Source organism: Scyliorhinus canicula, chromosome 3 (genome assembly GCF_902713615.1).
Source record: "Scyliorhinus canicula chromosome 3, sScyCan1.1, whole genome shotgun sequence".
In the NCBI taxonomy this organism is placed as follows: domain Eukaryota; kingdom Metazoa; phylum Chordata; class Chondrichthyes; order Carcharhiniformes; family Scyliorhinidae; genus Scyliorhinus; species Scyliorhinus canicula.
Genome location: NC_052148.1, coordinates 47,925,053 through 47,997,141, shown reverse-complemented (window position 1 = coordinate 47,997,141; position 72,089 = coordinate 47,925,053). Strand labels below are relative to the sequence as shown.

The window sequence follows — 72,089 nt, the reverse complement described above, 5'->3', positions numbered from 1 at the left end:
GGATCGTTATTCCTCAGAGCATGCAGGCTATGGTGCTGGGTCAACTCCATGAGGGTCACCATGGAATTGAGAAATGCCGACGGAGAGCTCAGGAGGCGGTTTATTGGCCAGGCATTAACCAGGACATTGCCAACACGGTCCTCAATTACCCCACCTGTCAGAAGTTTCAACCGGCTCAATCCAAGGAAACACTGCAACAGCACGAGATCGTGACCTCTCCGTGGTCCAAAGTAGGTGTAGACCTTTTCCACGCCAAGGGGTGTGACTACGTACTCCTGGTCGACTACTTCTCCAGTTACCCAGAAGTGGTGAAACTGTCCGACCTCACGTCGAAGGCGGTCATCAAAGCCTGCAAAGGACGTTCGCCAGGCACGGGATACCGCTCACGGTAATGAGCGACAACGGTCCATGCTTTTACAGCCAGGAATGGTCTGATTTTGCACAGTCCTGCAACTTCCGTTATGTTACCTCCAGTCCCCACTACCCGCAATCAAACGGGAAGGCCGAGAAAGGGGTCCATATTGTCAACCGGTTGCTGTGCAAAGCTGCAGACTCAGGCTTCAACTTCAACCTGGCAATGCTGGCACACAGGGCAACCCCACTGTCCACTGGGTTGTCTCCAGCGCAGATGCTCATGAATCGCACTCTGAGGACCACAGTTCCAGCCATCCATGTTCCAGACCTTGACCACCTCACGGTTTTACAAAAAATGCAGCAGTCCCGGGCTCAACAGAAGGCCACATATTATGCTCATGCCATGGATCTACCCGAGCTGGCTCCAGCCGATCATGTTCGTGTCCAGTTGCCTGAGGGCGGCTGGTCAGCCACAGCTGTTGTTGTCAAACAAGTTGCCCCAATGTTTTTCCTTGTCTGCATGGCTGATGGCTCCCTGCTACAGCGCAACAGACGGGCATTGCAAAGAGTTCCACGCCCACCACCTGACCGCAGTGCTCCGCCGGCCATCATACTTCCTCCGGACGTACCCTGCCACAAGGCCACCGATCTGCCAGCGATCCTGCCAGCTCACGCGACCACCACAATGGCAGCGATCCCACCTATCCACGTGCAGGCGGCTCCTGATCCACCTCTGTGGCGATCGACAAGAATTTGTCGCCCACCACAAAGACTGAATCTGTAGTCTGAATTTTGTAAATTTTGTGTCTGAATTCATCGAATTAACCTTTGTAAATATTGCTTCGTTTGCCATGTATCTGCATTATCAACACCTTCCCATGTATATACGTTTGTTCAAGCGCCGTTTGTATATAGTCAGGCATATATATATATAGGTATACATACCTCAGTATTTATTTAACTAAAAAACAAAAGGGGGGAGATGTCATAATGTCCACTCATGTATATAATGAGATGCAGACAGGTAGGGATTGACACATAGGATGACCAGTAAGCATACAACACAGTGCAGCCAATCACCAGACAGGACACTACCACTATAAATCCAGAGAGCACTAGGTTTCCCGCTCTCTCGGGTCCCAGCTACTGAGACAGTCAGAGTCCACTAGCTAGCAAGTGCAAACACCATGCGGTAGCTAGTAAGTCTGGTCAGGCTACTACAAGGTCACCAGTCAGATCAGTACAGTGTCGACCCACAGCTGAATATGTAGAGTAGTTCTATAGTTGAATAAAATAGTGTTGGATCTTCTCCAGTGTTAGACGTCTGTTTCTAACTTCCTTGCATCGAGTGCAGTCCACATCAAACCAACCTGCCTAACACACCAATAGGTAGGTTAAGTGAGTGGGGAAATGTCTGGCAGATGGAGTAGAATGTGGGAAAATGTGAACGTGTCCACTTTGACAGGAAGAATAGAAAAGCAGCATATTATTTAAGTGGAGAGAGATTGTAGAAGTCTGAGGTACAGAGGGATCTGGGTGTCCTGATCCATGAATCAGGAAAAGTTAGTTTGCAGGTACAGCAATGCAATGTTGTTGTTTATTGCAGGAGAATGGGATATAAAATTCAGGGGAGGGGTGAATTCTCCGCTGGCCGCGTGGGGTGGTTACAATGGGTAATCCCATTGGCCAGCAGCGGGAACGGAGAATCCCACTGCCAGCGACAGCGTGTCACCGAGAAACGCACGACTGGGGAGGCGGAGAATTCACGAGGGAATGTTTTGCTGAGACCACGGGCTGGATTCTCCGGTCCCCCGGCCGCGTGTTTCTTAGCGCTGTTCACTAGCAACAGGATTCTATACTCCTGCCGTTTGTCCATGGGATTTCCCATTGAAACCACCCCACACCGCCGGGAAGCCTGCAGGCGGGAGTACGCTGCCGCGGGAGAAGTGAATCGCAACGGCCCACATCTAGTGTACTATGTTCAGTGGAGCTATGAAGCAACAGTGCTAACCACTGTGCTAGCATTTTATCATGTTAACATAAAATAATAAAGGCCCAAAAATAATAAAGTCAAGAAAGGTAAGAGACATGTTTTTAAAAGATTAATCATTATACTGCGTTTTACAGTTTTAAATGGTTATTTTAATGAAAAACATATTAAGACCATAAGACCATAAGACATAGGAGCAGAATTAGGCCACTCGGCTTATCGAGTCTGCTCTGCCATTCAATCATGGCTGATATTTTTCTCATCCCCATTCTCCTGCCTTCTTCCTGATCCCCTTATTAATCAAGAATCTATCTATCTCTGCCTTAAAGACACTCAGTGAATTGGCCTCCACAGCCTTCTGTGGCAAAGAGTTCCACAGATTCACCACCCTCTGGCTGAAGAAATTCCTCCTCATCTCTGTTTCAAAGGATCGTCCCTTTAGTCTGAAATTGTGTTCAGGCTGGTAGAGTGATAGAGTTATGCTCTATGGTTTAAGAAACAGTTTTAAAGGTTGGAAACGTCAATGTTTCTAATGTAGCTGAGCAGCTTGAATGTGCAATTAGAAGCGTTTATTTTATCATACGAAAATTATCATAAGTGAAAGCGGGAGTGGGATACTGAATTTGCATGATCAGCCATGATCATATTGAATGATGGTGCAGGCTCAAAGAGCCAAATGGCCTATTCCTGCACCTATTTTCTATTTTTCTATCGCAACTTGACTGGTCCCAAATTAAATTTTGTTTAATAAACTTTACTGGCAAAAGGATAGTTTAAAAGGGTCAATGCAATGATTTTAGGTCTATTTTAATTGTATTTTTTTTTCATTGACACACAAATGCAATATATGCAATTTATTAACTTTCCAGAACAGCTTGGCAACTAGACAAGTATTTGGTTTAGGAAATGCTGAATTTTCATTTCCCGGTTCCCAGCTATTTTTATTTTAGGCAAAATATATTTTTAAGTTTGTTCTGGTAAATAAAGTGTTGCTCACCCCTGGCCTAACGGAATGGTGGAACAGGATCAAGAGACCCCAGCGGTCTATTCCTATATCTAATCATAAGACTCTGCATATCTTGTCACCCTCTCCAGCAATACCATCTGAGGTTTTCCGAGCTAAATAGTGAATGCATTGAAAAACAAATTGCTCCTATCACAATGTTTAATGTAATGCGAGCCAAGTTTCATATTGATAGTTTTCCCAAAATGGCTGGTGAATTATGTTTTTAAAATGTTTTATATTCGGTTTTTAACATTTTACCGTTTTATATATAAAACCAAACAATGCAAAGTATCAGGTACAACAGAACCCTCTCCCCCTATACTCCACCAAACAATACACCAATAACTCAAAGAAAGCACCCCAGTCCCCCAACCACCCCCTTAGCAGTTGATGGTAACCAACTCTTTCAAGTGAAGAATAAACAGACCCCATCTCTTGTAGAACCCCCTCCACCACCCCCTCAAAGAAAACATAAGCTTCTCCAAATACAGGAACTTCATTAGGTCCCCCAGCCACACTAAGACACAAGGCGGAGAAGCTGACCTTCACCCCAACAGGACACCCCCGGGAGCAATCAGCGAGGCAAAGGCTAAAACATCTGCCCTGTTTCCGTCTGCAGCTCCGGGCCCCAAATATGGCCCCCAGGGGACAGAGCTCCAAATCCACGTGCAGGATCGCTGACATGGTTCTGGAAAACGACCTCCAAACGTTCTCCAACATCGAGCAGGACCAGAACTTATCTACATGGTTGGCCGGACTTCTCCTACACTGCTCGCAAGTGTCCTCCACCCCTTCAAACAGTTAGCTCATACTGATCCTCATCAGGTGCGCCCTGTGCACCACTTTTAACTGTATTAACCCCAGCCTCGCACATGAGATTGAGGCATTCACCCTCCGCAGCACCTCACACCACATTCCCTCCTCCAGCGCCACCCTAAGCTCCTCCTCCCACCCAGCCTTAATCGCCTCCAGCGATGCCAAAACCTCCTCCAAAATCTTCCCATAAATCGCTGAGATGGCCTCCCCCTTCAATCCCATCACCAACAACATCCTCTCCAACAGCGAGGAGGGCGGTGTCACTGGAAACATTGTTGAAACCTTTTTTGCAAAGTTCCTCACCTGTATATACCTAAAGGCCTCCCCCCGTGGAATCCCAAACTTCTCTGTCAACTCCTACAAACTCGCAAACCTCGACCCTGCCTGCCGAAATTGCCTCCATATCTTCAGCGTGGCCACCACCACCGGACTCCCCAAGTATTTCCCTGGGGCAAAAGGGAACAGCGCCATTGCCAGCTCCAGCTCCCTACCCCAACCCCGCACCTTCTCGGCGGTAATACAACAGATTTGGAAGAGCCAAGCCCCCTGATGGTTATCCTCTCTGAAGCACTATCTTCCAAATCCTCACTACCTTACCTGCCCAGACAAACGACATAATCAACCGGTCCACCCCCATAAAAAACGTCTTATGATAATAATCTTTATTGTCACAAGTAGACTTATATTAACACTGCAATGAAGTTACTGTGAAAAGCCCTTTGGCAAAAAGACCAGTAAACACTGGAATAAAAACGGTGGCAAAGATGAATATTTTTTCACCCAGCCTGCCAATGATAGGGGGAGGCTGCCCCATCTCAACAAATCCACCTTGACCCTACCCACCAGGCTCATAAAATTCAATTTATGGAGCCAGGCCCAGCCTCAAGCTTCCTGGACCCTCCAAGTGCCTGAAGTGAGTAATCGCCACACAAAACAGCAATCCCCCCAAGCCAGCTCTTGCCCCCGGAGAAGAAACCAAAAAAGCACTCGCTCTTTTCCAAATTCAGTTTATATCCCGAATAAGCCCCAAACCTCTTGAGCAGCCCCATTATATCCGCTGCCATGGGACCCGGGTTAGAAATATATAACAAACGGTCGTTGGCATACAGGGAAACCCTATGCTCGAACACCACCCGCCCTCACTATCCCCCTACACTTCTCTGAATTCTTCAGCGCAATGGCCAAGGGCTTTATCACCAGTGCAAACAAGAGGGGGATGTGGAACACAACTGCCTTGTTCTCCTATGTACTGAAAATATCCCGAGTTCATCTCATTCATACAAACATTCGCCTTCAGTTCCTTATAGAACAATTTGACCCACGCCACAAACTGAGGCCCAATTCCAAACCGCTCCAACACCATTCTAACTCCATTCTGCTCGATCAAATGCCTTCTCCGCATCCAGCACCATCACCATCTTCGGCTCTTCCCCTCCTGATGGGGAGAGCGCCATGTTTAACAGTTTACAAACCTGTCTGATCTTCCCCAATCATCTGCGCAAGGCACTCTTCCAACCTAAGCGCCAATACCTTGGCAAGAATCTTGGCATTCACATTTAGCAGGATATTGGCTGATCCGACCCACACTCCACCAGGTCCTTATCCTTTTTTTAAAAATGTTTTTATTAGGGTTTTACTTTTCACACAAAACACAGATGAAAGTGAACATACACAGAAACTATATACATTGGTTACACTTCATATTTCTCTACACGAGCCGAGCTTTGACTTGGCCACCTGATGAAGGAGCTGGGCTCTGAGTAGTACTGCACTCTGTATCCTTCACCCAATGCCTGTGTCTATGTATTTACATTGTGTAGTTATCTATGTCCTATGTTTTTTTCATTTATGGATTGGGCAGCACGGTAGCATTGTAGACAGCAAAATTGCTTCACAGCTCCAGGGTCCCAGGTTTGATTCCAGCTTGGGTCACTGTCTGTGCGGAGTCTGCACATCCTCCCCGTGTGTGCGTGGGTTTCCTCCGGGTGCTCCGGTTTCCTCCCACAGTCCAAAGATGTGCAGGTTAGGTGGATTGGCCATGATAAATTGCCCTTAGTGTCCAAAATTGCCCTTAGTGTTGGGTGGGGTTACTGGGTTATGGGGATAGGGTGGAGGTGTTGACCTTGGGTCGGGTGCTCTTTCCAAGAGCCGGTGCAGACTCGATGGACCGAATGGCCTCCTTCTGCACTGTAAATTCTATGATAATCTATCTGGACTGGACGCAGAACAATACTTTTCACTGTACATTTGACAATAAATCACATCAAATCATCCCCACAACCTTGGACATCGCCTCAAAGAAGGTTGTCCAGAACTCAACTGGTCTGGGGCATTTGGACGTAGTTGGGTGGGCCTCCCCCTCCCTGACACCGTACACATTTGTTTCTTATTCTGTTTTAACAACAGCGCTGTTGATGCCTGTCCCATTGCCCCCTTAACCATCGCATCCTCAAACATCTCCACCAACAGCGGTGCCAACCTATCCAAAAACCTCTTACAGAATTCCACCAGGAACCCATCTGGCCCCATTGCCTTACCCATTTGCATCTTCCCTATCGCTGTCTGAATCTCCTCAAATCACACTGGCTCTGCCAACCCTGCCATCTCCTCCTCCCCCAGTTTAGGAAACTCCAGCCCCCTCAAGAAGTCCCTCATATCCGACTCATCCTCCAGGGCCACCAACCTATACAACCTTTTATAAAACTCCTCAAATGCCCGGTACATCTGCTCTGGCATCACCACCAACCCCCTCGCCCCATCCCGGATCTGAACGAGGCCACCCGCTGGCGGAACTGCCAAGCCAACAAGTGGCTGGCCTTAATCAACAGGAAAGTTCTAATACGGTGGAATTCCAGCTTCCCCCACAGATTCCTAGACCAACGGAATCAGATATTTTGTGCTTTTCAAAATTATGATCATAAAACGCTTTATAAAAGCCCCATTAAAAACAGATTTAATTGAAGACTGCACGCACTAATTTAATTTACAGGCATTCTATTAAACAAACATTAGGGGCAGCAGGGTAGCATGGTGGTTAGCATAAATGCTTCACAGCTCCAGGGTCCCAGGTTCGATTCCCGGCTGGGTCACTGTCTGTGTGGAGTCTGCACGTCCTCCCCCTGTGTGCGTGGGTTTCCTCCGGGTGCTCCGGTTTCCTCCCACAGTCCAAAGATGTGCGGGTTAGGTGGATTGGCCATGCTAAATTGCCCGTAGTGTCCTAATAAAAGTAAGGTTAAGGGGGGGGGGGGGGGTTGTTGGGTTACGGGTATAGGGTGGATACGTGGGTTTGAGTAGGGTGATCATGGTTCGGCACAACATTGAGGGCCGAAGGGCCTGTTCTGTGCTGTACTGTTCTATGTTCTTCTCTATCTAAACTCTTATTGAATTAGTATAGAATTTATAGTCAGATTTTGACTCTCCTTGTCTGACAGACATTGGACATGGCAGTTAAAATGAGGGCAGTCACTTACTCCCTCTGATATCCCGCTTCCTTGAATCCTGTCATGCCCCTGATATCTCTTCAGCAGGCGAGCTGGATACCGGCAAGAAGAAAGCTAGGTCCTTCTTTAAATATGCAAATCAGGTCTTGATGTTTAGCCCTGAACCCAAATCTAGTTGGACAAAATTCCATCAATCTACACTTAACGCTGTTCAAAAGCTAAGGAATAATGTCTTAAAGTTTAGAAGACAAAGAACAATAAAAGTGATGCTGTCTTCGCCTTGCTGCCTCACGGCGCCGATGTCCCAGGTTCGATCCCGGCTCTGGGTCTCTGTCCGTGTGGAGTTTGCACATTCTCCCCGTGTTTGGGTGGGTTTCGCCCCCACAATCCAAAGTTGTGCAGGCTAGGTGGATTGGCCACACTAAATTGGCCCTAAATTGGAAAAAATGAATGGGGTATTCTAAAATTTTTTTTTAAAGTGATGCTGTCAAACAATGGCTGAAAGCCAACTTAATGTTTGAATTCGAGTTTACAAAGTTGCAGTGGATTACAAAGTTTACACTGTGGATGACATGATGGCTGTAATGTGCATCCGTATTATGCTGAGCCATCGGGGAAGCCTGCACATTGCTGGAGAGATAATGATACCAGTTAAATACAAGCTCAAGTAACACTAATGCCAATGCATGGCCATGCCAAGGTGGTGAAGGAAGTTGCTTAATTCCCTGTTTTTGCCAGCGATGGTGCCCTGATCTCGGCTCACGTTACCTGTGGAGCGGGGAGACTTTGCCTCCATCTACCTCATAGAATGATCAAGATCAAAAACCCATAGCGAGTGCCAAACCGCATTCCTCCACTCCACATGGCAACCATCCAAGGCTCAAACATGAGAACAACTGCAAACTTGTGTACAAGATGAACATCTGATGTGAGGATCGTTGGCAGTCCAACATGAATTCTAAATGAGATTTACTGGATGCATGTTCAGATCAAAAATCCAACCTGCCAAAGCAGACGTTGAAGTTGTGCCCGGGCATGACTGAACTAGAAACAAGACTATTTTGAATCGGGGATTGAACTCATTCCAAGCAGTTAGGGAAACTTTTGGCTTGACTAAGTAACAATCATGCATATTTGTCTGCAGACCCAGATCTAATTCTGTTGGACATGGAATTCCCCTTTTCAATCACTTCCAAGCAGGGCATGGGCACCTCGCAGGTGATAGACTTGGGGCAAGATGGCAGAATCAAGGAACAGACTTCCTCTAGAGGCTACTAAACTTTTCCCTCTGGGTTGCTGACATCCTGCATGGTCTGGTGAAGACAGGTAGGCTGGACAGAGTTATAAGTGTGCTGGACTGGTATTTAAATATGGCACCGGGACCTTCAAACCCATCAGCTGAGGTCAGGCAGACAAATCAGCTGCCAGCCCGCCAGGAGAGACGGGGGAAAACTCGCTTAATGATATTCCAAGTGAAGAATCTGGCGCGGGATCCCGCCATTCGGGTTGAGGGAATAGGCACAGCCAGAGCTGCCCGCCTTAAAATGGGAGAATTCCATTCCATGTCTTGCATAGATTTTGGTTGTCCAGGGTGCTTCACCTGCTAATGGTCTGTGCAACTATTCTGCTGTTGTAGTGGCATGGTTGTAATGATATCATGGTTGTGTTGCAATTCACCGACTGACCACTAGGAGTCTCATTAGTATATGAGTGACTGTTAGAGTCAGGTGACCTCAGACTGACTAGGGAGCTGGGAGAGAGGTAGTGTTTGTGTATGTTCATACTGTTATCCGTCTGTTGTTTTGTATATATTTGACCCACAGTTAATGTTAAGAAATCATTTAAAGCTTTTGTTGCAAGTGTTCTTGTAATATAAATCAGGCTATCCGACAAAAACATTACATTGGTCATCGTGGTATCTTTGTGATTCTCCTCTTCAAGCTGGTGTGTTCCATGTTGATAGTGGGAATCTGCAAAAAACCCGTGCAACAGCCACAAAATATCATTTTATGTAACACCAAAAACACAACTGGGAATGTCTCTTTGGAAAATAATGTAAATGTTCTGTGCAGATAAAAATGCTTGCATCTATATAGCACGTTAACACTTGTATACATTACAGAGTGCTTCAAACATGATCCAATGCAGCACAGAGAGTCCCAGGGACCTCATCTGCCCGTTTTCTGGTATAGTTAGTAATTAGAGATTCCATGGCAATGATGAAAGATAATCAAAGAATTCTCACCTGCCTAAAATTCCTCTCCGAACGAACAGGCTGGTCATTCAGCCACGGTTGATTATGTAACATTGCTATCATAGAGTAACTGCTGCATTTGCCCACATTACAACATCTGCTTGCCTCTTTGTTGCTTGCTGACAAGAAGCTAGTCCATGGCTGTTCAGCAACCTGTTCACAATGGGGCATTCTGAAAAGCATGAAGCAGAAAGTCCTTTGCATTGATCAGGCTTCACTTCCGCATTAACCTCCTTTGGGCACAGTTTCTGATCCAAGGATTCCATCCTGCAGCCTTGAGTCACAGCATCATAAACAATCATTCTATTAATATAAGTTCCCTGAAACAGCCACCTGTTTTAAAAATGCAACTTTTTTTTTCCAAACGTTTGCTGTCAGTGTGCTAAACCTTTCCAGCCGTGTTTGCGTGGTTTTCGCCCCCATAACCCAAGGATGTGCCGGGTAGGAGGATTGGCCACGCTAAATTACCCCTTAATTGGAAAATAATTGGGTACTCTAAATTTATTCAAAAAAACCTTTCCAGCCAGTTGGTAAAAGGGGAGACCAGAAGTCAATCTTTATTCTCTTTCAGATTTATTCACAAAGTGAGACATTACAAATGTATAACTCTCAACTCTACAGCGCACCACCAGTATCAATAACTGTCTCTTGATACTTGCACGAACAATTATTCAGTGAGTGCCCCCCAACCTGTATTCATTCAAACATATTTTATACAATTAACACAGTGTTTTGTTCAGATTGGACTCAATGGCCTGATACAAGGATTTTGCAAATTGGTTCATTTAGGTTGTGCTGATCCAAGTATAATCTTCATTCGAGTGTAACATTTCTTGGCAGATGCAACACTCTTTCAGGATTCTGTGCATTGCTGGTGAACGGATAATGCACAAGGGCAGGAGGGCTAATCACCCTGGACAAATCCCAGCTCTGACCAATCCAGATCGCAAGGAGATTCAATACTTTGCTTCCGCAAGTGCTTATCAACAATAATTCAAATATTTGACATTATGCAATATCCTTTATGACTTAACACTTCTGCTAATGCTCATTCCCTTTCTCCTTTCTCGTCCTGAAAACAGTTGAATCACACAACTGGTGGAGTAGAATGACTCCTCCCTGGGAGCGGGTTGGAAGGCGGAGGGTGGGGGGAGCCTCAAAATCAGGCGTGAAGATGTTGGGGTGGACAGCCCGTTCCCTTCCTGAGTACTCCAATTAAGTCAGAGGTTGGGCAGGTCAAGGATGGTCTTCCTGCCTGGAGGCAAATTAAGGCCTTTAAGTAACAATTAAAGATGCTTAATGGTCTCATCTTGCTACTGTTTGCAGAATACAAGCAGGGGAGGGGGTGGGTGGAGTGTAGCATGTCTACAGTGCAGAAGGAGGCCAGGGCTGACAGGAGAAGGTGGAGAGGATGACCGAGCAGCATTGTGGTGACTTTGAATAAATGGGATGGGGGGAGAGAGGGAGAAGAACAAGATCAGATCCCAGTGAACATGGTTCAGTATGTGATTCAGTCCTGAATGTGGCCAACAGCAAAATCAACTCACCCGTGAACTCGTCGGTGTCTCAATAGACCGGATAATTCAACGAATCCCCTCCCGCAGTCAGAGCAGGTGTTGCAAGGTATATCCTGATGGCCTCCAGTGGGTTTACGGGGGTGGGGGGGGGGGGGGGGCCTTCTGATTGGGCACACTGTGCTGCACAGAGGGTCACCTTATTGAAAGAGCCACCACGCTGCCCTCCACACTGACCACCCTCACTTCTGACGGGTCCTGCTTGACTGGCCCTGGCAAGCTCACCCCACTAACTCTGTTCTGGAACCTCGATCCAATGCTGCTCCTCGGGGGGCCTGGTGAAGTCCCAGTATAGGCCCACCCCATCCATTTGGCTGGCAGGCTCTTCATCTTTAACGGCATGGTAAATCCAGGTGGCAGGTGGTTACCTGCCTTTTAGGCACTTCATTCCCTCGGGGCTCCCAGACAGGGCCTCAGTGGGATTGTCAGCAGTTTCCCAGGAGGAGGGGGTCACCGCCGCAGCCATTACATTCAGTTCCAAAGAAGAGCCATATTCAACTCAAAATGTTAACTCTGGTCAGGGTTTTCCATCAGGGCCTAAGACCCATGGCAGGGGTGGGAAATAGGAGTGTTTCCCACCGGGACCTCTGGCCTAATTATGCAGTCAGGGGTTTCCCGACATATGACATGGCAGGGTGGGCTGGATGGCCTGCGCCCCACCACCACATCTCACCGCCATATTGAAAAGGCGCTTGGACATCATCCTCTTTGTCAACCACCTACCATTGAAGGAGGAGGTGAGATCAGTTGTAAATCAATACGTTGATTTACCAATCCCCAAATCTAGTGATGTTCCCTCACACTGCTGCTCAGTGTGGTGGGGCCCAGGAGAGGGCTTCCTCCACCTGGAAAATGGAAGATGGCAGCTGAGCCGTCAGACCAACCCTGCCTGGGAGGAAGTAGCCAGGGTGTTTAGTGCCCATCGCCTCCACTGGAGGACAGCCCTGCAATGCCAGAAATGGATGAATCATCTGATCGGCGCCACAAGGGTAAGTGCAGCCTCAACTCCTCACACTCACCTCACTGAATGGGCTTCAGTGGCAAGGGCTCCATCCGTGTGGTCGATACATTAAAGAGCTACTCAACATGATAAGATGATGCCTTATAGTCCCACTGCAGCCCACCTAGTCTTCAGGTGGAGTGGCCTCTATAGGCCCTTAGCTCTTCCACAGTGTTCAGCTGTTGTCTGGGAGGAGGGAATGGTAAAAGGGGGTTAGGCTTTGAGGGCACCAATAAACACCGTTAATGACATATCTCTGTGAGCCTTATAGACTCATTGCTCAAGATGGTGCTGACCCAGATCCCTTGCAGACAACCTGCAGGACATCAGTCAATCACATGGCACAAAATCCATTGAATTATTTGTAAAACTGGAAGCATGCGAAAGAAACCTAATTGCTCTCAACTCCATCTTCTTGCTTTGCGCAGCAAAAGCTGAGGCACAACAGGAGGACATTGAGGAGAAGGATAAAAATGTATCTGTGGAGGCGATACAGAAGTCACCTGCACCCTCCACAAGCAGAGACCTTGGTGGATACTGCATGTAGTTCAGGCGGGGTCTCACATTCTGGTAGTCACTGCACAGAAAGTGTCCACAGCAGGAAGAGGTAGGGTCAAGCTGGGGAAGAGGAATTTGCAATGTCCAACTCAGATGACAAGGCTCTGAGATTGGTTCTGCCCAAGATGATGGGGGTGCTGCAAGAGGCAGGGATCATCAGGCAGAGGTGTCAAGGCTCTCAACAGAGTGGCATATGCGGCAGAGGAGTCCGCCTGCCGGCTGGCTGAGGAGGTGGCGCCGACATGGACACACATCAAGGTCTCCATGGGGAGGGTGGCAGGACGGCATGAAGAACCTGGTCCAGCAGAATGCCTAGTTATTGTGCACCCCATCATTGTAGCCATGGATAAGCTTTTACTGCGGCTATGCAAGAGGGGAACTAGGCATCTTGACCTTCCCCAGGTGCCACTTCTCCTCAAGAGGTCAGGCAGAGGGAGGAGGAGTGGACACCCTTTGGACATCCATTCAGAACTCTCTGATGTGTCCAGCCCTTCAGCATTCCTTTGCCTGTGACCCCTTCAATTTCACCTTGAAGCTTCGCAGCAGCCTCTGGCCGGAATGGTGAACCATGACGGGTGGGGGGAGGGGGGGGGGGCGCATGTTCCCACCATCGTTTCACACTGGCGGGAAACTGATTATTTTGTTTCCCATCACATTGTTCCCCACTGGCCACTCGCCATTGAATCCGCTGTGGGGTATGTGTGGGGTGGGTTATGTGGTGGGGACTGGACAATCCTTTGTTTCTCTCTCCACAGATGCTGTAAGATCAGCTGAGATTTTCTGGCACTTTCTGTTTTTAAATTCAGTATGTAGGTGTTACGCACCACACTGCTACTATTCCAAAATCCAGAGGGAAACTTGGAACACCGCTTTGTGGTGGTGTATGTGGGGTCTGTTGGTATAATGTGAGGAACAGTGAGGAATAGTCCAGGCGTTGTGCGAACAATTAATAAAGAATATTTATTAAAGTAAAAGAAAGATTAAGCACACACAACAAGAAGGACTATTAAACACTATGACACTTAAGTAGGCTGATGACTAAACACAAACAATTTTACCTGAAACTATCCCGTGGTCCCCAAATACCTGTTACCTGAACTCTGAGACATCCCCTTTCCCAAAGAACATCCAAATAATAAGTAACTCTCGGAGTTAAGTCTAGTAAATAGTTACCACACCCAGGTTAATGTGGCCAGATCTGGAAATAGTCTTCAGGTTCAGTGAAGGCTGCTTTTGTTCTGGAGACTAAATCTGCAACTTCTGCAGTTCTGATATTAGCTGTCTCTCTCCCTCCTTAGTTAGTGTCCTAAGTTATACTATTTATTTTCCTTTGAGGTTTTTCATCCTGTGGAGTCAGCTTTTGGCAGCTACGTGTCAGTTTCCACTTTAAGTTACCAATTTCATAGCTCCATTGTTTTCTCTAATCACATGTGTAAAATACCTTTTTTCCCCTGATAGGGGAGTTCACATCTCAACATTTCTCCAGACATCTGCCTCTAATATACTCCCTATTTTGCTTTGTTTTTTCATTTTAATTAATCTTAATCTTTATTAGTGTCACAGATAGACTTACTAGACTGCGTTGACATTACTGTGTAAAGCTCCTAGTCGCCACATTCCGGCGCCTTTTCGGGTACACAGAGGGAGAATTCAGAATGTCCAAATTACCGAACAAGCATGTCTTTTCGGACTTGTGGGAGGAAACCGGAGCACCCGGAGGAAGCCCACGGAGACACAGGGAGAACGTGTAGACTCCACACAGACAGTGACCCAATCCGGGAATTGAACCTGGGTCCTTAGTGCTGTGAAACAACAGTGCAAACCACAGTGCTACCGTGATGCCATAGTTTCTCCCAATTCTTAACAGTTTTGTTATTACAAGGATCGTCACAAAATTATTTGAAATTTAACATAACTGTTACCCCATCCATTCACAGTTTATATGAAAAATAAATCAACGTATTGATTTACAACTGATCTCACCAGAGTATCCGTCAGCCTGCCTTGTGGAACATTGGAAGAGCACTGGTGGAGGCATGCAAACTGTTACAGTAGCCAAATCACATAAATAGGTGTTTTCTTTGTCATAACTCCCAGGTCTCACCACCGTGTGTCTAGATATTTGGTGGCAAAGGCAAGACTTGATCTTACTTGGCCTGAGGTCCACTTATTGGAGAAATCATTGAAGTTGAGTTGAGTGACTATCCAATGCAGATACAGAATTTGTAATATTACCCAGAAATTGTCTCTGTTTGTGTCCTGAAGCTGATGATTAATGATAGGACATCAGCATTGGCAAGCCACTGATTACTTCACCAAAGTGACCAAACCTGCTCAGTGACCTGGACATCAAAGTACTAATAGGATGTTCCATTTGGTGGAGCATCGCATCCAAGATCAATCCTATTATTGACATAATAATTTGAAGGTGAGCCTGCTCATTCGTCATTAATTGATCAATTTGTCGGACATCGCTGCTAGCTAACTGTTTCCTACACAGTTCAGGACCCCCAATTGACCCCAATGTCAAGGTCAGCGCCCGAAGGGTAAAATCGTATCCGTGGATTCATTTGAGTAGGGGGAGGGGTGTTGTTGGCATGTGTATATATTTATTGATGCACAAGGTTTCATAATTGTGTGCGACAGGGTGTGTTTTGCATCAATTGGTTAAGGCTGTGCCTGAATTAGGCCCATATAATGGGTGCAATAATGTTAAATTTAGATCCCAGTTACTGGAAAATGATCCACTAGAATATCATCAGATGGCAAAATGAAATGACATAAAGAGTATGATGGTATCATTAACCTATGAAGGACTAATGGCATTCCCTTTCTCCTGTGAAAATGTATGGGAGGATGTGGATTAGGAGGGTTACCAACATTCATAGCTGGGAGCATAAAATCCACTGTCAGCTGCACCTCAGCTGCATCCCAGCTGGTCTTCATGATTTTGAAATTGTTATTAAAATGGTTGGAGTTTCTGGAAGAATGCCATCGCTCCCTCCCCTTTGTGTAGTTTCCTTGACCTTTTCTGAAAACAGTGACATGCATGAATGGCTTCCAATTGTGAGGAACGTTTGGTGATTGAGTTAATAGATTCGTAATGATTCACAACAACAACATAATTCAAATGCTTTAACTTAAGTATGTGTCTCATAATTAAAATACATGATGTGGAGATGCCGGCGTTGGACTGGGGTGAGCACAGTAAGAAGTCTTACAACACCAGGTTAATGTCCAACACGTTTGTTTCAAACACGAGCTCGCGGAGCACTGCTCCTTCCTCAGGTGAATGAACATACCTCTTCATTCACCTGAGGAAGGAGCAGTGCTCCGAAAGCTCGTGTTTGAATTAAAATACATCCATTGAAATGCAAGTGAAGTCCTTAAGTGTATTTAAAAGATAATTAGGTACTTGGCTTGAAAACAATAACTTTGCACTCAGATGGTGCACTTAATATTGTAAAACCTTCCAAAGCACGTTATCAGGCAAAGTCTGACACTAAGTCACGTATTAGGGCAAGGAATGTCTGAAAGAAGGAGACAGAGGTAGAATGGTGGGCAGGTTTCCGGGGGCTGGGGGGGGGGGGGGGGAATGGCTGTTTCAGAACTTACGACTGTCAACAACTGAAGACATGGCAGAACTGGGGGTGCAAAGAAAATCTACGCGATTTTGAAGAGGCCAGAATTGGAGCACTTCTGAAACCTCAGAGGGTTTCAGGGCTGGAGGCAAAATAGGGAGGGGTGAGATCATGAAAATATTTAAAAATAAAGATGAGAATTTTTAAATCAAGGAATTGGAAGACAAGGGGCCAAGTTACATTTAATTCCTCATTATTTGGGAGGCAGAAGGGGGTGATAGAGAGGAGTTAAAGGGAGGTAGCAACACCCAAGGTGCAGGGCAAGAGTAGCTGGGTTACAGTCAGGGGAAGGAAAAGGAATGGGCAGACAGTGCAGGGATCAACCTCCACCCTATCCCCATAACCCAGTAACCCCAGCTATCTTTTTTGGACACTAAGGGCAATTTAGCGTGGCCAATCCACCTAACCTACACCTCTTTGGACTGTGGGAGGAAACTGGAGCACGCGGAGGAAACCCACTCAGACATGGATGGAATGTGCAGACTCCGTACAGACAGTAACCCAAGCCGGGAATCAAACTGTGCTAACCACTGTGCTACCGTGCTGCCCAAAGTGATATTAAGGAGTTAGGTTGGAAGCTAAAGAGCAGGACGAGCAGAGTAGTAATCTCAGGATTGCTACCGGTGCCACGTGCAAGTGAGGCAAGGAAGAGAGAGTGAGTGCAGCTGAACACGTGGCTACAAGACTGGTGCAGGAGGGAAGGCTTCAAATATGTGGATGATTGGGATATTTTCTGGCGAAGGTGGGACCTGTACATGAAGGACGAATTGCAACTAAACTGGAGGGGCACCAATATCCTGGGTGGGAGGTTTGCTAGAGCTCTTCGGGAGGGATTAAACTAGTTTAGCAGGGGGATGGGAACCAGAGCTATGGATCAGAGGACAGGGTAGCTGTTGAACAGGCAGAAATAGTATGCAGCATGTCTATGAGGAAGGATAGACGATTGATAGGGCAAAGTTGCACTCAGTTGAATGTGTTAAAGTGTGTCTGTTTCAATGCAAGGTGTGTCAGGAATAAGGGAGATGAACTTGGAGCATGGATCAGAACTTGGAACTACGATGTTGTGGCCATTATGGAGACATGGATTTCACAGGGGCAGGAATGGTTGTTAGATGTTCCGGGGTTTAGATATTTTTAGAAGAATAGGGAGGGAGGTAAAAGAGGAGGGGTAGTGGCACTGTTAATTACTTTATTGGGAGTTTTCTATAGACCCACCAATAGCAGCAGAGAGATGGAGGAACAGATTGGGAGGCAGATCTGGTAAAGGTGCAGAAGTTACAGAGTTGTCATGGGTGACTTCAACTTCCCTAATATTGACTGGAACTTTCTTAGTGCAAATGGTTTGGATGGAGCAGATTTTGTCAGGTGTGTCCAGGAAGGATTCCTGACTCAATATGTAGATAGGCCGACTAGGGGGGGGGGGGGGGGGAGGCCATATTGGATTTGGTGCTTGGCAACGAACCAGGCCAGGTGTCAGATGTCTCGGTGGGAGAGCATATCGGTGACAGTGACCACAACCCCTTGACCTTTACCATAGTCATGGAGAGGGATAGGAACAGACAGTATGGGAAGGTATTTAATTGGAGGAGGGGAAATTATACTGCTATTAGACAGGAGCTGAGGAGCATAAAGTGGGAACAGTTTTTCTCGGGGAAATGCACAACAGTAATGTGGGGGTTGTTTAAGGAGCACTTACTGCGTGTGCTGGATAGTTTTGTCCCACTGATATGACGAAGGAATGGTAAGGTGAAGGAACCTTGGATGACAAGAGAAGTGGAGCTTCTAGTCAAGAGGAAGAAGGAAGCTTACGTAAGGTTGAGGAAGCAAGGATCTGGCACGGCTCTAGAGGGTTACAAAGTAGCCAGGAAGGAACTCAAAAATGGACTTAGGTGAGCTAGAAGGGGCATGAAAAAGCCCTGGCGGGAAGGATTAGGGAAAACCCCAAGGCGTTCTACACTTATGTGAGAAATAAGAGGATGATCAGAGTGAGAGTCGGGCCGATCAGGGATAGTGGAGCGATCTTGTGCCTAGTGTCTGAGGAGTTAGGGGAGGCCCGAAATGAATATTTTGCTTCAGTATTCTGGTTTAGTTCAGTGGGCTAGACAGCCGGTTTATGATGCAGGACAAGGCCAGCAGCGCAAGTTCAATTCCCGTACCAGCTTACCCGAGCAGGCGCCGGATGTGGCGACTAGGGGCTTTTCACAGTAACTTCATACTTGTGAAAATAAAAGGTTATTATTATTAGAGATATGGACCTTGTTGCTCGTGAGAACAGTGTGAACCAGGTTAATAGACTCAAACAGGTTGATATTAAGAAGGAGAATGTGCTGGAAATTTTGAAAAGCATCAGGATAGATAAGTCCCCTGGGCCTGACGGGATATACCCAAGGTTACTATGGGAAGTGAGGGAGGAGATTGCTGCGCCGTTGGTGATGATCTTTGCGTCCTCACTCTCCATTGGAGTAGTACCGGATGATTGGAGGGAGGCGAATATTGTTCCCTGTTCAAGAAAGGGAATAGAATTACAGACCCAGTCTTACGTCTGTGGTGAGCAAAATATTGGAAAGGATTCTGAGAGATAGGATTGATGATTATTTAGAAAAACATAGTTTGATTAAAGATAGTCAGCATGGCTTCATGAGGGGCAGGTCATGCCTCACAATCCTCGTTGAATTCTTTGAGGATGTGACAAGACACATTGATGAAGGTCGGGCAGTGGATGTGGTGTATATGGATTTCAGTCAGGCATTTGATAAGGTTTCCCATGGAAGGCTCATTCAGAAAGTCAAGGGGCATGTGATACAGGGAAATTTGGCTGTCTGGATACAGAATTGGCTGGCCGAAAGAAAACAGTGAGTGGTAGTGGATGGAAAGTATTCCGCCTGGAGGTCGGTGACCAGTGGTGTACCGCAGGGATCTGTTCTGGGACCTCTGGTCTTTGTGGTTTTTATAAATGACTTGGATGAAGAAGTGGAAGTGGAAGTGTGGGTTAGTAAGTTTTCCGATGATACGTAGGTTGGTGGAGTTGTAGATAGTGTCGAGGACTGTTGCCGGTTACAACAGGACATTGACAGGATGCAGAGCTGGGCTGAGAAGTGGCAGATGGAGTTCAACCTGGATAAATATGAAATGATAAGTGTGGCCTGGCCCGCAATTGGGCCCACCGATTGGCGGGCTGGCCTCTCAGGCTGGGGGCCTCTTTTGTTCATGCCCCTGTAGGGCCCTGTAACCCTACGTCATGTTGCGTCGGGGCTGGCGCTGTGAGGGGAGCCACTGCGCATGCATGCATTGGCGCCAGTCCCACTGCGCATACGCAGACCCGTGGCGCCCATCTGATGCCAGGGATCAGCGGCTGGAGCGGCGTGGGTCACTCCAGTGCCATGCTGGACCCCTGTAGGGGTCAGAATCGCCGTTCCTGAGGCCATGTTGACGCCTCAGGATCATAGAATCCCGCCCCGGATTCTTGGAAGTGTGGAAGAACAGAACGATCTTGGGGTCCACTACATAGATCCCATTAAAGTTGCCACCCAGGTTGATAGGGTTGTTAAAAAGGCGTATGGTGTGTTGGCTTTCATTAACAGGAGGATTGAGTTTAAGAGCCGCGAGGTTTTGCTGCAGCTTTATAGCACCCTGGTTAGATCAAAGTTGGAATATTGTGCCCAGTTCTGGTCGTCTCATTATAGGAAGGAGGTGGATGCTTTGGAGAGGGTGAAGTGGAGATTTACCAGGATGTTGCCTGGACTGGAGGGCATGTCTTATGAAGAAAAGTTGAGGGAGCTTGGGCTTTTCTCATTGGAATGAAGAAGGAAGGGAGGTGACTTTATAGAGGTGTACAAGCTGATGAGAGGCATGAATAGAGTGGATCGGCAGAAACTTTTCCCCAGGGTGGAAATGGCTTTCATGAGGGGACCTAATTTTCAGGTGATTGGAGGAAGGTATAGGGGAGATGTCAGAGGTAGGTTCTTTACACATAGAGTGGTGGGTGTGTGGAATGCACTGCCAGCAGAGGTGGTGGAGTCAGAGTCATTGGGGACATTTAAGCGACTCTTGGACAGGCACATGGACAGCAGTAAATTGAAGGGGTGTAGGCTGGGTTGAACTTAGATTGATAAATGGTTGGCACAACATCGTGGGCCGAAGGGCCTGTACTGTTCTGTACTTTTCTATGTTCTATGAAACTCCAGATAATATAGACCCAATTTACTCAGCCTCTCATGGCTGGGGACGCCGAAGTGTTCGAGTTAGAGAGTTTGGTGGGGTGAACAAAGGTGAGATACCATCTTTGGGCAAGTGCCCCCGTTGAGCATTGGGTTCCCTCCCAAAGAGATATTACCCCCCTTTCAGCTAACAGCAGCCTACGCTGGCAAAGCTGTTGGGCTGCTTACCTCATCTCTACCTTCCTATTGCAGGCTGAAACATTGTGACAGAGGCGGAATGAGGCCCTTAAATGTCCATTAATGATCCACTTAAGGGCCTTAATGGGCCTAAGGTTGGGTGGGCTGCCTGACACCTTACCTGCACCCCTTCCCCAACTCCCTGTAATACGTGGGATAATGCAGGGGTGAACGGAGAGGTTACCATCTGACCATCCACTTTATTTCATGTGCCCCTACCTAACTTGCTGGAGTCTTTTGAAGATGTAACAGTAAGGGTTGATAAGGGTATATATTTTTTTATTCATTAATGGGATATGGGCATCGATGGCTGGGCCCTCATTTATTGCCCATTTAAGAGTTAACCACATTGTTGTGAGTCTGGAGTCACATGTAGGCCAGACCAGGTAAGAACGACAGATTTCTCTCCATAAAGGACATTAATGAACCAGATGGGTTTTGAACAATCGACATGGTTTCATTGTCATCTTCAGACTTCTGATTCCAGATATTTATTGAATTCAAATTTCTCCATCTGCCATGATTTGAATGGCAGCCCATGACTCTGGATCTCTGGATTTTTGATCCAGCGACAGTACCGCTTTGCCACTGCCTCCCCAATGCTGTTGATGTGGCGTACATGGATTTTCAAAAGGCATACGATACAGTGCCTCATCACAGAGTTGGGAGAAATGATTTGGCTCATGGAATAAAAGTGACAGTAGTAACGTGAATAGAAAATTGGCTTCACGGTGGAAGACACCAGTGGAATGCCAGAGCTTCAGGAGAATCAGGGGGCAGAGGTGAGTGCAGTGACCATCACTAAGGAGAAGGTTCTGGGAAAACTGAAAGGTCTGAAGGTGGATAAATCACCTGGACCGGATGGACTACACCCCTGGATTCTAAAAGAGATAGCTCACGAGATTGTGGAGGCATTGGTGGTGATCTTTCAGGAATCACTGGAGGCAGGAAAGGTCCCAGAGGACTGGAAAGTGGCTAATGTAACACCCCTGTTTAAGAAGGGAGGGAAGCAGAAGACGGGAAAGTATAGGCCAATTAACCTGACTTTGGTCATTGGTAAAATTTTAGAGATCATTATTAAAGATGGGATTGTGGAGTATTTAGCAGTGCATGATAAAATAAGACTGAGTCATCACGGCTTCGTTAAGGGGGGGTCATGTCTGATAAATTTGTTAGAGTTCTTTGAGGAAGTAACAAGGAAGCTAGCCAAAGGAGAACCAGTGGACGTGATTTATTTAGATTTCCAGAAGGCCTTTGACAAGGTGCTGCTTAGGAGATTATTAAATAAGTTAAGAGTCCATGGTGTTCAGGGTGAGACCCTGGCATGGATAGAGGATTGGCTGACTGGCAGAAGGCAGAGAGTGGGGATAAAGGGGTCTTTTTCAGGGTGGCAGCCGGTGACTGGTGGTGTGCCTCAGTGGTCGGTGCTGGGACCACAACCTTTCACAATATATATTAATGATCTGGAAGAAGGAACTGAAGGCACTGTTGCTAAGTTTTCAGATGGTGCAAAGATCTGTAGAGGTAGTACTGAGGAAGCAGATGGGCTGCAGAAGGACTTGGACAGGCTAGGAGAGTGGGCAAGGAAGAGGCAGATGGAGTACAATGTGGAAAAGTGTGAGGTTATGCACTTTGGAAGGAGAAATGGAGGCATGGGCTATTTTCTAAATGGGGAAATGCTAAGGAAATCAGAAGCACAAAGGGAGTTGGGAGTCCTTGTTCAAGATTCTCTTAAGGTTAGCGTGCAGGTTCAGTCAGCAGTTCGGAAGGCAAATGCAATGTTAGCATTCATGTCAAGAGGGCTAAAGTACAAGAGCAAGGATGTACTTCTGAGGCAAAATAAGGTTCTGGTCAGACCCCATTTGGAGTATTGTGAGCAGTTTTGGGCCCCGTTTCTAAGGAAGGATGTGCTGGCCTTAGAAAGGGCCCAGAGGAGGTTCACAAGAATGATCCCTGGAATGAAGAGCTTGTCGTATGAGGAACGCTTGAGCACTCTGGGTTTCTACGTGTTGGAGTTTGGAAGGATCAAGGGGGATCTTATTGAAACTTAAAGGATACTGTGAGGCCTGGATAGAGTGGACGTGGAGAGGATGTTTCCATTTGTAGGAAAAACTAGAACCAGAGGGCATCATCTCAAACTAAAGGGACGATCCTTTAAAACAGAGATGAGGAGGAAATGAGGGTGGTGAATCTGTGGAACTCTTTGCTGCAGAAAGCTGTGGAGCCAAATCACTGAGTGTCTTTAAGACAGAGATAGATAGGTTCTTGATTAATAAGAGGATCAGGGATTATGGGGAGAAGACCGGAGAATGGGGATGAGAAAAATATCAGCCATGATTGAATGGCAGAGCACACTCAATGGCCCGAGTGGCCTAATTCTGCTCCTATGTCTTCTGGTATTGTGGTCCTGTGAATTATAGGAAACAGAGAGGTAACAGACAATGGATTTTTTCAGGTCAGAGGAATATTGAATAGCATTGTTGTTCATACCACAAACTAACCTGTTCTATAACATGTCATTTAGGGTGGTTCCATTATCATGATACTTCAATAATTGCTTTAGTTTAGCAATGTAAGTCACAATCCTTCGGCCTGGTGTTCTCACTCTTGAATTGAATTTGAATCCCTAGAGTATGACAGATGGTTGAGGTTGCAATTGAACCTTTATTAAATTCACAAGCTCAATAAATGATTTGGAGTTGGGCATGCTTGGGGCCATAAGACTGCAAATAAGGTTATAGCATTTTGCTCCTCCCCTATTTTATTTGCTTGCAAATAATGCCCAAGGCGTTCGACGTATAGTTTTCTGTGCTCCATGGAGGAGTTAAATGGGTCTATTCGCCCAAAGAGAGGCATTTTGATAAGATAGAGAAATACAGCACAGAACAGGCCCTTCGGCCCACAATGTTGCGCCAAACTTTTGTCCTAGGTTAATCATAGAATTTTGGACAATTTTGCATGGCCAATCCACCCAACCTGCACATCTTTGGACTGTGGGAGGAAACCGGAGTACCCGGAGGAAACCCACGCACACACGTGGAGGATGTGCAGACTCCGCACAGACAGTGACCCAAGTCGAAATCGACCTTGGGACCCTGGAGCTGTGAAGCAATTGTGCTATCCACAATGCTACCGTGCTGCCCTTAAGAAGTTAACCTACACTCCATTATTCTACCATAATCCATGTACCTATCCAATAGCCGCTTGAAGGTCCCTAACGTTTCCGACTCAACTACTTCCACAGGCAGTGCATTCTGTACCTCTGACATCCCCTCTATATCTTCCACCATTTATCTTAAATATATATCCCCTTGTAATGGTGTGTTCCACCCGGGGAAAAAGTCTCTGTCTACTCTATCTATTCCCCTGATCATCTTATAAACCTCTATCAAGTCGCCCCTCATCCTTCTCCGTTCTAATGAGAAAAGGCCTAGCACCCTCAACCTTTCCTCGTATGACCTACTCTCCATTCCAGGCAACATCCTGGTAAATCTCCTTTGCACCTTTTCCAAAGCTTCCACATCCTTCCTAAAATGAGGCGACCAGAACTGCACACAGTACTCCAAATGTGGCCTGACCAAGGTTTTGTACAGCTGCATCATCACCTCACGGCTCTTAAATTCAATCCCTCTGCTAATGAACGCTAGCACACAATAGGCCTTCTTCACAGCTCTATCCACTTGAGTGGCAACTTTCAAAGATCTATGAACATAGACCCCAAGATCTCTCTGCTCCTCCACATTGCCAAGAACCCTACCGTTAACCCTGTATTCCGCATTCATATTTGTCTTTCCAAAATGGACAACCTCACACTTGTCAGGGTTAAACTCCATCTGCCATTTCTCAGCCCAGCTCTGCATTCTATCTATGTCTCTTTGAAGCCGACAACAGCCCTCCTCACTATCCACAACTCCACCAATCTTCGTATCATCTGCAAATTTACTGACCCACCCTTCAACTCCCTCATCCAAGTCGTTAATGAAAATCACAAACAGCAGAGGACCCAGAACTGATCCCTGTGGTACGCCTCTGAAAACTGGGCTCCAGGCTGAATATTTGCCATCCACCACCACTCTCTGTCTTCTATCGGTTAGCCAGTTTGTTATCCAACTGGCCAAATTTCCCACTGTCCCATGCCTCCTTACTTTCTGCACAAGCCTACAATGGGGAACCTTATCAAATGCCTTACTAAAATCCATGTACACTACATCCACTGCTTTACCTTCATCCACATGCTTGGTCACCTCCTCAAAGAAGTCAATAAGGCTTGTAAGGCAAGACCTACCCCTCACAAATCCGTGCTGACTATCCCTAATCAAGCAGTGCCTTTCCAGATGCTCAGAAATCCTACCCCTCAGTACCCTTTCCATTACTTTTCCTACCACTGAAGTAAGACTAACTGGCCTGTAATTCCCAGGGTTATCCCTATTCCCTTTTTTGAACAGGGGCACGACATTCACCACTCTCCAATCCTCTGGTACCACCCCTGTTGACAGCGAGGATGAAAAGATCATTGCCAACGGCTCTGCAATTTCATTTCTTGCTTCCCATAGAATCCTTGGATATATCCCGTCAGGCCTTGGGGACTTGTCTATCCTCAAGTTTTTCAAAACGCGCAACACATCTTCCTTCCTGACAAGTATCTCCTTGAGCTTATCAGTCTGTTTCACACTGTCCTCTCCAACAATATGGCCCCTCTCGTTTGTAAATACTGAAGAAAAATACTTGTTCAAGACCTCTCATATCTCTTCAGACTCAATATACAATCTCCCGCTACTGTCCTTGATCGGACCTACCCTCACTCTAGTCATTCTCATATTTCTCACATATGTGTAAAAGGCCTTGGGGTTTTCCTTGATCCTACCTGCCAAAGATTTTTCATGCCCTCTCTTAGCTCTCCTAATCCCTTTCTTCAGTTCCCTCCTGGCTATCTTGTATCCCCCCAGCGCCCTGTCTGAACCTTGTTTCTTCAGCCTTACATAAGTCTCCTTCTTCCTCTTAACAAGACATTCAACCTCTCTTGTCAGGCATGGTTCCCTCACTCGACCATCTCTTCCCTGCCTGACAGGGACATACATATCAAAGACACGCAGTACCTGTTCCTTGAACAAGTTCCACATTTCACTTGTGTCCTTCCCTGACAGCCTATGTTCCCAACTTCTGCACTTCAATTCTTGTCTGACAGCATTGTATTTACCCTTCCCCCAATTATAAACCTTGCCCTGTTGCACGCACCTATCCCTCTCCATAACTAAAGTGAAAGTCACAGAATTGTGGTCACTACCTCCAAAATGCTCCCCCACTAACAAATCTATCACCTGCCCTGGTTCATTACCAAGTACTAAATCCAATATGGCCTCCCCTCTGGTCGGACAATCTATATACTGTATTAGAAAAGCTTCCTGGACACACTGCATAAACACTACCCCATCCAAACAATTTGATTTAAAGAGTTTCCACTCAATGTTTGGGAAGTTGAAGTCACCCATGACTACTACCCTGTGACTTCTGCACCTTTCCAAAATCTGTTTCCCAATCTGTTCCTCCACATCTCTGCTGCTATTGGGGGGCCTATAGAAAACTCCCAACAAGGTGACTGCTCCTTTCCTATTTCTGACTTCAACCCATATTACCTCAGCAGGCAGATCCCCCTCGAACTGCCTTTCTGCAGCTGTTATACTATCTCTAATTAACAATGCCACCCCCCCCCCCCCCCCACCTCTTTTACCATCCTCCCTAATCTTGTTGAAATATCTATAACCAGGGACCTCCAACAACCATTTCTGCCCCTCTTCTATCCAAGTTTCCGTGATGGCCACCACATCTTAGTCCCAAGTACCGATCCATGCCTTAAGTTCACCCACCTTATTCCTGATGCTTCTTGCATTAAAGTATACACACTTCAACCCATCTCCTTGCCTGCAAGTACTCTCCTTTGTCAGTGTTACCTTCCCCACTGCATCACTACGTGCTTTGGCGTCCTGAATATCGGCTTCCTTAGTTGCTGGACTACAAATCCGGTTCCCATTCCCCTGCCAAATTAGTTTAAACCCTCCCGAAGACTACTAGAAAACCTCCCCCCCAGGATATTGGTGCCCCTCTGGTTCAGATGCAACCCATCATGCTTGTACAGGTCCCACCTTCCCCAGAATGCGCTCCAATTATCCAAATACCTGAAGCCCTCCCTCCTACACCATTCCTGCAGCCACGTGTTCAACTGCACTCTCTCCCTATTCCTAGCCTCGCTATCACGTGGCACCGGCAACAAACCAGAGATGACAACTCTGTCTGTCCTGACTTTTAACTTCCAGCCTAACTCCCTAAACTTGTTTATTACCTCCACACCCTTTTTCCTACCTACGTCGTTGGTACCAATGTGCACCACGACTTCTGGCTGCTCACCCTCCCCTTTCAGGATCCTGAAGACACGATCCGAGACATCCCTGGCCCTGGCACCCGGGAGGCAACATACCTTTCGGGAGTCTCGCTCGCGATCACAGAATCTCCTATCTATTCCCCTAACCATTGAATCTCCTATTACTATTGCTTTTCTATGCTCCCCCCTTCCCTTCTGAGCCCCAGAGCCAGACTCAGTGCCAGAGACCTGGCCGCTGGGGCCTTCCCCCGGTAGGTCATCCCCCCAACAGCATCCAAAACGGTATACTTGTTTTGAAGGGGAATGGCCACGAGGAATCCCTGCACTGTCTGCCTGTTAGTTTTCTTTCCCCTGACTGTAACCCAGCTACTCTTGTCCAGTACCTTTGGTGTGGCTACCTCCCTGTAACTCTTCTCGATAACCCCCTCTGCCTCCCGGATGATCCGAAGTCATTCCAGCTCCAGCTCCAGTTCCTTAACACGGTCTCTGAGGAGCTGGAGTTGGGTAAACTTCCCGCAGGTATAGTCAGCGGGGGCACCAGTGGTACCCCTCACCACCCACATCATACAGGAGGAGCATGCAACTGCCCTAGCCTCCATCCCCTCTTACTTAACAGAATTAGCTGCCCCGTGGACCAACTGGACCTCCGCCCTCCGACTCTGCTTCCAGTCAGCTGTACTCTAAACTCCTGGCTCCCTTCACGCACTTTGATAAATATAGGAAATGAAAGTACTTTTTTTTGGCATCGATTAAAACAGACCCTAAAAAGTTTTGGGCCAGAGACATTGTCAGGATAGTTTATCCTGGGGCAGCACGGTGGCGCGGTGGGTTAGCACTGTGGCCTCACGGCGCCGAGGTCCCAGGTTCGATCCCGGCTCTGGGTCACTGTCTGTGTGGAGTTTGCACATTCTCCCCGTGTTTGCGTGGGTTTCGCCCCCCACAACCGAAAAAATGTGCAGGTTTAGGTGGATTGAACATGCTAAATTGTCCCTTAATTGCAAAAATTAATTGGGTACTCTAAAATTATTTTTTTTAAAAGGATAGTTTATCTTTGTCACCAGATGTAAAGAGGCACTTTCACAGACTTCATTAATGAACACGAAAGTATTTATTAATAAGAATTATAGCAGCCTCATGGCTCTTGCTAGATCCAAAGATATATCTTTGCCAAGGAGCCTCTCTCTGTCATCATGAGGTGATTCCACACTCTGAGTCCTGCTTGGTCACATAGGCCATGTGACCCTTACTCTGCTGTGTTGCCCTTAAAGGGACAATTGCCATATGTCCTACCATTTTATTGTTTTATTCCTTTCCAAGTATTTATTCAAGTTTCTTTTCAAAGACATTATGTATATGGTTTACCATTTTTCTGGTAGTGAATTTTATATCTGAACAACCCTCCTGAGTAAAATACATTCTCCTAGTTTGTCCCTTAGCCCGGTGATAATTTAACATTTATGCCTTCTACTCACCAGCTCTCCGACCAATGGCGAGAGATTTTCTCTGCTCGCCTGAACAAAACTCTGCATTATTTTCAAACTTTGATCAGGAGACAAACCCTGACACACACTTTGTGGGTGAACTGACACGTTTCTGTGTTTTAACCATCGGTAATTCAAGAATGTATAAATGTTATTCGATGTGATGTGCTCCGGAGGGTGAATGCCTCAACATTGTATGCGAGGTTGGGGCTGGTACAGTTGAAGGTGGTATATCGGGCACACCTCACGAGGGCGAGGATGAGCTGACTCTTTGAGGGGGTGGAGGATATGTATGAACACTGGGTGGGAGCCCCGCAAACCATGTTCACATGTTTTGGTCCTGCCCGAAACTGGAAGGGTACTGGAGGGAGGTTTTTAAGGTTACCTCAGGGGTGGTGCATGTGAGGTTCGGACCAAGGCGGGTGTCAGACCAGCCCGGGCTGGAGGCGGGTGCGGGAGCAGATGTCTTAGCCTTCGCCTCGTTGAATGCCCGAAGGGGGGTCCTGTTGGGGTGCAGGCCAGCTTCTCCGCCCTGTGCCTCGGCACGGCAGAGGGACCTGCTGGAATTTTCAACGCTCAAGAAGGTGGGGTTTGAGCTGAGGGGAAGGACGGACGGGTTCTACAACACATGGGCTTTGTTCATCATGCACTTTCAAGAATTGGATGCCATCAAATATTAAGGGGGTGCGGTTAGGGTGGGGTTGAGTGTATGGTTTATTGTTTACCATGTATGGGATGACCATGGATTCTCTTATTTGTTTTGTATTTGGGATGTAAGGCGGAGGTTTGGGTTTGTATGATGAAGGGGTTGTTAGTTGGGGGATTGCTATTGTATTTGTTATTGTTGGTTATCTTTTGTTGGATGTCTATTTGATGACAATGTGGAAAATTAGGAGAATAAAAATATTTTAAAAATAAAGAAGTGTGAATCAATCAAAATTGTGCTCCAGGTATGGAGATTCATCTGCCATGAGTGCAAATAAGGAATTTGGTGCAGAGGGCAGTGGATGCTGTAGAATTCCCTGCCCATAAAGTATGGAAAATTCCATAGGGCTCATCGTCCTTCCCACGCGTCTTGATTTCCTGACAGTGTAAACTTCCACTTTCGACATTCCTTGCAGAAAGCTTTGTTGACCAGAGGGCTGTCTAAGGCCGCCAGGTCTGTGCACGATACAGTGTTCAGTCCGTCCCATTCAGTAGATGGAGAATCACATGTGCCACACATGCGTTTTGTAATGTGTGTTCCCAGTGCTTGAGGCACAAATTCCAAAACTACAGCCCACAATCCAGTTCTGGTGCGCCCCTGTGAATGACAGCATCTTGCCAAACATTTTTCCCTCCACAGGAATAGGAAAGATCTCACCCAAAGCATCATTTTGTAAAGACACTGCCCCTTTAAAATCAGAAAGAGAATTCCGCTGTGATACCTGACACTGCCAAGAACATTACATTCTGCGACTTTAGTTTCTTCTTTTAGTAATTCCCTATTATTGAAATGGAAAGTATGTTCTGTTTAAAAATAACAGGATATTGCAACTTTATATTGACCATGATTCAATATTTAATTCCCAACAGCTCATTGGCCCAGGAAACCGCCTGATGCTGGTGTGTCTGCATATTAAGTTTCCATTGGTTGAAGGTAAGTCACACTGTTTCATGCTGTAATGTGAAGGTTATTAGAGTTCAACCCTCTGCCTGTTCTTCGTATGAGATGCAAATGTTTTTCCTTTTCATAATGTTACAGACTTGCTTCTACTGTGTCAGTTTTACCCAGTTTGTGGTCGTCTCATTCCTCAGTTAGAGGCACATAATTTTGGTTGACACTGCAGGAGTGCTGCATTTTTGGACATGCTGCCTTTTGGTTACAAGGCAGACCAAAGCCTGCCTGCTTCTTTCAGTGTCCCAGGCAGTGCTGGGCATTCTCGCCGTGTCTGCCCTCACTACCGGCAACCGCCATTTCAGAGTCTCGGTGATATTGGCTCCATCTCCATTTACTCCCCTCGCCCACTCCGCCCAAAATCCTCAAAGGAGCAAAGCCCGAGCCTTCGGTTACCTCTTTAATCTCTTTCTTTTACCTGCTGTGTGTTTTGTTCAGCAATCCCACAATGAACCACCTTCGGATGCTTTTCTTTGTTCAAGGCACTAAAAAACATATGACCACGGCTAAGGTATTTCAGGCACAACTGTTTGTCAATGTCTCGCCTTTACAAGTAGCAGAAACACTTTAGGCTGAATTTTCACGTCGACAGGATTTCCGCCTTTGTGAAAATGGTGACAGAGGCACAAATCCGGAAATCCCACCCCTGAACCTGCCCCCGCACAAAATTTGCATCTGTGGTTCATGGAGGCAACTGCGCATGTTAAAGTGCAGCTGTCTCAGTCAGCTCTGACCTGGATGTCCAAAACACAACTTGTGCACTTTGGACTTGGTTGGAGAAGGTGCAAGGTTTCCGGAGGAGAGGGAGGGTGCAATGTATGCAAAAAGTCCATAACCTCAGTGGAATTGGAAGATCATTTGAACAGTCAAGAGAAATGTCAAACCATCGGGGGATTTAAATCTGCCTTTTAAATATTTGATAAAACTGCCTACAGTGCTTTTAAAAAATCAGTGCTTGCTACTTCACTCTATCCCTTGACATTAACCCGAGGGTTATCATTACAGGATTGAAACAGAATGACTGATTTCATAACCTTTTATTATTGCAGTGGTGTACCTGACAGTTCACAGTTTGATTGATAGCTCCAAATGCTTATAAACTGTTTGATGTGGGACTATGGATACAAACACTTGTTTTTATACGGAATTAAAGGATGATGAATGCAGTGAATGATATTTTTTTAATGGGAGTGTGTTTTTCTATAATAATGGCCTGACTCCTGAGCTCCTAAGGTCTTCCCATGGTAAATACTGGTGAGTTGGCATGGTAGGTATATGGGTAATAATAATAATCGCTTATTGCCACAAGTAGGCTTCAATGAAGTTGCTGTGAAAAGCCCCTAGTCGCCACATTCCGGCACCTGTTCGGGAAGGCCGGTACGGGAATTGAGCCCGTGTTGCTGGCCTTGTTCTGCATTACAAGCCAGCTATTTGTAAGGGTGATGTGTGGTGGGTTGGGAGCATGATTTTTACTTAGTTGGCACAGGGACTATGAAGGGCTGTGGGGAATGGGTGGAGGCATGGATGGTGTGTGGAGTCACGGAGACTGGTTGGGGGTGGAAGTTGTCATGGGAATGGTGTTGATTAGTATGGATAGGGCATGGGGAATGTATAGGGGGTGTACAAGGCATGTGAGAGGTGAGGGCTTATTGTTGTTTTATTTAACTTTTCATATAGAACATAGAACAGTACAGCACAGAACAGGCCCTTCGGCCCTCAATGTTGTGCCGAGCCATGATCACCCTACTCAAACCCACGTATCCACCCTATACCCGTAACCCAACAACCCCCCCTTAAGCTTACTTTTATTAGCACACTACGGGCAATTTAGCATGGCCAATCCACCTAACCCGCACATCTTTGGACTGTGGGAGGAAACCCGAGCACCCGGAGGAAACCCACGCACACAGGGGGAGGACGTGCAGACTCCACACAGACAGTGACCCAGCCGGGAATCGAACCTGGGACCCTGGAGCTGTGAAGCATTTATGCTAACCACCATGCTACCCTGCTGGAACACTGAGGCTGGCCTTTTGCCCAGCCAGCCTCCACACCCGATGGCCTCCAAATGATTCCTGGGATTGCCCGCCATGAGAACATCATCCCCGCGCCCCCCAACCCCAATCCCAACCCTGGACTGAAAACCCAGAATTCCAGGGCACCATTTCCCCGGTGGGGTTTTTGAAACTGGGAATTTGGGAGCGAAAATGCAGACCTTTAAGAGCCACAAAGCACGCATATCATTCATGCATTTCTCCCCCTGGATCACTGTAAACAGTGTTTCGGAGAGAGAGTTTCAGATTTGAATGAAGAAATGTTTTCTGGCACCAGCCCTGACTAATCCAGCTCTCGGTTGTTTCGGACTGTTGCACTAGAGGAAATATTTTCACTGCCTCTACCCCAACAGATCATTTATTTATCTCAAACGCCTCATTACATCACTGCTGAATCTTTTATACTTCAGGGAATACAAGCCAAGCTGAGACAAATTATGTTCTCTAATTCTCTTTGTATAATCCTGGTGTTAATACACAGAAACTGGGTGATTGTAACATTTGTTTTTTTCCAGGTTCACACAAACAGAAGATATTGGAAACTCGTGCCATGAAAATGTTCTTTTTGAAACTTCTCACATTTCATTCGTATTCCAAAACATGTAAAAACAATACTTTATTCTATGTCATGAGAAAAAGCATCAAGCTTGTGGGAATTGAAATGAACTCATTCCTGAATAACTGTTTCTCCTTAAGATGGGTGGCACGGTAGCATAGTGGTTAGCATTGTTGCTTCACAGCGCCAGGGTCCCAGGTTCGATTCCTGGCACTGTCTGTGCAGGGTCTGCATGTTCTCCCTGTGTCTGCGTGGGTTTCCTCAGGGTGCTCCGGTTTCTTCCTACAAGTCCCAAAAGATGTGCTGTTAACGTAATTTGGACTTTCTGAATTCTCCCTCTGTGTACCTGAACAGGCGCCGGAATGTGTCAACTGGGAGCTTTTCACAGTAACTTCATTACAGTGTCAATGTAAGCCAACTTGTGACAATAAAGATTATTATTATACAAAGGGGGGATGTCGCTTGAAGCCGGGGGAGTCTCTTCTTCAAAATCTTAATTAAGGAAAGAACGTCACCAATTGCCAGCCCATTAAAAAGTTGGGGAAAATCATGTGAAGAAGATGAACTAAACATCAGAACTAGGAGCAGGAGTAGGCCATCTGGCCCCTCGTAGAAAACGGCGAGCAGCGATTCGTGTCGTGGGGCGGCCGTGGAGGGGGGAGAATAGCGGGAGGGCGTGAAAAATGTCGGGGACGCCCTCCCGCTATTCTCCGACCCGTCGTGGGCAGCGGAGAATCGCGCCCTATATCTTTATCTTAAAAACATTTAATGAAGGAGCCTCAACTGCTTCACTGGGCAAGGAATTCCATAGATTCACAACCCTTTGGGTGAAGAAGTTCCTCCGAAACTCAGTCCTAAATCTTTTTCTCCTTATTTTGAGGCTATGCTCCCTAAAACTACATTATACAGTGGTTCTCTCTTATAGTGTAGACTCGATGGGCCGAATGACCTCCTTCTACACTGTAAATTCTATGAAAAGGAAGTCGAATAATGTGGATCACAATTAGTTTCAGGATCAATTAAGACATGTTTTGAACTTTTTTTATAACTTCTAATGATTTTGTTTGAAACATGCAATTCAATGACTAAATTCTGACACTGTCATATATGGATGAATGCATAACCTATCTCAAATTTACTCAGCCATTTTTATGAGGCAGTTGCTTCCGGGGGAGGGGGGGTTTCTCTGCAGGGCAAGAATCAGTGAGAAATAATCAACATCAACAGCTGCATTCACAGAAATGCCAGAGGTGAGCAGTATTCATAGTATCAAAAGATGTGGCTTGTGAATGATGGGAGGAGTTGGTTAAGAGTCATGCAGCCATTTACACCAGCGTGGAGTGATCCAGTCAGTCCCAGCCACCTGCTCAGGTGGCCCTGCAAGTTCAGTGCCTTTAAATGCCCATCCAATTTCCTTTTGAAGCCAATGATTGTTTCCATTTCCACCACCCTTGAGGACAGCAATTTCCAGGTCATCACAAAAGTTCTTCCTCACATTCCACCTGTAAATCTTCCATTTGATTTTCCCGGAAATCGGCAAAGGCCAATGGAGGGCAGAAAAAGCCACATTGAGCCCACTGACGGGAATGGGGGCTTTTCCCAACAAAAAAAGGCGGCATTTAATACCAAAAATGTTAAACCATGGGTTCCGCGCTCTATCGGTGGCAGGGTAGCCTCTGATTCTCCCACCCGTCACCACATCAGCGGCACAATCATCAGAGCGCCACATTTGAAGGCCACCCCAGCGCCCACCAGCCGCACTTCATAGCTTGTTGGGAAGCAGTAGCTGCCCAGAAATCCACCCTGAAATTCTCCGACGCCTCCCTGGAGAGACTCTTCAATGCTGCTGAGGCCCAACATGACATATTCTATCTGCGCTCAGGGCAAAAGGCCAGCAGCAAGGTCACAAACCCAGCATGGGAGGCTGTGGCAGCAGTTTTGAATGCCAACGCCCTGCAGCAGAGAACAGCCATCCAGTGCCACTAGAGGATGAATTATCTCCTCCATTCAGCCAGGGTAAGTCACTCTTATTACCCTCAACTCACACACCCATTGTACCCACGCGGATCTCACTCACAGCCAACTCTGGGACACCATCACTCCGTTACCCACATACATCTTCATCTTTCCCGCAGATCATTTCCTCATCACCTCACTGGACCCAATCGCCATCCACATCATCTTCCCTGGCATGTGCCCTGCTTACACTCTCTCCATCTGTCTTCATTTGGTTTTTTTATAAACTTAGAGTACCCAATTTATTTTTCCAATTAAGGGGCAATTTAGCATGGCCAATCCACCTACATATCTTTGGGTTGTGGGGGTGCAACCCACGCAGACACGGAGAGAATGTGCAAACTCCACACGGACATCTCCATCTGTCGTCATGTAGGAAAAGCTGGTTCACAACAAGAGGGAGAGATCCCAGATGGCTGGAGGGATGCCAGAACTCCAGGTCATCATAGGCTTCGAAGGCGGAGCATTCCAGCTGGCTGCGGAGAATGTTGACCACTCTTGTGCCGATGGTGAGGTCGGTGATGAGAAACCAAGTGAGGATCCAACACTCCATCATCCATCTGACAACAATGCTGTCAGTCATGTCTGCTGTTTCTAAAGGCTCCTGCCATCCACTAATGACCTCTCCTTTCTGTCATAGGCACATCTGGGAAGCAGCCGAGGGAGTTAACCAGCCAGGTCCTCAACTTAGCCCCAAGAGAGGCAGCACGGTGGCTCAGTGGGTTAGGCCTGTAGCCTCACGGTGCTAAGGTCCCAGGTTCGATCCCGACTCTGGGTCACTGTCCGTGTGGAGTTTGCACATTCTACCCGTGTTTGCCTGGGTTTTGCCCCCACAACCCAAAGATGTGAAGGCTAGGTGGATTGGCCACGCTAAATTGCCCCTTAATTGGAAGAAATTAATAGGGTACACTAAATTTATTTTAAAAAACTTAGCCCCAAAGGCAGCACTGAGAAGGGATTCACAGACTCTGACATTGAAGATCCATCACAGACCCCGACATTGAAGATCCATCACAGACCCCGACATTGAAGATCCATCACAGACCCCGACATTGAAGATCCATCACAGACCCCGACATTGAAGATCCATCACTGACCCCGACATTGAAGATCCATCACCCACCCCGACATTAAAGATCCATCACAGACCCCGACATTGAAGATCCATCGCTGATCCCGACATTGAAGATCCATCACAGACCCCGACATTGAAGATCCATCACAGACTCCGACATTGAAGATCCACCACAGACCCCGACATTGAAGATCCATCACAGACCCCGACATTAAAGATCCATCACAGACCCCGACATTAAAGATCCATCACAGACCCCGACATTGAAGATCCATCACCGACCCCGACATTGAAGATCCATCACAGACCCCGACATTGAAGATCCATCACAGACCCCGACATTGAAGATCCATCACAGACCCCGACATTGAAGATGCATCACAGACCCCAACATTGAAGATCCATCACAGACCCCGACATTGAAGATCCATCACAGACCCCGACATTGAAGATGCATCACAGACCCCGACATTGAAGATTCATCACAGACCCCGACATTGAAGACCCAACACAGACCCCGACATTGAAGATCCATCACAGACCCCAACATTGAAGATCCATCACAGACCCCGACATTGAAGATCCATCACCGACCCCGACATTGAAGATCCATCACCGACCCCGACATTGAAGATCCATCACAGACCCCGACATTGAAGATCCATCACAGACCCCGACATTGAAGATCCATCACCCACCCCGACATTGAAGATCCATCACAGACCCCGACGTTGAAGATCCATCACAGACCCCGACATTAAAGATCCATCACAGACCCCGACATTGAAGATCCATCACCGACCCCGACATTGAAGATCCATCACAGACCCCGACATTGAAGATCCATCACAGACCCCGACATTGAAGATGCATCACAGACCCCGACATTAAAGATCCATCACAGACCCCGACATTGAAGGTCCATCACAGACCCCGACATTGAAGATCCATCACAGACCCCGACATTGAAGATGCATCACAGACCCCGACATTGAAGATCCATCACAGACCCCGACATTGAAGATCCATCACAGACCCCGACATTGAAGATCCATCACCGACCCCGACATTGAAGATCCATCACAGACCCCGACATTGAAGATCCATCACAGACCCCGACATTGAAGATGCATCACAGACCCCGACATTGAAGATCCATCACAGACCCCGACATTAAAGATCCATCACAGACCCCGACATTGAAGATCCATCACAGACCCCGACACTGAAGATCCATCACAGACCCCGACATTGAAGATCCATCACAGACCCCGACATTGAAGATCCATCACAGACCCCGACATTGAAGATCCATCACAGACCCCGACACTGAAGATCCATCACAGACCCCGACATTGAAGATCTATCACAGACCCTGACATTTTTGGCAGCACGGTAGCATGGTGGTTAGCATAAATGCTTCACAGCTCCAGGGTCTCAGGTTCGATTCCCGGCTGGGTCACTGTCTGTGCGGAGTCTGCACGTCCTCCCCGTGTGTGTGGGGAGATCCATCACAGACCCCGACATTGAAGATCCATCACAGACCCCGACATTGAAGATCCATCACAGTGCTCACCCACACCCTCCACCAGCACACACCTCAGTAAGATTTAGTTTTAGAGTAGCCTCGGGGTCACAGTTTGATGAGGACATCACAATTGGGCTGGTTTATCTCACTGGGCTAAATCGCTGGCTTATAAAGCAGACCAAGCAGGCCAGCAGCACGGTTCGATTCCCGTACCAGCCTCCCCGGACAGGCGCCGGAATGTGGCGACTAGGGTCTTTTCACAGTAACTTCATTGAAGCCTACTCGAGACAATAAGCGATTTTCATTTTTCATTTTTCAATGTCAGAACAACAGCAGGCCGAGGCGGAGACATTCCAGGGTGTTGACACTGAGAGGATTGCTGGAGGTCAGGAATCTGCTGAGTCCCAGTCCGATGACCTGCTTCTGCACTTGGTCATGCCTCAGTTGCTGGTAACTTGAAATGAAATGAAATGAAATGAAAATCACTTATTGTCACAAGTAGGCTTCAAATGAACATAGAACAATACAGCACAGAACAGGCCCTTCGGCCCTCGATGTTGTGCCGAGCATTGGCCGAAACCAAGATCAAGCTATCCCACTCCCTGTAATTCTGGTGTGCTCCATGTGCCTATCCAATAACCGCTTGAAAGTTCCTAAAGTGTCCGACTCCACTATCACAGCAGGCAGTCCATTCCACACCCTAACCACTCTCCTAGTAAAGAAGTTACTGTGAAAAGCCCCTAGTCGCCACATTCTGGCGCCTGTTCGGGGAGGCTGGTACGGCAATTGAACCGTGCTGCTGGCCTGCCTTGGTCTACTTTCAAAGCCAGCTATTTAGCCCTGTGCTAAACCAGCCCCAGATACTTGGGAACATCCAGAAGAGATGACTGATACACTCCTCGGTTTGGAAGGCTATGGTGGAAGAGTTCATTTGCCTATGTCTGTGGTGATTCTGCTGACTCTCCAACACAACAAAGTGGCTCAAGAGTTTTGTCCTGCACTGCTGCCGGATATGCACTCCATGGTGCAGGCACTTGCTGGGATCCAACAGTGACAACGCTAGAGGGCAGCAGACCTCGAACTCATGCCAGCTGTCCCTCGAAAGAAGCTAGGGCCTTTGAGCACCCACAGGGAGGAGGATCAGCTGGTTTACACCCTGGGCTGTCCACCCATCCGAAAGCCCTCTTCCTGTGACCGCTTCAGCTCCAGTTCCACAGGCCGAGGAGGTGGCACTGCTACAAAGCAGGGCCCCAAAAGCAGGCCGGAATCTACTCAGATCTCAGTCCTCCAGAGGGCAGCTGCCAAACTCATCTCAGCCTCATCCCCTTTGATGTCTTCCTCATCAGAGGAAATGTGCCGCCACTGCTGCTTCTCCTCCTCAGGTAGTTCCCTCTTTGCCGCACCAGGTTGTACAGGGCACAACAAACAACTTTGATGTGTGCCACACTTTGCGGATTGTGTAGCAGGGCTCCACCAGACAGGCCCAGCCTCTGGAACCTCATCTCCAGCATCCCTATGGTCTACTCCATCACAGTGGGAGTGCAGCAAGAGCCTCGTTGTATCTTGTCTCAGCTGCACTCTCTGGCCTCCACACAGACATCATCAGCCACCTCCTCAATGGGAAGCACTTGTCCCTGAGGAGCCAACACTACAGCTGCTGTGGACGCTGAAACATGGCAGGGATTGAGAGAGAGCACGGTGGAGCAGTGGGTTAGCCCTGCAGCCTCACGACGCCAAAGTCCCAGGTTCGATCCCGGCTCTGGGTTGCTGTCTGTGTTGAGTTTGCACATTCTCGCTGTGTTTGCGTGGGTTTCTCCCCCACAACCCAAACATGTGCAGGGTAGGTGGATTGGCCACGCTAAATTGCCCCTTAATTGGAAAAAATGAATTGGGTACTCTAAATTTTTTTTTTAAAGGGATTGAGAGAGGCTCAGAATGTAGGAATCGTGCACATTCCCTGGGAATCGAGCAAACACCTGCAAGATTCATTTGGTGTGTTTGCAGACCAGCTGAACATTCAGTGAGTGGAAGCCCTTGCAGTTCACATAGTTCACAGCTTTATGCCTTTAGAGGTCTGAGTGGCACATGAGTGCAGTCAATGGCAACCTGCACCTATGGGAAACCAGAGATTTCCACAAAGCCCAGCACTCTTGCCCCCTGGCTTGCCTGATCCTGTCACCATCTGAATGCACCTGTGTGTGAAGGCTTGTGAAATCCCACAGAGGTCACCTGTGGAGCCTTGGACGGAGCCACTGGTGTAAACATTGAGCGCTGCTGTAGCTTTCAGTCACACTAATAGTAAATGTCCTCCAAGTTCCTGTGATTCCAAATCCTGCAGAAGGCGGCTGATGTGACCAACCAGTTCCCTGGGCATCTGCAGGTACGTTAAGCACCATCTGTAGACCCTGGGTCCAGCAAGGCATCTCCGAGCGACTGCCCTCTGGGATTCAATTTCTGTGTGCAGAGCAGGCACTACTTTCTTTTCATGGTTCCTGTTCCTGACTTTGGTGAGCCAAGCTCCTCAGTTAGCATCTTCTTTGTCTCTCCTGTCTACAAGTGATAAGAATGACAACGAGATCACCAGGTTCCATGTTTTGCATGTTCTTCTCACTGCAGTATCAACGGGAGAGACTTGTCAGTTAACACTTGACTCCTGAGGACCACTCTTTGCCGATTCATTGACATTGCCTTTCAAAGCCCACTGACTCCCCCGTAAACCACCTTCCGCTCTTCCCAGAGAATAGAAGGTGAGACCAACTCATTCCTGTGGCACTTAACATACTCCCAATGGCAGAGGATACATGTCTCAAAATCCCTTCTCCATGAGCAACACTGTGTCCAATATCCATGGGCGTCGCTGAGATCAGCCCTGCCTCCAACATCAAGTCCACAAAATGCAGAGCATGATCCAAGATAATGATCGCCCAGTACCCCACCCGCTTCACCCCAGGGAGAAGAGATCTACGCACCACAAATAAGTCAATCCGGGAATAAACCTAATGGACATGGGGAATAAAAGAACTCCTTATTCCCTCGGGCAAAATAGTTGGGTGGACAGTGGTTAGCACTGCTGCCTCACAGCTCCCGGGCCCCGGGTTCAATTCAAGCCTCGGGTGACAGTCTGTGTGGTGGCATGTGCGTAAGTAGGGTGCTCTTTCCATGGGCCAGTGCAGACTCGATGGGCTGAATGGCCTCCTTCTGCACTGTAAATTCTATGATTCTATAAATTTTAATCTCCGCGGGTCTGCCTCCCCCCAATCTATTCCATGAACACCAATAACTCGTTTGCCACCTAGATGAACTCAGGGACTTGGGACTTGACCTATCCAACCTAGGATCCCAAACACAATTGAAGGCCCCTCCATAATTAGCTGATGTGAATCAAGATCTGGGATAGACATCAGTGCCTTATTAATAAATGGAGAGTCGTCCCAATTTGGTGCGTACACATTGACCAACACCACTGACGTGCTGGCCAATGATCCACTGATAGTTAAATAGCTCCCACCTTTGTCTACCAATATATTAACCGCAGAAAAAGCTCCCCTCTTATTAATCAACACAGCGGTCCCCCGTGCTTTTCAATCAAAACCCGAATAATATACCTGCCCCATCCATCCCTTTCACAACCTCGTTTGAACCTTGATTTTCAAATTGGTCTCCTGTAGGAAAACCACATCTATCTTCAAACTTTGCGAGTGCACGAATACCTGAGACCTTTTTATTGGGCCATTTAACCATTTAACCCCCTCACATCCGAAGTTATCAACCGGACGTGGGGCCTCTGACAACCCACCCACACACCACAAGCCCCCCCCCCCCCCCCCCGACCCAGGATCAGCCATGACTCCCTGTGAGGGAATCCAGCAGTGTCCCAATCTGTGCCAGCTCCTGGTCCCACCAAAGTTAGTCACCACATTCCCCAACAAGCTAGTCCAAAAGCAAAGGAACTATCACCGCCAGCACCTTCCCCTCCTTTCTCCTTCCCCAACTCCACCCCACCCCAAACCTAAACAAACAACTAACAGAAAAACAAAGGGCGAGATTCTCCGCACTCCCGACGGTGCGGAGAATAGCGTGGCTCGTAAAATTTTACGGCCACGCTGTTCTGACGCCCTCCCGCTATTCTCCCCCCCCCCCCCCCCCCCCACGCCCGACTCCCGATACGAATCGCTGCCGCCGTTTTTTTACGGCCGGCAGCGATTCTCAGCTGATCGATGGGCCGAGTTCCCAGCCCTTTACGGCTGTTTTTACGAACGGCAAACACACCTGGTCTGGCCGTTCGTAAAAACGGCCGTAAACTCTCGATTTTTAAAACCATGGCACCGATTGGCACGGCAGTACCACGGCCGTGCCAAGGGTGCCATGGGCCCGATGCCCGCGCACTCTTTGTCCTTCCGCCGCCCCGCAGTATCCATTCGCGGGGCGGCTGAGGGGCATCCCGGCCCGCGCATGCACACGTATGACGCGTCAGCCGGCGCTAACTCTGGCAAGCGGGCTTAACGAAATTCGTTAAGCCTGCGATGCCGGAGTTTACGGCGTCGGGATGCTAGCCCCGACCGGGGACCAGAATCGGTTCCCGGTCGGGAAGGGGGGGGCTGGCGTCAAACCCGCCCGGATTTGATGCCAGCCTTACGATTTATCCCCATATTGGAGAATCTCGCCCAAAGGCTCCCCTCCCCCACTTCCCTAAACCCAAACCAAACAAAAGCAAAAAGCCTAAGCTCATTACCTTAAAAAAACACCCGGCTGGTAACCAGCTGTAGACATCTCCCCCTCTCCGCTCCGGCTAACTTGCTATACTGCTATAGTAGGGTGACTACAGCACAAGGTAAAAATCAGCGTCCACTAAACAGTATATCAACAATCAGCCCAATCTAAACTTTAATATAGAACAATAGAGGAAAATCAACACCCAGCTCCACTTCACCCAAAAAAACTCCAACAGTGCAATACACAAACCCCAACTTTGCCCTGAAGAAACACCCATCAACAAGCCCACGAACATACCCAAGCCCTCCCCAAACAAAAATCTCAAAAAATACAAATGCAAATGAACTTAAGAAAGAATAAAAAGCAAATTCCATCGTCCTTAAGCACCTTTGTTCACCCCCAGTCCGTGCTTCCTGACAAACCCATTTGAATCCTCTGGTGCATCGAAAGAATAGTCTCCGTCCTTGAAGGTCACCCGAAGACGAGCTGGGCACACCAAAAACATTGCTCTTGTCAGCTCGGCCCTCGTCTTATTGAACCCCGCACGTCTTCTCGCCGACTCTGCCCCAACGTCCTGGTATATCCTGTTGGCATGGCCCTCTCATCTACAGACGCAATGGTCCCTTGCCCACCTCAGGACTCACTCTTTATCCGGGTATCGATGAAACTGGAATATGATCTCCTGTGGTGACTCCCCAGATCTGGGCTTCTGCCTCAATGAACGGTGGGCCTGGTCCAACTCAGGAGGGGTCAGAAAGTCCCCCTCCCCTACCAGCTTTCTGAACATCCTGAACATATAGTCCATGGAGAATGAGCTTTCCAAGCTCTCCGACAGATTCTTACATTTTGTCACCTGGAGCAGTTCTCCAGATTGCCAACCTTGGCCTTTAGGACTCTTTACTCCTCAACTAACAACATCGTATCTGCCTCCAAGGGGACAATCTAATCACCATGGTCAGACAGCGCCAGCTGCACCTTCTGTATCGTCACCCCTGTACCTCTATTTGACGATCTTGTCCATGGCTCCCAAATTGGGGCCAAAGACCCTTCAGTTGCCTTCTCCAGATCCTCAACGACTGCCTGCCATTGCTTCTTAAATTTAGTCAAGAAGCTAGTCAACAAACCAGGTTTACTCATTGAATTAAATGATAAAGTGAAAGAAATGTTTCAGCAACTCCGACTTCGAATACAGGATCTCGAAAAGATGGCAGAAGAACAAGACAAAGTATCTGCTAAACAAATTCTACTAGTCGAAGAGGAGAATCATCACAAGCAGATGCTCAGCAACCAAACAGGGGCTGGTTTAGCACACTGGGCTAAATCGCTGGCTTTTAAAGCAGACCAAGGCAGGCCAGCAGCATGGTTCAATTCCCGTGCCAGCCTTCCCGAACAGGCAGCGGAATGTGGCGACTAGGGGCTTTTCACAGTAACTTCATTGAAGCCTACTCGTGACAATAAGTGATTTTCATTTTCATTTTCAACAGCTTGGCGAAGAGCAAACCTGGCCTGCAAGCTTGCCATAGACAATAATGAAAAAGATGAATTGCTGCAAAATGGAGATTCTTCAATTCGACAACGAAAGATGACCATGGAAGGCTTGGTACAGACTGAAAGCAGCATTACAGACAGTTTTGATGAGGAGCAGTAGGATGATGTCACAACAAATGCAGCAGAGTGAAGAGTCGGTGCGGACGCTAGCAACATCCTCGAGGACCATTCAGGAGACAAATGAAGAATTTAAAAACATGACTGGCACCATTCAGCTGGGGCATAAACTGGTCACAAAGTATAATTACAGAGAATTGACTGACCAATCACATAGTAAACACAGCCAAAGTCGAAGGGGAGGGGTGAAAAGGGAGGGGGGGAGTTAAAGGGGGAGGACGCAAGGGAGAGGGAGGAGGAGTGGGGGGGGGGAGGGGGGAATGGAAGGGACCATAGGCCGAGCCAGAGGGCAGCGAAAGGTATATAAAGTTAATTAAAGGAAGAACAGGATAAACCTTTCTGTACAATAAAGTGAATTAACGTGGTTAAGAAACATGTATATAACTGATTATAAATGTGGAAAATGTCAATAAAAAGTTTTTTTTTTAAAAGATCACCGTTGAATTTACAAAGGTTTTTAGTTAAAGGTTAAACTAATGTGGCAGGGGGATGGGAACCAATCCAGAAATTCAGAGGGTAGGAAAGAGGGGATAGAAACAAAAGCTAGTAAGGAGAAAAGTTAAAGGCAGAGAAACAGATTGAATTGCCGTGTATGGCAGGGGGGTGGGAACCAGAGCAGTACATCAGCGGGAGAAATAACTGAGGGAGAGCTACAGATTAAGCCCACTAAGATTAAGATGAATAGCAGGCAGGGAGTGGTTGGTCAACGTAGCGGAGTTGGTGGGCTGAAGTGCATTAGTTTCAATGCGTGGGATATTTTAGGTAAGGCAGATGAATTTAGAGCTTGGATTAGTACGTGGAATTATGATGTTGTTGCTATTACAGAAACTTGGTTGAAGGGACAGGATTGGCAACTAAACATCCCAGGATTTAGATGCTTCAGGCAGGATAGAGTGGGATGCAAAAGGGGTGGGGGTGTTGCATTATTGGTTAAGGAGAATATCACAGCTGTGCTGAGGGAGGACACCTTGGAGGGTTCAGGCAGTGAGGCAATATGGGTAGAGCTCAGGAATAGGAAGGGTGCTGTCACAATGTTGGGGGTTTACTACAGACCTCCTAACAGCCAGCAGGAGGTAGAGGAGCAGATATGTAGACAGATCTTGGAAAGATGCATAAACAATAGGGTTGTTGTGGTGTTTTTAACTTTCCCTATATTGACTGGGGCACACTTACTGCTAGAGGCATGGATGGGGCAGAATTTGTAAGGGGCATCCAGGAGGATTTCTTGAAACAATATGTCAATAGCCCAACTCGGGAAGGGGCGATATTATTGGAAAAGATTCTTAGAGACAGGATTTACTCACATTTAGAAACAAATAGACTTATTAGTGATGGGCAGCATGGTTTTGTGAAGGGGAGGTCGTGCCTCACTAATGTGATCCGAGTTTTTCGGCACAGTGACAAAGATGATAGATGAGGGAAAGGCAGTAGATGTTGTATACACGGACTTCAGTAAAACCTTTGACAAGGTACTTCATGGCAGACTGGTACAAAAGTTGAAGTCACATGGGATCAGAGGAGAGCTGGCAAGTTGGATACAGAACTGGTTTGGGCACAGAATAAAGAGGGTAACAGTAGAAGGGTGCTTTAATGAATGGAAGGCTGTGACTAGTGGCATTCCACAGGGATCAGTTCTGGGACCTTTGTTGTTTGTAATGTATATAAATGATTTGGAAGAAAATGTAGCTGGTCTGATTAGTAAGTTCGCAGACGGCACAAAAATTGGTGGAGTTGCGGATAGTGAAGAGGATTGTCAGAAGATACAGCAGGATATAAACTGGTTGGAGTCTTGGGTGGAGAAATGGCAGATGGAGTTTAATCCGGACAAGTGTGAGGTAATGCACTTTGAAAGGTCCAATGCATGCAGGAATTACACAGTAAATGGTAGAACTCTTGCGAGTACCGACAGGCAGAGAGGTCTGGGCGTGCATATCCACCGATCACTGAAAGTGGCAACGCATGTGGATAAGGTGGTCAAGAAGGCATACGGCATGCTGGCCTTCATTGGTCGGGGCATTGAGTATAAAAATTGGCAAATCATATTGCAGCTGTACAGGACCTTAGTTAAGCCTCATTTGGAATATTGTGAACAATTCTGGTCACCACACTACCCGAAGCATGTGGATGCTTTGGAGAGGCCACAGAAATGGTTTGCTGGGATGTTCCCTGGTATGGAGGGCATTAGCTATGAGGAGAGGTTAGATAAACTCGGTCTGCTCTCACTGGAACAACAGAGGTTGAGAGGCGACCTGATAGCGGTCTACAAGATTATGAGTGGCATGGACAGAATGGATAGTCAGATGCTCTTCCCTGGGGTAGGAGAGTCAAGTACTAGGGGACATAGGTTTAAAGTGCGTGGGGAAAAGTTTAGAACAAATGTACGAGGCAAGTTTTTTACACAGAGGGTGGTAAATATCTGGAATGCGCTGCCTGGGGAGGTGGTGGGAGCAGGTACGATAACGGCATTTAAGGGGCATCTAGACAAATATATAAATATGGTGGGAATGGAAGGATACAGACTCCGTAATTGCATACGGTTTTAGTTAGGTACCGTGGTCGGCACAGGCTTGGAGGGCCAAAGGGCCTGTTCCTATGCTGTATTGTTCTTTGTTCTTTGTTTATCATCACTAAGTACAATTTGTTACTGCTGACAAAGCATAAATAGTGAAACACTGTGTAATTTAGTTGAAGCCCTCATTCATAGATAAGCCCATATATTACAGTTATTATGCGTTTAAATTTATAATTTACTGTTAGAGGTAGACTTTCAGACAAATGGATATAGACCTGCAAACTAGCCCTTTGATAAATTGGCTTTGTGGTCTTGTCAGTTCACTTTCTTCTAGAAGTCCATCAATCCACAGACATCTTTAAAATTTGACTTCTTCTCATCCAGCTAACCACCCAGTCTCTTCATAGGGTACATAAGCCCAGCAGTGTGTTTAAAGGCTTGAGTGGTTATGTTTTAGTAACTTTACTTCTATTGAGAACAAAGAACAAAGAAATTTACAGCATAGGAACAGGCCCTTTGGCCCTCCAAGCCTGCACTGACCATGCTGCCTGTCTGAACTAAAACCCCCTACCCTTCCGGGGGCCATATCCCTCTACCCCCTCCCTTTTCATGTTTTTGTCAAGTCGTCCCTTAAAAGTCACTATCGTATCTGCTTCCACTACCTCCCCCGGCAGCGAGTTCCAGGCTCCCACCACCCTCTGTGTAAAAAACTTGCTTCGTACATCTCCTCTAAACTTTGCCCTTGCGTCTTAAACTTATGCCCCCTAGTAATTGACTCTTCCCCCCTGTAAAAAAGTTTCTGGCTATCCACTCTGTCCATGCCCCTCATAATTTTGTACACATCCTTCTGGTAGTGTAGTGACCAGAATTGAACACTATATTCCAAGAGCGGCCTAACTAAGGTTCTATGCAGCTGCAGCATGACTTGCCAATTTTTAAACTCAATGCCCTGGCACCTGCGTTGCCACTATCAATGAGCTGTGTACCAGGTTGAATACTGAATCTCTACTAACCTTACACATTCAGCTCTACTTTGTGTTCCTGGGCTGAATTGACTCTTCCTGTTTCTTCCCAATTGGAATGAGGAAGACTGGCCAGCTGCTTGGTCCAAGTAAATGGATGCTTGACTTGGCTGTTTGACTGTTGAAAAGAAGCAAGAAGCTGCTTTTTAATGTCTGAAATCATTTTTTGAGAGGAAGACCTTTTCTGAAATCCAACCTTGCTATCCTTGCTAATCCGGACGGATTAACTGGACCTTGTGAATACCTGCATAAATATTATAAATTATTAATTTTCATCCATTTTCAATAGAGCAGTTCTTCCTGGCCTTCTGTCACCTCTAAGTCTCCAAAATAATCCAGAGGGTATAAACCCAGACATTGTATCATTTCAGCCTGTCAGATGACTGTGATTACAAACACATCATTTATCTCTTCAAACTGCAATTGTACATGATCATAGCCATTGTCGTGGCATGTTAATCAGCCATTTGCTGATTTAAGAAGATCTTGGGCTACCAGAATTCCAGTGTTAACAATTCAAGAACTGCCACTATTCAGTAGTGCGGTTTAGAAAGTCCACTGACATTCAGAGCATTCCCAGGTCTCAATAACAGAGTTTACTATGTAACCCAACATGTTCCTATGTACTACGTAACACTATATTATGCGAGAGTTCCATGGGACTATCCCAGTAAACAAATAAATTATGGCTCTTCTTAGCCCATAAGTTTTTTAATCCCACACCAAACTGATACTTATGTCTCTTTAGAATGTCATCTTTCTTCTCAATGTTGTTTCCAAGCAGACCAGGACATCTAAAAACCTCATGCGTAAGTGTACTTGAACAGCATTATAATAGATCACAATTTCTCTTCTTTAATTGTAAACATTATGGTCAGTTACAAATGCTACATCTGCCCTTGATCATCCCTCAGGTTCAGCAATGTTGTGGCTCCTATAAGCAGTTCCCATGCTTTAGGTTCAGGAGTGTGCTCATTCCTCCTATTCTTCCCAGCATCTAATCATACAATAACATAATCTGGTGGGGGTGGGGGGGGGGTGGGGGGGGGGGGGGGGGGGGGGGGGGGGGAACCATAGCACCCTTTATCATGTATTTCACATATGCTTCTATAATCTTTCAGTGGGACTGTAATACCTTTAGGGAGAAAAGGATAGTTGCAAATTATTTTCTCTCTTCTTAGACAGTCCCTTGGAATCGAGGATGACTTGCGAGGATGACTTGAGGGCTGAGAAGTCCGATGTATGACCTGCAGACTCTGCCACATACAGAGCAGGTGTTGCTTGGTGGGTTGGGTAGATAGGTTTTTTCGAGGCTCCTACACACCCTCTGAGGCCTCGACTTTGCTCAATGGGTAACTGATTAGGTCTCGCAAAGCGTTTGGTGACTTCCGAAATGAGCTTTCTCCATTCTTGGGAAGTCACAAAGCAGGGTGTGTCCCATGAACCAGCGGGGATGTTTGACCTCTTCAGGGATGCTTCGAGGGCATCACTAAAATGTTTCTGCAGCCCTTCTGGGATTTTCTTGCTGTAACCAAGTTCCAAGTTGAGCAGTTGGTTGGGAGTGGGGGTTGGGGGGGTGGTCGTTGGGGGGGGGGGGGTCCTGCTGTCAAGCATATGAAAGGCATGTCCTGCCCAGTCGAGCTGGTTTTGAGTGATTAGCATCACAATGCTGGGTAGGTTGACTTGCTTGAGCACATTGCTGTGAGGCTGACTGGAGGATCTCGCACAGCCTCCTCTGATGGTTCTCCAGTACTCTGAGGTCTTGCTGTAGGTTGTATTTTACAGATATGTTCACTGGCATTGTACAAAAGTTATGGATAAATTAAAACTTACTTTATTCAATTTGAAATCCTTCCTCATGAATAATCATTTTTTTAAAAATCAGCCTACACAATCCTGCTTCAGTGGGCTAACACATGTTTCCCTGTTAGTTCACTGGTTTGCATCAGACCTGGGCTTAAGGTGAGTAAACCTTTTCTTGCGAAGCCAAATGTCCTCACTATACCAAATGGGATCAGCTCCTCGATGTAACTAACAATGGGAGGTGTGAAGGGGTGCTCTGAGAAAGCCCATTGCTTCGGAAAGGCTGAATTGGCCTATCCTGAGTTGGCCTATGTGCTGCCCTCTCTAACAGGTGAGGTGCCTCACATCACTCATTCAGCACCCGTTGATGATTGGTTACAGCTAATGAGCCTTTGCCATGAGGTGGTTCAAACCTCTCGCTGGGGCAAACGGGCAGGTGACTGCTTTCCACTCCATTAGACCACCAGACCAAAGAATTGCCCTTTCACAAACAAGCAGAGACTTTTTGAATGCTGACATGTGAAAATGAGTAAGCAAAAGTATTTTAACAATGCTTTGAAAAATTACAGCAATGACTGCAAAACCACTTTAGAATTGACAAAATCAAGTAAATGTGAGCATTTTTTTGAGGTTACAGAAGAATGGTCCTGTGGCTTTTGGGCTTTGTGACATCTCCCTTAATAAGCTCCATGTTCAAACAATGCTGCATTCTTCACTCTGTGGTAACAGATCTCCCATGACACTGATCATGTTTGAGTGGGAGGGTAGACAATTTTACACTTTGTAACGTGCAATGATGTACAGCGATTGGTAGAGATAAATTTCATTCCGCTGTGAAAATGTGAGAGATATTGTCAGATTTGAAATCCATGAGCAGATGACGTTTTTGTGTGGAAACTTTGAAGTCAGTGGCCTTGATAAATGTTAAATGTTTGTTTAAGTATGTAGTTAATTTGATCTCTTTAACTTTTTTTTAAGCCCAGAATACAGGGAACGTGTTCCCGATTAGAGCAATGATTTTATACACTACTTAAAAATCCAGAGGCCAGCTCCATTTAGTGGATGTCAGAGCTAATGGTCAGTTTGGGATTGATAGTTACAACAGTGGGGGAGCCATAGAGGATAGCAAGTACAACACATGTATGGCTGGCCAGTATCAAGAAGGGACCAAAGTCATGCATGCCTGGTTTTAGAAACTGCAAGGCACGTGACATTCTTTCATGGAATGTGGGTGTCGCAGGCAAAGACAGCGTTTGTTGCCCATCCCTAATTGCCCTCGAACTGAGTGGCATTTTTTAAAAGAGTCAACTACATTGCTGTGGATCTGGAGCCACATGTAGGCCAGACCAGGTGAGGACGGCGGATTTCCTTCCCTAAAGGACATTCGCGAACAATATGGGTTTTTACAACAATTGGCAATGGTTTAATTCCAGATTTTTATTGAATTCAAATTTACCATCTGCCGTGGTGAGATTATAACCTGGATCCCCAGAACATTACTTTGGCTGTCTGGATTACTAGCCCAATGACAATACCGCTACGCCACCACCTCCCCCATTGCCATAGAACTTACCTAAGCGACAGTTTGGGAGGTCTCGGGAGTACACATACATCAGTGTCCCTTCCCTTCGGAAGGAAACTCAATAGGTTCAATCAGAGGTGAGTAAAAAGAATAGATAGGTTTAATCATGATGGTAAGCTATAGTGTTACAAGAATAATGCGTTACAGGAAACCTGGGAGAAGTACGCACAACAAAAAAGACCTTTGATATCTTCTAATATCTTCTAATATTCTAGTTATGACTTGATAGCTGAGCACTATCCATTGGCAATTTGTTTGCGATGGTGCTGTGATTTTCACCATGAATTTGTCATTCTACTATATTTTCCAAGAGTGTGAGACTCAAGCATAAACTTGTTGAGGATGCAAGTCTCACTCAGGTAAAATGATCCTATTAAAATAGATTTGTTGAATTAGAATCTGTCCATGGTTAACTCCTTTCAACTTGAAATAGCCTAATTCACAAACTATTGATTCAGGTAGTAATAAATAAAGTGTCTTCCCTATTAGGCAAGCCAATGTTACCCAACTGCAGCTGTGCCCAGAACATCTGCCCTCAGAAGTTTTGATGGGCCATTCGCATCAATGGAAAGAAGGACTTCTTTGACAATAGTTGAATAAAGTTGGTCAAGTTGAAGGATCAATTTTTGTGTTCCCTCAGATTTGTGTCTTGCATCAATTTAGATATTTTTCTTCAATGTCTTCTGTCGTAAGGCTGATTCAAACACTTTTTGCCTTCCTTGCCCTTCTACTTTCTCTCCGCTAAGAGGAAATTCAGCACATCCCCTCCATTTCACTTCCCTTCCCGTTCTTTCCAATATAAGATGGACAGAACTCCAGCCTCAAAACATGAATGATTGACTTCAACCCACCTTTGTCTACTATTCTTCCCTTTTTACTTGGTTACTCCGTTATCCTGACTCATACCAAAACCCCAAACACCCATTGCAAAAACAAAATCTGAAATAAGGGCAAAAAAAGCTGTGAGTGCTCAGCAAGTTTGACAGCATTAGTGATGAGAGAACAAAGGTATCGTTTCAGAACTGTGACCTTTCATCAGACCACCCTATCACCCATTATTTGTGCTCACTGACCTACATAGACCCCTGGTCTAGCAAGGCCATGATTACACAGCGCCAGTGACCGGGACTGTTTAGCACAGGGCTAAATCGCTTGCTTTGAAAGCAGACGAAGGCAGGCCAGCAGCACGGTTCAATTCCCGTAACAGCCTCCCCGAACAGGCGCCAGAATGTGGCGACGAGGGGCTTTTCACAGTAACTTCATTTGAAGCCTACTTGTGACAATAAGCGATTTTCATTTTCTTCGACCAGGTGCAGTGCGGCAGTGGTCAGAAGCGGTACTGCAGAGTTCTGCCTAAGACTATGTCCTGGGACCTATAATACAGTACGTCCCTAGGGCAGGAGGATAGGGGAAACCCGGGGGAGGGGGGGGTGAAATTCTGGTGTCAGGAGGTAGCCGGGAGAATCCAGGAGCTCTAACGTTCTGTGGAGAGGGTACCCCAACACTGAGCGAGCCTTCCCCCACTTCCCACCTGAGATGAGGAAAAGTGCAAATATCACTTTCCCACCCTCCCCCCACACACTCCCGCCAGCCTAAAAATTGAGGCTGGGTGGGGTGAGGCCCTTAAAAATGGCCTTAATAGGTGAATGGGCGGTTTGCCTGCCCGGGGCCCTGCCCACCCAAAGCGGTCCTCCTGGACACGCTGCTCGCACTCCCTATCTCTGTAACTTCCTCCAGCCCTAAAGCACCACCCCACCTTCAAATTCCTGAACCGCCTCTACTTCTCTCATGCTCCTTAAAACCAAGCCTTTGAAGACCAGAACATATGAACATGATTAACTGGGTCCTACTCACACTGTTCTCAGCCACTCTCCACCTCCTAAAACAGCCCGCTCAACCTCGCCGTTGTTAAATGCAGCCTAATTGAATCAACCCCAGCCTCGCGCACAAGGTTGAGGCATTAACACTCTGCAGCACGTCGGACATAAGCCGTCCTCCAACGCCATACGCAGCTCCTCCTCTCACTTGGCCTTAATCCCTCCCATGGGCACCTTACCATCCTTCATGATCCTTCCGTAAATTGCCAAAATGACCCCACCCTCCATTCCCATCGTCGACAGCACCTCCTCGAGCAATGAATAGGACGCTGCCATCAGAACGTTTGTGAAGACCTTTCTCGCAAAGTTCCGCACCTGCATGTGTCTGAAGCCCTCCTCATGCTGGAGCCCAAACAAAACAAATCCTTCATCTCCTTCACCCCTCACTCCTCCCAACTTGAAAGTGATGCCGGAATTGCCTCCAAACCTTCAGCGCGGCTACCACCACAGGGCTCCCCGACTCTGGGGCAAACAGTAGCGGCACCATTGCCAGCGCCTACAGCCCCGACCCCTTACAGGAACATGCCTCCATCCGCACCCACAATGCCTCTATCTCCCGACTCCAGGCCCGCACCGTCTCTGCATTGACTGCTCAGTAATAGTATAGCAAGTTTGGAAGGGGCAACCCCTTTGGAGCATTACTTTCCTTATCCTAGCCACCTCCCCTGCCACAAAAATGAGACCAGCCTACCCACCCCCTGAAAACATGACTTTGGTCAAAAGAGCGGCAGACACTGAGACAGAAACAGAAAATGCAGCAGAATGTTCATCTTCACTGCCTGCACCCAGCCTGCCAATGACAAGAATCCAAGAGCATGATCGGCCTCCCTAATTTGGTAATTAATTCCCCTCACAATAAACAATGGGTGCGATTCACCCAAAAAATGGCTCTGACATTTTGGGTGGGTTTGCCGGGGTGTTTCATGCTGGATTCAATGGGAGATCAGCACCTGCATTCACCCCCCCCCCCCCCCCCCCCCCCGTGAAACTCGACATGCCTGACTCCCTCGCCATCTGATTCGCAGCAGCAAGGTGAGCAATGCTGCCTGGGAGGCAGCGGCAGCTACAGTGAGTGCGGGCAGCGTGACCAGGAGGACCGCCATCCAATGTAGGAAGAAGACAAACAAACTTCAATGAGCTGCAGGGGGAAGTTACCACCTCTCTCCTGGCATCAGTCTCGCCTGCCATCCTTCAATTTCCCCCCCCAAAAAACCCACCCCCTTTCCCTTCAATGCACTGGATGATATCCCACACCCTCCCAACATCCGATTTTCAAACTTGTTTCTCAGAACCCCTTGGCACCCACCAGCACAACCCCTAATGTCTGGGTGCAATGCCCACGCATGCCACCTGCCTTAGACCCCCCCTGACCAATCAAACATGTGGCTCACAATGTCCTCTCTTTGTCCCTGCAGGATAAGATAGCTTATAATAAGAGGGAAAGGACGAAGATGGGGTGGAATCCCAGACATCCGAGTCCTCACCCCCATGAGGAAACAGCACTGAATATCACGGAGCTGTCCGAGGAAAGAGCAGTGACTGACAGCGAGGTTAGCTTGCATCAGAGAAGTGAGGATCTGCTGCCCCTTCATCCAGATGGCCTGTCTCAAGTGAGTTGTTGATGTCCCACAAAATGATCCTTCCCTTTCATTGACCACGTGTCCATTGTCTTGCAGGATCACCACCTGATGAGGCCTAGCCATCCGGAGTGGTACTCCCTCAAGAGACCACCAGCGATGCATCACAGTTATCACCCCCACCTTCCACTAGTGCAGACACACACCTCGGTGGGCGACATGGGTGGACAGGCTTCGGGGCACTATCTGGTGAGCACCACATATCTGCTGATGCACATCAGGTGGATGCAGGAATATCCAAGAGAAACAGCACGCAGAGGTCTGCCCAGGAATCAGTTGGGTCCCAGCCAGATTTCGAGCCTCTGGACAATATTCTCCGCGAGCCTTGCAGATAAAAGGACAGAGCCGGGGCAGCAGGGTAGCATGGTGGTTAGCATAAATGCTTCACAGCTCCAGGGTCCCAGGTTCGATTCCCGGCTGGGTCACTGTCTGTGTGGAGTCTGCACGTCCTCCCCCTGTGTGCGTGGGTTTCCTCCGGGTGCTCCGGTTTCCTCCCACAGTCCAAAGATGTGCGGGTTAGGTGGATTGGCCATGCTAAATTGCCCGTAGTGTCCTAATAAAAGTAAGGTTAAGGGGGGGGGGGGTTGTTGGGTTACGGGTATAGGGTGGATACGTGGGTTTGAGTAGGGTGATCATGGCTCGGCACAACATTGAGGGCCGAAGGGCCTGTTCTGTGCTGTACTGTTCTATGTTCTATGTGATATTCAGGAGGGGATATCAGTGACATTCCAGCAGCTGCAAAGCCGATTGGAGTCGCACAGCCTTCTAGTTCTTCTGAATCCCCCTCCTGACACCGGAGCATGTCAAGGTCAGCGGGCTGAAGAGGGTGGCACGGCCACCCTGTGACACCAGTAAGTAGGCCGGGGCCACATTAAAATGTTCACCATTTAAGCATTTCACACCTGATACATGTAAAGCCTCTGTCACTTTAGTCTTCACAGCGGGCCTACCCCCTGTTCCCCCACTGTCCCTTCCCCCCCCGTTCCCCCCACACCCTTGCCCCACCCCACAGTGGTCAGAGGTCAAAAGCCCCCCCCGCTGCAGACTCCATCTTGAGGATGGGTGCGAGCACACCGTTGGCAGAAAGACAGAAGTTAGACTTAATTAGATCCTGAGCAATGAAGTTACTGTGAAAAGCCCCTAGTCATCACTCTCCGACGCCTGTTCGGGTACACAGAGGGAAAATTTAGAATGTCCAATTCACCTAACAGCACATCTTTCGGGACTTGTGGGAGGAAACCGGAGCACCCGGAGGAAACTCATGCAGACATGGGGAGAATATGCAAACTACGCAGTGACAGTGACTCAGGCTGGGAATCGAACCTGGGGTCTTGGCGCCGTGAAGCAGCAGTGCTAATCACTGTGCTACCCCTATCACCGATCCTTCACTGTCACTGGGTGAAAGTCCAGGAGCTCCATCCCTAATCACAGTATGGGTGGACCTACACCTCAGGGACTACAGCGGTTCAAGCAGGCAACACACCACCACCTTCTGAAGGTCACTAGGGACGGGCAATAAATACTGGCCTCACATTTTAAAAACTCCAGATGCATGGTCATATGTCTGATATTGTGGGTTTGTCCCTGAATTCCTTGTTTTTTTTACTGTAAGAGATCTTGCTGCAGTAATGGTCTTTCATGCCATTATTTATAAGGTTATAGGACATTAGAACATAACTCCAGCTCCTATCTAAAGAGCTTCACTCATCTTCTCAGTCACATCACTGTAACATGACTCCCCCACTCCTTTTTTTCAATAATATGGCTGCTCCCGACCTGCCCTGTGAAATGACCCAGCAAACTAGTTGGTTCTATTCAAGAAGATGATTCATTACCACTTTCTCAAAGGCAGTTGAGGCAGCTGTGTCCTCTTCCACCACGCTTTTTTTAGTTTTTATTCATTTCTCATTTCACAATCTCCTTGCAAACAGTTCTCACTTTTGATGTTATCACGCTAAGCCATGAAGAACACTACAGGAAGACAATGAATCAAACTGTGCACTGTGGTAACTCACACTGCCAAATTACAGCATAAATGCCTTTGCTATGAAGTGGTATCTGGGACAGAACCAAACCACGGACGCTTTCCTCAGTTCTTAGAAGCATTTTCTTGAATTTCTTCAATATGATCTTGCTTTCAATCTTCACGCAAATACATTAATTCCTTAACACCGACATTTGACGTCTGGTTTTATTGAATAATACCAGCATTCCTGAAATGTTGGTTCCTAGAATTGCTGATTGGAGTTGGGTGTAAGGGTGATCAGAAGCCTCACCTCCCGTTTGGTTCTTTTGCCAAATATCTGGTGTAGCGCTAACAATTATACTCAAAGACGAGAGACTAGTACAATCGAGGCTTTATTGCTGTGCGATGCTATTCCTCCATCTGCAACTGTAGACTAAGGTCTGAGTGACTCACACGCATATTTATACACCAGCTCCCTGTGGGCGGAGCTAGCCGGCAGGGGCTTACCGGAGGAACCTGTATTACAGGTACAGGCATACATCCCCTACTGTAAGTACACATCACTACAGTGGTTATATCACCACATTCACCCCCTGTAAAAAAATGAGTCCGGCGGGGGTGACGTGTAACTATAATACAAAGGATGAGCTATTTACATGGGGGTCCAAACAAAGAAAACCAAGAGTCCATCCGGTTAGCAGGCTACAGGTTGAGCCGAATCGGCGGTCGAACATTCCGCTGTGATCGGCGTAGCTGTGGTGGCGACGTCGGCACAGGCGGTGATGGCAGCGATGGTGCAGGTGTTGGCGATGTTGGTGCTGGCTGCTGGCGGGATGACTCCGAGAGTGAGCCGAAATCTTCAGTGTGGGCAGGGGGACAAGGGATGGACCTGGTGGGGACGAATAGGGGGGCGCCGGGGAAAAGGAGGTTGGCGCGGGGGAGAAAGGAGCGTGGGCATGGGATCGGCACCTGAGGAACCAGGTCCCGGAGCGAGACTGTGTCCTGGCGGCCGTCGGGGAACTCCACGTAGGCATACTGAGGGTTGACGTGGAGAAGGCGTACTTTGTCCACCAGGGGTTCCGCCTTGTGGTGCCGGACATGCCTACGGAGAAGGACTGGGCCCGGAGTTGTGAGCCACGTCGGGAGCGACACCCCGGATGTAGACTTCCTAGGGAAGGCAAAAACACGTTCATAGGGTGTATTGTTAGTTGCGGTGCACAGTAGCGACCGAATGGAATGGAGCGCGTCAGGGAGGACCTGCTGCCAGCGAGCGGTTGGGAGGTTCCTGGACCGTAGGGCCAGCTGGACGGTCCTCCATACCGTCCGTTCTCCCTCTCTACCTGCCCGTTTCCCCGGGGGTTGTAGCTGGTCGTCCTGCTGGAGGCGATACCCCTGCTGAGCAGGAAATGACGCAGCTCATCGCTCATGAACAAGGATCCCCTGTCACTGCGGATGTAGTTGGGGAAACCGAACAGGGCGAAAATGGAATCCAGGGCCTTGATGACGATGGCAGACGTCATATCCGGGCATGGGATGGCGAAGGGGAACCGAGAAAATTCATCGACCACACTAAGGATGTAGGTGTTGCGGTCGGTGAAGGGGAGGGGCCCTTTGAAGTCCACGCTGAGGCGTTCAAAGGGGCGGGAAGCTTTCACCAGGCATGCGCGATCTGGCCGGTAGAAGTGTGGCTTGCACTCGGCACAGATCTGGCAGTCTCTGGTGACTGTCCGTACTTCCTCAACGGAGTAGGGCAGATTGCGGGCTTTGATTAGATGGTACAAGTGAGTGACCCCCCGGATGGCAAAGGCTCTCGTGCAAGGCACGGAGCTGGTTCACTTGTGCGCTGGCACATGTACCTCGGGAGAGGGCATCTGGGGGCTCATTGAGCTTGCCGGGGCGATACAAGATCTCGTAGTTAAAGGTGGAGAGCTTGATTCTCCACTGCAAGATTTTGTCATTCTTGATCTTGCCCCGCTGCGTGTTGTTGAACATGAAGGCTAGTTAAGATCGGAGGAGAGTGAATCTCCTGCCGGCCAGGTAATGCCTCCAGTGCCGCACTGCTTCAACGATTGTCTGGGCCTCCTTTTCAACAGAGGAATGCCGAATTTCAGAGGTGTGGAGGGTGCGGGAAAAGAATGCCACGGGTCTGCCTGCCTGATTCAGCGTGGCGGCAAGGGCGACATCTGAAGCGTCGCTCTCTACTTGGAAAGGCAGAGTCTCATCTACTGTGTGCATCCCCGCCCTGGCTATGTCAGATCGAATGCGGGCGAAGGCCTGTTGTGCCTCAGCTGAGAGGGGAAAATGTGTGGACTGGATAAGTGGGTGGGCCTTGTCCGCGTATTGTGGGACCCACTGGGCGTAATAAGAAAAGAACCCAAGGCAGCGTTTGAGGGCCTTGGGGCAGTGGGGGAGTGGAAGCTCCATGAGGGGGCGCATGCGGTCGGGGTCGGGCCCCAGTAGTCCGTTTTGGACTACGTAGCCGAGGGTGGCTAAGCAGTCTGTGTGGAACACGCACTTCTCCTTGTTGTATGTACAGATTAAGGAGAGATGCAGTGTGGAGGAATTTAGAAAGGTTGGCATCATGGTCCTGCTGGTCATGGCCGCAGATGGTGACATTGTCGAGGTATGGGTAGGTGGCCTGCAGTCCGTACCGGTCAACCATTCGGTCCATTTCTCGTTGAAATACCGAGACTCCATTCGTGACGCCGAAGGGAACCCTAAGAAATTGGTACTGACGACCGTCTGCCTCGAAGGCAGTGTAGGGACGGTCCGATTTAGGGATGGGGAGCTGGTGGTAGGCGGATTTCAGGTCAATAGTAGAGAAGACCCGGTACAGTGCAATCTGATTGACCATATCAGAAATGCGGGGGAGAGGGTACGCGTCGAGCTGCGTGTACCGGTTGATGGTCTGGCTGTAGTCCATGACCATCCTGTGCTTCTCCCCGATCTTAACCACTACCACCTGTGCTCTCCAAGGGCTGTTGCTGGTCTCGATGATACCCTCCCGAAGCAGCCGCTGGACTTCGGACCTAATGAAGGCCTTGTCCTGGGTGCTGTACCGTCTGGTCCTGGTGGCGACGGGCTTGCAATCTGTGGTGAGATTGGCAAAGAGGGAGGGAGGCTCGACCTTGAGGGTCGCGAGGCCGCAAACGGTGAGGGGAGGTAGGGGTCCACCGAATTTGAGGGTGAGGCTCTGGAGATTGCACTGGCAATCCAGGCCTAGTAAGAGTGACGCACAGAGGTTGGGGAGAATGTACAGACGGAAACGGTCGAATTCCACGCCCTGTACAGTAAGTTTAACCAGGCAGAAAAACCCGGATCGGGACAGAGTGGGACCCGGAGGCGAAAGATCTGCCGGTTGGTGGGATGGACCACAAGGGAAAAGCGCTTTACCGTGTCGGGGTGGACGAAGCTCTCGGTGCTTCCGGAGTCGATGAGGCAGGAGGTCACGTGGCCGTTGACCAGCACCGATCTGGAAGAGGGTGCCAGATTGCGAGGACGGGACTGGTCGAGCATAACGGAGGCGAGTAGCGGGCGATCGGCGGTCGAGTCAGATGAGTCCGACGAGGAGCGGTAGCGATCCGTGTCCCGTGACCCCGTCCCGGGGGAAGACAAAATGGCGGCATCTGGCGTACCTGTGGGTAAAATGGCGGCGCCCATGGAGCGCACATTGTGGGGTCGGGACAAAATGGCGGCACCCATGGAACGCACATGGCGGTGGTGGATTAAGATGGCGGCGCCCATGGAGCGCACATGGCGGGGGTGGCGAAAGATGGCGCCGCCCACTGATCGCACGTGGGGTCGGGGGAAGTGGACGGCGGGGCCCATTGAGCGAGCGGCTGAGGCGAGGGGACCGGGGGCGCGATAGCGGCAACCATCCGGGACTGACACACCGCTGCAAAGTTGCCTTTCTTGCCACAATCTTTGCAGGTCGCGGTGCGGGCCGGGCAGCGCTGGCGAGGGTTCTTCTGCTGACCGCAGAAGTAACAGTGGGGACCCCCAGGGAGCGTGGTATGGTGGGCAGCGCAGGCATGGTGCGCGGGGGCGGCTGCTGGGGGGGCCGTTTGTGGGGTCCACGAGGGGTAGGATGGGTGGGCCTGGGGGGCCGTTTGCGGGGTCCACGAGGGGTAGGACGGGTGGGCCGAGTGGCTAGCGGAGTAAGATCGCGCACTACGGGAGGCGGCTGTCATGGAAAGTGCCAGGGCCTTTGCGGCTGCGAGTTCGGGGGCGGCCCCTTCCAGCAGTCGTTGCCGGATGGGGTCCAATGCAATGCCTGTAACAATGGCATCGTGCATGAGTAAGTCAGAGTGTTCCGTGGCTGTGAGGGCCCGGCAATCGCAGTCTCATACCAGAGGTATAAGGGCCCTCCAGAAGTCCTCAATCAACTCACCCGGCTGCTGGACGCGAGTAGAGAGTTGATGCCTCGCAAACAGGGTGTTTGCCGATTGAGCATAGTTCTCCTTGAGCAGTTCCATAGCTGTGGTGTAGTCAGTCGCATCTCGAATTAGCAGAAAGACACTGGAGCTAAGTCTGGAGTACAGGAGTTGTCTTTTTTGAGCCTCCGTTGGGGGAGCGTCCACTGAATAGATGTAGGCCTCAAAGACTGCCAGCCAATGAACAAAGTCTTTACTGGCGTGAGGCGACTGCAGATCCAGCTGCAGATGGTCAGGCTTGATTCTGAAGTTCATGGTGAATGGAAAATCACACAGCAATAAATTGTAGTGCTAACAATTATACTCAAAGACGCGAGACTAATACAATCGAGGCTTTATTGCTGTGCGATGCTATTCCTCCATCTGCAACTGTAGACTAAGGTCTGAGTGACTCACACGCATATTTATACACAAGCTACCTGTGGGCGGAGCTAGCTGGCAGGGGCTAATCGGAAGAACCTGTATTACAGGTACAGCCATACATCCCCCTACTGTAAGTACACATAACTACAGTGGTTATGTAACCACATCTGGGTGCTTTGCTTACTAACTGGGGTAAAATGGACAGCGGCCTGTATTTTAGACCTGATCAAATCGGACACTTCAAACTCAGAATTGGACATTTTAAATCAAATCACAGCCAGAACCACAGGCAGGCCTGATGGGAATTCGAACTTGGCCAAGTTTGAAAACACTAACCAAACTGCCAGGACATGTCTAGACCTGCCCTGTTAATCACACATCAGGAGCTAAATCAGTCCTATGGATCGATTGTTTTGGGCTGCCCATAAGAAGCTAGACTTTCTGGTGCCCAGTTACCATATGTGGAGTAAGTTTACATGCAAACAATACACCTAGGAATGGACCTCAGGGGTGGGGTTCCTGGTGTCCTGCAGGGTTGCAATCGGCAACACCGTTTGGTATTGCAACCCCTGCCCTGCGAACTTAATGGCTGAGGGCCAGAGAACTTTCTGGCAAGACGAGAAGAGGAGTATAAAGATCGACCACCAGGACCCTCAACAGCAAAGACTCGCAGAGGTAGCAGAGAAGATTGGACGATCGACCAGAGACGGAAGGAAGCAACATGCGTGACCCACCTTTGAGGACGAAGGCCCTGAGGAAACAGAGACTCGGAGATTCAGACCGGCAGCTCGACTGAGTTCATCGGCACGGGTAGTATTCAGAATCTTGAGATTATTATTGTTGTTTGGGATAATTTAAGGGGGGGGGGTGACTGTTTTTCTCTGTTTAAATAAATTTGGTCAAATCACAAACTTGTATTTGTCTTTTGTTTATCGCGTAAAGAAAGACGCCTGGGTAGAACGTTTGAGTAATACACTGGTCGAAGTGCCTGAGGTTTTATAGACAACATAACCGTTCTGCCAGTGGAAACAGTTCCTCCCGATCTACGCCAATTCATTTTTGTGGTTTCCTCTTTCAATTGTTTTTAAATTCTTTTCCCTTCTATGATAGAGCTGAACTCCAGAGGCAAGGTCAGGGTGGCCACCCTTGACATCAAGACAGCATTTTACCTCGGGTGGCACCAAGGAACCCTTGGAAATCAAGCGGACAAGTTGCAAACAAAATGCAGATTGAGCATGACAGTAAGAAATGGACATGGGAGAGTAAAGGAAGAATAACGATGAATTTGAGAGCTCGAAATGATTTTATCAACTGATTGCCGTGGCAATTTATTGTAGGATACCTCAGTGAACCAGCATTGAAAGATCACTGTCGACAAAATAATATTTGATGACCTTGGGCAGGATTCTCCAACCCTCCGCCGGGTCGGAGAATCGCCCGGGGCCGGCGTCAATCCCACCTCTCGCCGTGTCCTGAATTCTCCGCCCCCCGAGATTCGGCGGGGGCAGGAATCGCGCCACGCCGGTCGGCGGGCCCCCCGCGCTGGTCGGCGGGCCCCCACGGCAGTTTGCGGCCCGCGATGGGCCAAAGTCCCGCCGCTGACTAGCCTCACCTGCCGGCATGGATTAAACCACCTCTCTTACCAGCGGGATTGGCGGCGCGGGCAGGCGGCGGGTTCCTGGGGGGGGGAGCGCGTGGTGATCCGACCCCGGGGGGGTGCCCCCACGGTGGCCTGGCCCTTATTCTCATTCACAATCTCATGTTGCAAGCTTATAAATGATATTGACCAGTTGTGCTTGGAATTATTTTGATGAAAATACAACTTGACTTCTCTGCTTGTGACAGAAAGTTTGATATCTCAAGACTTCTTCTCACCAAGCAAGTAAATATAATCAGAAGGGCAAGGTAAATGAAATACACTGGGAAATATAAAGCAACCTGTTAAAGCTGGCACTTCCGAAAGTGTTTTGTTCTTCAGGTAGATTGCAATACCTTTTATGATGAAGCCAAAGACTTCGATAGAGTGTTGTATGACCAATATTAATATGGAGTCATTTTAATGTAAACATGTGCTTATTATTGAAAGATCTGTAAAGGCAGGAAATTGAATTTTAATGAATGACACGGCATAGACGTAGTTATGCCACAAATGCTATGTGTAATTTCTTTAGTAAATGTAATTATTTTTTGCATCAGAATTTACTTTTCTTTGAACAGCATTCCTGGGGGGGGGGTTGGGTTACGTGTATAGGGTGGAGACGTGGGTTTGAGTAGGGTGATCATTGCTCGGCACAACATCGAGGGCCGAAGGGCCTGTTCTGTGCTGTACTGTTCTATGTTCTAATCCACCTAACCTGCACATCTTTGGACTGTGGGAGGAAACCGGAGCACCCGGAGGAAACCCACGCACACACAGGGAGGATGTGCAGACTCTGCACAGACAGTGACCCAAGCCGGAATCGAACCTGAGACCCTGGAGTTGTGAAGCCATTGTGCTATCCACAATGCTACCGTGCTGCCCCAATTCTTAGACTCAGAGAATAGAATCATAGAATCACTACAGGATAGTAGAGGCCTTTTGGCCCATTGTGTCTGCATCGTCCCTCTGAAAGAGCACATTACCTCCGCCCATTCCGCCACCCCATCCCTGCAACCCAGTAACACCACCTAACCTTTTGAGCACTAAGGGACAATTTAACGTGGCCAATCCACCTAACCTGCAGATCTTTGGACTATGGGAGGAAACTTGAGCACCCGGAGGAAACCCATGCATAAACGGGGAGAACGTACAAACTCCACACGGACAGTGACCCAAAGTCGGAATTGAACCCGGGTCTCTGCCGCTGTGAGGCAGCAGTGCTAACCACTGTGTCACCGTGCCACCCTCTTCTAGTCAGTTAGCAAAGGTGAAAAGTGATCTATTGACAAAGCTGTAAAAACTGGGTCGATGACCTTAGGATGTTCTCATGTAATGGCAGGGTAGCTTTCCTTGCAACTTCGGCTTATTTAGAAGCAGACAAGATAGGCATTTGGAGAAACATATGTAGCTACAAGTTACCAGAATAGAAGAATGTTAAACACAGAGGTGTTTTGAGCCAACTTTCAGCATTGCCAACAGTTGCAATTTCAATATCAATCGTCAGAAAAGAAAGGAAGAAAAATAGTGTAAAATCAAAGGCGGTTGTTTTGACTTTATGAGATAGTGTAAAGTAAGTTATAGTAAACCAATGGAAATAAAAGTCAAGGAAGGTGTGAAGTCAGCTGCCAATTCAATATCACCCATTTTGCACTATTGGTCAAGGTCAAAATTAAACCGTCCAGTGTTAAATCAATTGTGTTAGTGACCTTGACTGCTTTAATATTGTAGTTTATGGGTATTACAAACATTTACTCCTGAACTGCTCACACTGGGCTTTAAAGATGGAGATTGGTAATTAGATATGTGGGGACAGAGAGTATGGATAAAGGGAATGTTCTTTTAGGTAAGATACAAGGTCTGGCTTTTCCTAGGGATCTTTACTGTGATGGGCCAAGGTTTAGAGAACCCCAAAGTGTATCATGGAGTTCACCTGACCCACAACTTTTAATAGATTGTGGTATGGGGAGCACACGGCTCACACTACAGGTGTGGTACAGCAGAAATGGAAAGGTATTTTTTAAAGCAAAACAATGTTTATTCTACTAACTCAAGTTAACCTTTTTAAAACATACAGTGAACAACTTAGCAACCATTAATTCAGATACAACCCCCAAAGAATACACTAAGTAATCTGTAAGCTGTCCTTTTAACATCTAGAAGACTTAAGAAACACCTTTTAACAGAAGCACATTAGGTTTACATTCACTCCTGAGAACATTTATAATTCTGAATTCACCAAATGATCAAGCGATAGTCTTTCCATGGCAGAGAGAACAACAGTACACTTGCTCTGTCTGGCTTCAGCTCCAACGCTGAAAACGAAACTAAAACACACCCTGCAGCAAACAGCCTAAAACAAAAGTAAAAAGCTGACAGACAGCCCAGTTCCACCCACACTCTGACATCACTGATAAACACCCATTTCTTAAAGTTACATTTCTTAAACACCCATTTCTTAAAGGCACTCTCACATGACATTACTGAAGCCTCGTCATTTCACCATAAATATTCACAACTTGGAGTAAAGAATAGAGAGGTGTATGGTCCAAGTTAGCTCATGTCTGGAATTGTGGGACAGTGGGTGAGTCAGTGATTCAGTGAGTGAGTGAGTGAGTGAGTGTCAGTCAGTCAGTCAGTCTGTGACAGGAACTCTGCCAGAAAAGACAGATTGAAACATGTTTTATGTAAAGATGAGACGTGAAGGTTCAGTTAGGGCGCTCGAGAATTATAAGTTAGCTAGGAAGGACCTAAAGAGAGAGCTAAGAAGAGCCAGGAGGGGACATGAGAAGTCTTTGGCAGGTAGGATCAAGGATAACCCTAAAGCTTTCTATAGATATGTCAGGAATAAAAGAATGACCAGGGTAAGAGTAGGGCCAGTCAAGGACAGTGGTGGGAAGTTGTGCGTGGAGTCCGAGGAGATAGGAGAGGTGCTAAATGAATATTTTTCATCAGTATTCACGCAGGAAAAAGACAATGTTGTCGAGGAGAATACTGAGATACAGGCTACTAGACTAGAAGGGCTTGGGGTTCATAAGGAGGAGGTGTTAGCAATTCTGGAAAAAGTGAAAATAGATAAGCCCCCTGGGCCGGATGGGATTTATCCTAGGATTCTCTGGGAAGCTAGGGAGGAGATTGCTGAGCCTTTGGCTTTGATCTTTAAGTCATCTTTGTCTACAGGAATAGTGCCAGAAGACTGGAGGATAGCAAATGTTTTCCCATTGTTCAAGAAGGGGAGTAGAGACAACCCCGGTAACTATAGACCAGTGAGCCTTACTTCTGTTGTGGGCAAAGTCTTGGAAAGGTTTATAAGAGATAGGATGTATAATCATCTGGAAAGGAATAATTTGATTAGAGATTGTCAACACGGTTTTGTGAAGGGTAGGTCGTGCCTCACAAGCCTTATTGAGTTATTTGAGAAGGTAACTAAACAGGTGGATGAGGGTGAAGCAGTTGATGTGGTGTATATGAATTTCAGTAAAGAGTTTGATAAGGTTCCCCACGGTAGGCTATTGCAGAAAATACGGAGGCATGGGATTCAGGGTGAATTAGCAGTTTGGATCAGAAATTGGCTAGCTGGAAGAAGACAAAGGGTGGTGGTTGATGGGAAATGTTCAGACTGGAGTCCAGTTACTAGTGGTGTTCCAGAAGGATCTGTTTTGGGGCCACTGCTGTTTGTCATTTTTATAAATGACCTGGAGGGGGGGGGGCGAATAAATTTGCAGATGACACTAAAGTCGATGGAGTTGTGGAAAGTGCAGAAGGATGTTACAAGTTACAGAGGGACGTAGATAAGCTGCAGAGCTGGGCTGAGAGGTGGAAAATGGAGTTTAATGCAGAAAAGTGTGAGGTGATTCATTTTGGAAGGAATAACAGGAAGACAGAGTACTGGGCTATTGGTAAGATTCTTAGTAGTGTGGATGAGCAGAGAGATCTCGGTGTCCATAGATCGTTGAAAGTTGCCACCCAGGTTGAGAGGGTTGTTAAGAAGGAGTTAGCTGGTAGAGGGATTGAGTTTCGGAGCCATGAGGTCATGTTGCAGCTGTACAAAACTCTGGTGCGGCCGCATTTGGAGTATTGCATGCAATTCTGGTCGCCGCATTACAGGACGGATGTGGAAGCATTGGAAAGGGTGCAGAGGGGATTTACCAGAATGTTGCCTGGTATGGAGGGAAGATCTTATGAGGGAAGGCTGAGGGACTTGAGGCTGTTTGCGTTAGAGAGAAGAAGGTTAAGAGGTGACTTAACTGAGGCATACAAGATGATCAGAGGATTAGATGGGGTGGACAGTGAGAGCCTTTTTCCTCGGATGGTGATGTTTAGCATGAGGGGACATAGCTTTAAATTGAGGGGAGATAGATATAGGACAGATGTCAGAGGTAGGTTCTTTACTCAGAGAGTAGTAAGGGCGTGGAATGCCCTGCCTGCAATTGTAGTGGACTCGCCAACACTAAATGCATTCAAATGGTCATTGGATAGACATATGGATGATAAGTGAATAGTGTAGATTGGCTTTAGAGGGGTTTCACAGGTTGGCGCAACATCGAGGGCCGAAGGGCCTGTACTGCGCTGTAATGTTCTCTGTTCTATGTTTACTAGGCTGATACTGGGATTTGTTGGACTGTCGATGAGGAGAGATTGATTTGACTGAGCTTGTACTTGCTAGAGTTTAGAAGGCTGAGAGGAGATCTGATTGAAGCATATAAAAGTATAATAGGACTGGACAGACTAGATGCAGAGAGGATGTTTTCCCAGGTTGAGGAATCTAGAACCAGGGGACTCAATATCATAATATGGGATAGACCATTTAGGACTAAGAGTAGGAAAGACTCCTTCACCCAAAGGGTAGTGAATCTGTGGAATTCTCTATCACGGAAGGCTGCGGAAGCCAAGGCACTGAATGCATTTAAGAAAGAGATGGATTTTTTCTAGATATAATAGCATCAAGGGGTATGGGGAGAAAGCGGGAATATGGGATGAGATAGAGGAGACGGGATTCTCTCATCCTGGGGCCTGGGCGGAGAATAGGCGAGCCCGGCGCGAATTGTGCTACGCCACCCTGACGCCGGTCCGCTATTTCTCCGGAGAACAGAGAATCAGCGCCATTGGCGCGGCGCCAGTCGGGGGCCACCCTACGAAGCCCCCTCCCCCCCCCCCCGGCGATTCTCAGCCCGGGAATGGGCCGAGCGGCCACGCAGAAAAAGCCGAGTCCCGCTGGCGCCATTCACACCTGCTCTTACCCGGTGGGACCTCAGTATGGATGCATCCGGGGGCGGCCTGGTGGGGGGTAGGGGGGTCCGACCCCAGGGGGGGGGGGCCTCCGCTGTAGCCCGGACCGCGATCGGAACCTACCGATTTGCGGGTCGGCCTCTCGGGCTGGGGCCTCTTTTGTTCCGCGCCAGCCCCTGTAGCCCTACGCCATGTTGCTGATGCACAATCAATGGACATGAAACGTAAATAAAGTCCAAACGATAGGCTTTAATACACAAGAAGTGGACCCGGCAGCAGACGTACAGAAGAATGGCAGACTGCTGGGGATCACGGGTTCTTATACCCCGCCTCATAGGCGGAGCTACCTACCTCTCAGCCAATCGGCTGAGAGGCACATGACATACATGGGCCAATGGGCACCGAGTCCTCTGCACCCATGGCAGCTCACACTTCCAGGTACCGTAATACCCCTAGTCATACTACCACATTTGCGTTGGGGCCGGAGCGGAGAAGGGAGCGACTGCGCATGCACACATTGCCGTCGGTTCCACGGCACATGCACAGACCTGCGGCGCCCATCTGAGGCTGGGGATCGGCAGCTGGAGCGGCCTGGGTCGAGAAACACGGCGGTGTTTATGACGGCTTTAACACTTCACCTCAGGATCAGAGAATCCCGCCCAGGACCTGCCATGATCATCGTGAATGGCGGAGCAGGCTCAAAGGGCTGAATGGCCAACCCCTACTCCTAGTTTCTATGCTTCTCTGTTTTCTTAATGGTGAAAAACAGTGAACTGTGGAGGGAAAATGGATTTAGACCATGTACCAACATAAAATTAGTATTATCGGAAGAAAAAATGTGTTGACATTGAATGGTGAAGCTGGCAAAGCTATACTCATTGCTCATCCTCAACTGACCTCAAAAGCCAGTGTTGAACCTTCCTCTTGCATTTGGACTGAGTAGCTTGCTATGCCACTTCAGTCAACGACATCGTCCACAGTCACATGTAAGTAAAAGTGGGACTGAGTGGCTGGTTTCCTTTCCTGAAGAGAGCCAGTGAAGTAAGTAAATCTTTACAACAGCCCAACAGCTTTCATAATAGTTTTCTGGTGCTGGCTGGACAAGTTACTAATTTTACTGAATTCTATCTTAAAACCTGTCTTGGTGGGATCTGTACTCAAGTGATTCCACCGCTCCGTTAGACATATCAACACAGGAACAGAATTAGGCCAGTCAATCAGCCCCTTGAACCCATTCCACCAATACCCCACCTTATAATTGTGAGATGTGCAACATAGTAGTTAGCAGAGAGGCTTATAATCAGATGTCTGATAGGCCAGAAAATGCCTTTGTGTTTTAGTTAATGTTACAGTGGAAGGTATATTAGTGATATAGTGAGGAGTGTGAAGTGACAAATTAGATGCTCTGTGCTGAGTAATTTTTAAGAATTATCTTTCTTTTTGCAGTTCTGCTGGTGTTGTGACTATTGTAAATTGGTTACAAAGGCTAAGAGAGATTCTATGAGTGCTTCTGAGTTACTGCTTCCAGTTCACATGTGGACTGCATCGGTACAGCATCAACCGTTCAGAGCACTCTGCCAGACACTTTACTTCCTGTTACATTTAAACTCTATTCAGATACTTCGGGTAGAATGAAAGACCACCCCCATAAGCATGTCTTGAGAATCAACGTGTCATCTTGTATGTGCAATATCTGGTGTACTGTCACTCAGGGATCCAACAAAAGCCTTAACTGTTGCATTCAACTTACTGATCATGGCCCTGAACTCTTTTATAATCTCCAAGACTTCTTAAACTAGAACAATAAGTCCCCTATTAAACCACCATGTCTTATAACTAGGAAGTGGATTTATTAACAGTAAAAGATAACAAATAGCAAGGGACAATGGGTCAGATTTTCCCATCAGGCGTGGATCATGAGTCAGGCCAAGTCCTGACGCTGCGATTCCACCTCCCAAGTGGCTGTGCCCATCCGTGCTATCTTCATAGCAGGTTGGTGGGACAGGCTGTAGTTGGACCCGCCACTTCCAGAGGTAGGCCCGAGATGGGAACAGAGGCAGATGGATGTCAAGGTGGGCAGATTAGAAGGTCTTTTTCCATCCACAGGGACATTGGTCACTCTTGCCGTTACCCCTTAGCACAGCAGGAGCACTCTCAGGATGTCCTCATGGCAGTCCTTGGCTTGTGACAAACACAAATAGTGGAGGTCCATTCAGGAAGATACTGAACCTATTGAGAAACTTCATTGAGAAGAGGCAGAGGCAAAATCGAAGCATGAGAGAGAATGCATAAATCTCCTCTGCCTGACCGTTCTAGCACCAGTCCCCACGTTGGCAGTGTCTGCAAATCACACATTGGATTGATCAGCCATCTCTGAGTCCATTGAACTTTGGGAGTTTTAAAAAATATCATCCTTTATTCCGAGGAACTGACTAAAAAGGAAACATAAGGATAATGTACAGAATTCATGAGCCCTATGTTAACATTGGGAAGTATTTGAGATGCCCAACAAACTGCCAAAATAACCAGAAGCCATTCAGTCCTCTGGGCAGCTGTGTCAGCAAGCTCTGATGAACTGAATCCATGAGTTTTCCAAGCTCAGCCAAGCATTCATATTGGGATTCTATTTCATAGCTGAATAAATTAACCCTGCAGAGCCAACTACACTAAAACTCTTGAAGTAATGAAACAGATGGTCACTATTTCAAAGGCTGAATAGATTGAAGCCTTTTGAAGTAGCCTGAACAAATGTCTATCTGTTACCCTGCTTTAAAGGCTGGACTGTGAATCAATGTAAAGATTAAAGCACAGGGTCTAAATGATCTGAAACTCAATATTGTTGCATGCAAAAGAGCACTCTATCCAGGGTAAACACGCTCTAATGCATCTGAATGCTTTGACAATACTGGCCAATTTAACGGCCACTTAACTTTTAAGGACAAAACCCTGCCATCAATCATTAAAAACAAGCTTAAATTATAGATCATAGAATTTACAGTGCAGAAGGAGGCCATTCAGCCCATCCGAGTCTGCACCAGCTCTCAGAAAGTTATCATACAGTATCTAATTACTTTACACAAAGTTGCTAACAACTTTTAAACTTACCTGTCAAAAGGGTCCCACTGCAGATCAGGCCATGTTCATAGACCCTCTGATGTAATATGGTTCTTAAAGGGTTCAGGAACCCACCCGCCTTGCTAAATATGTCAAACTCCTGGAAATCTCAGAAACTTACACAATTCTAACAGGATTAGACAGGGTAGATTCAGAAAGAATGCTCCCGATGGTGGGGGAGTCCAGAAATAGGGGTCATAGTTTGAGGATAAGGGTAAACCCTTTAGGACTGAGGTGAGGAGAATTTCCTTCACCCAGAGAGTAGTGAATCTGTGGATGAACTTGATGATCAGCCATGATCATAATGAATGGCGGAGCAGGCTCGAAGGGACGAATAGCTTCTTTGAGGGGCTGTTTAGCTCACAGGGCTAATCGCTGGCTTTGAAAGCAGACCAAGGCAAGCCAGCAGCACGGTTCGATTCCCGTAACAGCCTCCCTGAACAGGCGCCGGAATGTGGCGACTAGGGGCTTTTCACAGTAACTTCATTTGAAGCCTACTCGTGACAATAAGCGATTTTCATTTCATTTCATTTCATTCCTACTTCCTTTTTCTATGTATGTTTCTGTTTAAATGCGAAATTGAGGGAGCCAGCAACATCAAAGCCTCAACGACCATTTTCATGCGCAATGGGTCACCACCCACCACATCAAAATGGTGGCCAGTGAAATTGTGTGGCAATCTCAGAATTCCAGTTCCCTGTCTTTTTCTCCCCATCCAACAAGGGTTTTCCCCACATCGAGGTATCAAATTCCAGCCAATTAAAGCA

General features: G+C 47.6%; 1 protein-coding gene across 1 annotated transcript; it reads left to right on the top strand.

Moving 5' to 3' along the window:
* The first annotated feature begins 35,067 nt into the window (after nucleotides 1–35,067).
* Nucleotides 35,068–69,843, top strand: LOC119963617 (vesicle transport protein SEC20-like). The gene is given in 7 exon segments (XM_038792948.1): nucleotides 35,068–35,167; nucleotides 43,587–43,784; nucleotides 43,968–44,113; nucleotides 44,115–44,304; nucleotides 56,513–56,587; nucleotides 62,454–62,584; nucleotides 69,655–69,843. Coding segments are annotated over 7 exon segments (1,029 nt in total).
* The last annotated feature ends 2,246 nt before the right edge of the window (nucleotides 69,844–72,089 follow it).